At 34.5% G+C, this 72,089-nt stretch overlaps 1 pseudogene; it reads right to left on the reverse strand.

The window, feature by feature from the left end:
- Nucleotides 1-19,540: 19,540 nt before the first annotated feature.
- On the reverse strand, nucleotides 19,541-54,432 carry LOC141549150 (E3 ubiquitin-protein ligase DTX3L pseudogene; annotated as a pseudogene).
- Between the last annotated feature and the right edge of the window lie 17,657 nt (nucleotides 54,433-72,089).

Here is a 72,089-nt window from a genome sequence, read left to right on the forward strand (position 1 = left end):
AAATAAAACCATGAGATGCTAAAAATAAATATAATCCTTATTATCCCTTTAGAAAATATCATAAATCTTTTGGTTCTAAGTTCTCCATACAAATTCTTCAGTTCTGTATTGTCCATTTAATTTATTTTGTTAGATTTATCTGTAACTGACAATGTCCTGTTACTATTGTGTAACCATCTATGCAATCATATGAGCTCAGTTAATGTTTGCTTTTTGAATTTGTATGCCAACTTATCTGTATCATATCATTTTACCATTGATATTAATTTGTCTATGGCGCCTTTCTACATAATATAGTATGTTTATATTTATGCTCTTAACATTTTGAATCTCTTTTAACTTTGTCAGACAGCATGATTGCAACTTCAGCTTTTTTGGATTCATTTGATGAATGATAATTTTTTTTCTCATTGCATCAATTTCATTTTGTATATGTCTTCCTCTTTCAATGTTTTTCCTTTTAAAAAATATTTTATTTTTCCAGCTACATGTAAAACAATTGTTTTACATTTGTTTTAAAAACTTTGAGTTCCATATTCTCATCTTTCTTCCCTCCCCTCACCATTAAGAAGGCCGTGTGAAGTTATGCAAAACATTTCCAAAAAAATAATGCTGCAAAAGAAAACCAAAAATCTCAAGAAAAATAAAGTTTAAAAAAGTATGCTTCAATTTATATTCACACACAATCAGTTCTTTCTCTGGGCATAGATAGCATTTTTTTTTAAATTATAAGTTTTTCAGAGTAGTCTTGGATCATTGCCTTGCTGAAAACCACAAAGTCATTCACAACTGATCATCCCACAACATTGCTATTACTCTATACACAGTACATTTCACATTGCATGACCTCATGGAGGACTTTACAGATTTCTCTGAGAGTATCCTGCTCATATTTCCCAGAGAACAATAGTATTCTGTCATAATCACATACCACTATTTATTCAGTCATTCCCCAATTGATGGACAACCTGTCAATTTCCAATTAGTACCCTGAGAAAAGAGCTGCTATAAATATTTCTGTGTATATATAGTTCCTTTTCCTTTTTTTTTAAATCTCTTTTGGGATACATGCCTAATAGAGGTATGGTTAGGTCAAAGGCTATTCATGATTTTATAGCCCAGGCATAGATCATAACTTTTGATCATTTATCAATTGGGAAATGTACCTTTTTATATAAATTTGACTCAGTGGATGCCCATCAGTTGGGGAATAGCCAAATAAGTTATGGTATATGAATATAATGAAATAGTATTGTTCTATAAGAAACAATCTGCAGGATGATATCAGAAAGGCTTAGAGAGACTTTCATGAACCGATGCTAAGTGAGGTGAGTAGAACCAAGATAACATCGTACAGAGCAACAACAAGATTATGTGATGATCAACTGTGATGGACTTGGCTCTTTTTAACAAAGAGGTGATTCGGAACAATTCTAATAGATTTGTGATGGAAAGGGTCATCTTCAGAAGAAAGAAAGAAAGAGGATAGTGGAGACTGAATGTCATTCAACACAATATTTTCTCCTTTGATATTGTTGTTATTGTTTGTTTGCTTGTTTTGTTTTTTCTCATTTTTTTTTCTTTTTGGATCTTGTTTTCTTTTGCAGCATGATAAATATGGAAATGTGTTTGGAAGAATTGTACATGTTTAACTTATATTGGATTGCTTGATGTCTAGGGGAGGGGGAAGTTGGGAGAGAGGGAGAAAAATTGGGAACATGGGGTTTTACAAGGGTTGATCATCACACATTCTTAATGCTATTGTATACAATGTATTCCTGATTCTGCTTGTATTGCTTAGCATCAGTTTGTGTAACTAGAGTTGTGCAATGATCCAATCATTATAGAGAGCAATCTGGATGGTGGGATCATTTCACAACCTCACCAACAATGCATTAGTGTCCCAGTTTTCCCACATCCCATCCACATTTGTCATTAACTTTTCCTGTCATCTTAGCCAATCTGAGAAGTTTGAGGTAGTACCTCAGAGTTGTTTTAATTTGCATTTCTCTAATCAATAGTGATTTAGAACATTTTTTTCATAAAACTTTAGATGGCTTTAATTTCATCATCTGAAAATTGTCTGTTCATATCTTTTGAAAAGCTATTATTATTTAAAAAAATAAATTTGACTCAGTTCCCCATACATTTGATTTGTTTGTTTGCTTGTTTTTTCTTTTTTGTTGTTGTTGTTGTTTTTTTTTTTCCTGAGGCTGGGATTAAGTGACTTGCCCAGGGTCACACAGCTAGGAAGTGTTAAGTGTTTGAGACCAGATTTGAATTTAGGTCCTCCTGAATTCAAGGCTGGTGATCTATCCACTCTGCCACCTAGCTGCCCCCCCTATACATTTGAGAAAAGAGTCCTTTATCAGAGAAACATGCTTCAAAATTCTCTTCACAATTACTATTACTAATTGTATTCCCCCTCCCCATTTATTCTATTCTCTCTCTTTTGTCCTGTTCCTCCTCAAAAGTATTTTGTTTATGACAATCACCTCCTTTAACATGCCCTCTCTTCTATTACCTTCCCCTTTTTTGCATATTTCCCCCCTCCTACTTTATTACAGGATAAGATAGCTTTCTATAACCATATTAAGTGTATGTATTTCCTCTTTAAGCCAATTTTGATGAGAATAAGATTCACTCATTCTTCCTACTTCTCTATCCTTCTTTCCCTCCACTGTAAAAGCTTTTTCTTGCCCCTTCTATAACAAAAAATTCATGCAATTCCACCTTTTTTCCCCAATACATTCCTCTCTCACCCCCTAATTTTATTTTTCTGGACATTACCTCTTTGTATTCCACTTATAATGGTGTCTTCTGTTTATATATATTCTTTCTAACTGTCATAATAATGAGAAAGTTCTGAGTAACAAGTATCATCATTCTATGTAGGAAAGTAAGCAGATAAACCTTATTAAGTCCACTTTACTGTTTACCTCCTTATACTTTCCCAGAGTACTATATTTGAAAATCAAAATTTCCATTCAACTCTAGTCTTTCATCAAAAATACTTGAAGATCCTCTATTTCATTGAATGACCATCTTTTTCCTTGAAAGATTGTATTCAGTTTTGCTGAGTAGGTGATTCTTGGTTGAAATCCTAGCTCTATTGTTCTCCAGAATATCATATTTCAAGCCCTCCAGTCCTTTAATGTAGAAGCTGCTAAATCATGTGTTATCCTGACTATGGCTTCACCATACTTGACTTTTTTTCTTTCTGGATGCTTGCAATATTTTCCCCTTGACCTGGGAGTTCTGGAATTTGGCTATAATACTTCTGGGAATTTTAATCTTGGGATTTCTTTCAGGAGGTGATGGGTGGATTATTTCAATTTCTATTTTACTTTATGCTTCTAAAATACCAGGACAGTTTTCTTTGATATTTTCTTATAAGATGATTTCCAGGCTATTTTTTGGATCATAACTTTTAGGTAGATCAGCAATTTTTAAATTACCTCTCCTGCATCTATTGTACAGGTCAATTGTTTTTCTAATGAGCTATTTTACATTGTTTTCTAATTTTTGACCTTTTTGGTTTTGCTTTATTGTATCTTTATTTCTCATCAAGTCATTGGCTTCCATTTGCTTAATTTTAAATTTTAAGGAATTATTTTCCTCAGTGAGCTTTTGTACCTGCATTTGATCAATTTTGCTTTTTGAGACATTCTTCTCCTCATTAGCTTTTTGTATTTCCTTTTGCACCACTCTCAATTTTTTTCTTAATTTTTCCTCTATCTCTCTTACTTGATTTTCTGAGCTCTTCCATGGCCTGAGCCTAATTCTTATTTTTTTTGGAGGCTGTGGATATAGGAGCTTTGCCTTTGTTATCTGCTTCTGATTGTGTGTTTTGATCTTCCTTTTTACCATAGTAAATTTCTATGGTAATTTTTTTCCTCTTGTCTGCTTGTTTTCCTAGCCAATTACTTGGCTTTAACTCTTTTCTAAAGTAGGGCTCTGTTTCCAGAGTGGAGGGGTACTGTCCCAAGTTGGCCAGCTGTTTTCAAAGACTTCTAAGGGACCTGACCACAAGCACTCTTTTCTGCCCTGAAACTTAGGAGTGTCAGCACCAGCCCTGAATTCAGGAGGACCAGAGTTCAGATCTGATCTCAGACACTTAACACTTCCTAGCTGTGTGACCCTGGGCAAGTCACTTAACCCCAGCCTCAGGGAAAAAAAAGAAAAAAAGAAGAAACTTAGGAGTGTCTCCACTCCATTCTAACTATATGATATAGTGGGCTAAAGCAGCAGAATTCTGCTGCACTCAGGCTGCGGCTGGGACTGGAACAGGGCTGTGCTGGCATTGCTATTCATCTGTAAAGAAATCAAGACTGGAGTTTGTTGAGACATAATTGGCTAACAATGTACTATTCCAGGTATAATTCCATAATCTTCACCAGTGGTAGGGAAATAACACTAGATGAAACTCACTCTTTATTTTAAGCAGGCTTGAAAATTTCTCCCTACTTCTCAAGTAGTGGAATAGTGGATCTAATTTTCTCAGAAAATTCATTCACTGTTTAGGTATTTCACAACACTAGCAAGCTCTCTTATAAGCCTGATAAAATTTTGTGAGCTTGCCTAAAGACTCAAGAAACCTTGAAAGTTTACAAAAAAGGAGATTTTACATCTTTTTTGTACCTTTTCCCACACATTAAGAAATTATCAACTTTCCGTTTCAAAATATATCCAATTAAATACTTGACATGCCTTAACTTTATGACATTAAACAATAATGATTTAATTAATATTTTACAGTAACTAGGACAAAAGAAATGTTCAGCGTGTCCAGAACAATGGTTTCAGAGCACCTACAATATAAGGAGATTAAGAAACACAAAATGACATAACAGTATGTATTTGAAAGCAAAATGGTGTGGAGATACATTTAACTGGATATCAAATAACTAATTTATTTGAATGCATTTCTGAATAGAAATACCTTCATTTATTAGTTTTGGGCATTTCAAACAGATCATATATAAAACCTGGCATAAGTATAGAACAATTTCATATAATTAAAGAAATGATAATATAATCAACAGTTAACATTTATATAGTACATATGCCAGACACTGCGTTTGAATCTATAATCATGTGATCCTTACAACAACCCTGGAAGGAGGTATTATTATTTCATTTTTCCCTTTATATAGGGCAAAACTATAGAGATAAAGTCACAAAGTCAATAAATTTATGACACTGAATTGTTTCGAATCAGGTTTTTCTAATTCAGGCATCTTTTTTTTTTTAACTAATAGCTTTTTATTTTTTCAAAATACATGCAAAGACAGTTTTCACCATTCATCCTTGCAAAACCTTGTATCCCAATTTTCCCCCCTCCTTAGATAGCAAATAATCCTATATAGATTAAACATGTATAGTTCCTCTAAACATATTTCCATATTTATCATGTTGCATGAGGAAAATAAGATCAAAAGGAAAAAAATGTGAGAAAGAAAAAAAAAACAAACAAACGATAACAACAAAAAAGATGAAAGTACTATGTTTTTATCCATATTCACTCTCCATAGTTCTCTCCCTTGATGGTAATGGTTCTTTCCATCACAAGTTTACTGGAATTGCTGAATCATCTCATTTTTTAAAAAAGAACCACATCCATCACAGTTGATCATCACATAATCTTATGGTTGCCATGTACAATGTTTTCTTGGTTCATGTAAGTCTTTCTAGGCTTTTCTGAAATCAGCCTGATCATCATTTCACATAGAACAATAATATTCCATTACATCCATATACCATAACTTAATCATATATTCTCTGAGGGGCATCCACTTAGTTTCTAGTTCCTTGACACTTCAAAAAGGGTTACTATTAAAATTTTTGCACATCTGGGTCCTTTTCCATTTTTATAATTTTCATTTTTTATGATCTCTTTGGGATACAAACCCAGTAGAGACATTGCTGGATCAAAGGATACGCACAATTTGATAACCCTTTGGGCATAGTTACAAATTGTTCTTCAGAATGGTTGCTGATCCATGAATCTTAAAGCATTTTTTCCTTTTGCCTTAATGCTAGATAACAAATGCATTTTTTTTCATTTTTTAGTCTGATATTGTGTTGTATTGGAGTTTATCCTACTTCATTATCTAACTGTTGCTATTAGTGCCTGGAAACATTTTCAATGGTTGGTTGGTTGGTTGATTTTTTAGGGTTCTTTCCCATTAAGTTCTGATTTACCAGAATTACTACAATAGAAGAACATATTTTAGTATAAATGAGACTACATTATGATTTTGTTTCAGGACCAAAACAAATCTAAGCTTATATTCACTAATGGTTATTTGTAAGTCTCAATTTATCCAAGAGCCATTTCCTGAGTCTTTCGAATTATAGGGCCAGCTTACCTTCAGTTTTCAGTTTTTTTACTGCCAAAGATCTAAAGTGACAGTCTTATATCCTTTCTTAGGATCCACAAAACTTTTCTGAAACATATATGCAAACATAGTCTCTATTATGCAGTAATGAAATTATCAATATATTCCTCACATAAGTGATGTGACCTATGGTATGAGGTTTATCACCAAAAATTTGAGTCTGGACATGTGAAGAATTCACAGTGGTCATTTTCTTTGGCAAAAGGTAGATTTTAGGGTAATAGGTAACAGATGAAATGAAGGGATACAATAAATATCAGGAATGGTAAATATGAAGTAGAGTGGAAGAGCATATGAAAGACAAGTTCTTCAGTCTAACTCACAACTACCCAGTAGAAAGGGAGCACCCCATGAGGTTGGGGCAAGCCCTTAGCTGGCAGGCTAAGTCCTGACGGGGACTTAGCACCCTAAAATAATTAGCTGTAAGGAGAAGTGGAGTTGAGAAGCAATAGTGGGGTTAAAGGAGATATCATGTGGCATGGTCAGGGAGAGTAAGGAGAAAGACGCCACAAGGCAGTGGTGTGGCGGACTGACCTAAAGGAGGGCAGCAGCCATGGGATGTTCCACAAGTAGATTTTATAGGGAAAATTTAACCTTAGGGACATTATTGAATTTTTGACAGCACAAGGCAAGGTGAGACTGCTGGAACCCCCTATAGAAGGTGAGTCTCAGAAGTTTGACATAACTTGGAATTCAGAGTGGACCATCTCCCCAAAGGGTGGGACCATGGAGCTAAACTGATTTCTATCAATGCCTTCTGTCTGCTTGCCCCAGAGTTCAATCACTCTACTGACCACACTTAACATTGAAGACCTCATCACTAGGCATACTTTTTGGGAAGGTTAAAGTAGAACTTTCAAGACTTTTTAAAAAAACATAAAAAAGCACAATCACTCTCTCTCTCCCTTTCTGCCTGTGGCCAACTTGGAAGGGCAGATAAGAGAAAGAAAAAAGAAAAAAAAATCAGTAAAATGAAGATTATTTCTCTGGATAGTCTGGATTTTGACTTGTAAGTGAAGTGTCTAGTAAAAATATGAAAGAAACAAAACAATCACTCTTGTGAAGGGCTTTATTTTCAGCTTGAAAGGAGGAGGCATGGTTTAACCAAATTAGGGATAAAAGGAAAAAAGTAGGAAGTTAAGAAAGGTTGCAATCTCTTTTATATCGATATTATAAATACAGAGCTATTTTTTTAAGCTGAGTTACATTTATTGGTTTTATTTTTATTAAAGCTTTTTATTTTCAAAACATATGCATGGATAAGTTTTCAATTATCAATTTCATTAACCCTTGAAAAACCTTGTATTGCAATTTCCCCCTTTCTCCCCACTCACTCCCCTAGATGGCAAGTAATCCAATATGTTAAACATGATAAAAAATCTGTTAAATCCAATATATGCATACATACTGATACAATTATCTTACTGTACAAGAAAAATCAGATCAAAAAGGAAAAAAGATGAAAAAGAAAATAAAATGCAAGCAAACCAGAGAAAGAGTAAAAATGGTATACTCAGATATATATGTCCCATGATCTGATCCGAGAGAGCTCTGAGTGTAGAGGGCTCTCTTTGGCATTGAACAATTAGAACTCATTTGAATCATCTCACTGTAGAAGAGAGACACATCCTTCAGAATTGATCATCATATAATCTTTCTGCCATGTACAATGATCACCAGGTTCTGCTCATTTCACTTAGTGTCAGTTCATGTAAGTCTCTCCAGGCCACTCTGAAATAATCCTGCTGATAATTTCTTACAGAACAATAATATTCCATAACAATCATATGCATTAACTTATTCAGCCATTCTCCAATTGATGGGCATTCACTCAGTTTCCAGTTTCTTGCCACTACAAAGAGGGCTGCCACAAACATTTTTGTACATGTGGGTCCCTTTCCTTCCTTTAAGATCTTTTTGGAATATAAGCCCAATAGAAACACTGCTGGATCAAAGGGTGTGAACAGTTTGATAACTTTTTAAGTATAGTTCCAAATTGCACTCCAAAATGTTTGGATAAGCTCATAGTTCTACCAACAATGTATTAGTGTCCCAGTTTTCCCACATTTCTGCCAACATTCATCATTATCTTTTCCTGTCATCTTAGTCAATCTGAGAGGTATATAGTGGTACCTCAGTTGTATTAATTTGCATTTCTCTGATCAACAGTGATTTAGAGCATTTTTATATGACTAGAAATAGTTTTCATTTCATCTGAAAATTGTTTGTTCAAATCCTTTGACCATTTATCAAGAGAGAATTGCTTGAATTCTTATAAATTTGAGTCAATTTTCTATATATTTTAGAAATGAGGCCTTTATCAGAACCTTTGAATGTTAAAATTTCCCCCCAGTTAATTGATTCCCTTCTAATCTTGCCTGTATTAATTTTGTTTGTACAAAAACTTTTTAACTTAATACAATCAAAATTATCTATTTTGTGTTCAATAATTAACTCCAGTTCTTCTTTGGCCACAAATTCCTTCCTTCAGTGAAAGGGACCCACATGGGCAAAATTTTTGTGGCAGTCCTTTTTGTAGTGGCAAGAAACTGGAAACTGAGGGATGCCCATCAGTTGGAGAATGGCTGAATAAATTATGGTATATGAATGTTATGGAATATTATTGTTCTGTAAGAAATGATCATCAGGATGATTTCAGAGAGGCCTGAAGAGACTTAAATGAACTGATGCTAAGTAAAATGAGCAGAACCAGGAGATCATTATACACGACGTCAACAAGATTATACAATTATCAATTCTGATAGACATGGCTCTCTTCAACAATGAGATGATCAAAACCAGTTCCAATGATCTTGTAATGACGAGAGCCTTCACCCAGAGAAGTATAGGAACTGAGTGTGGTTCACAACATAGCATTTTCATTCTTTTTGTTGTTGTTTGCTTGCATTTTATTTTCTTTCTCATTTTTTTCCTGTTTTATTTGATTTTTCTTGTGCAGCAAGGCAATCGTATAAATATATATGCATATATTGGATTTAACATATATTTCTACCATCTAACATAAATTACTTATCATTTAGGAGACAGGGTGGGGAGAAAGGGGGAAATTGGAACACAAGGTTTTGTAAGGGTTAATTTTGAAAAATTATCCATGTATATGTTTTGAAAATAAAAAGCTGTAATTAAAAAAACCCAAAATTCCTTCCTTCTCCACAGATCTGAGAGGTAAACTGTCCTTTGCTTTTCTAACTTGCTTATAAGATCAACCTTTAAGTCTAAATCATGAACCCATTTCAACCTTATCTTGGTATATGGTGTTAGGTGTGATTCAATTTCTGCCATGCTAGTTTCCAATTTTCCCAGCAGTTTTTATCAAAGTGAGTTTTTATCCCCAAAGCTGAAGTCTTTGGGTTTGTCAAACACTAAATTATTATAGTCATTGACTCTTTTGTCCTATGAACCTACCCTATTCCACTGATCGACTATTCTATTTCTTAGACAGTACCAAATGGTTTTGATGACTGCTGCTTTATAATATAGTTTTAGGTGGGGCATAGCTAGGTCACCTTCATTTGCATTTTTTCATTAATTCCCTTGAAATTCTTGATCTTTTGTTCTCCCAGATTAACATTGTTCTTATTTTTCCTGTATCTGTAAAATAACTTCTTGGGCATTTGCTTAGTATGGCACTGAATAAGTAGATTAATTTAGGTAGTATTGTCATTGTTATTATATTTCTTCGGCCTACCCATGAGTACTTAATATTTTTCTAATTGATTAGATCTGATTTTATTTGGGTGGAAAGTGTTTTATAGTTGTCTTTATTGTTCCTGACTTTATCTTGGCCAGTAGACTCCCAAATATATTATATTATATATATAATATATTATTAATATATATTATTATATATTATATATATTAATATATTAATTTAATAATAATAAAATAATAATAATATATCATTAATATATTATAGTATCAACAGTTATTTTATTTTTATTTATTTATTTATTTGTTAATTTTATAATTATAAAAATTTTTGACAGTATATATGCATGAGTAATTTTTTTTATAACATTATCCCTTGTATTCATTTTTCCAAATTTTCCCCTCCTTCCCTCTACTCCCTCCCCTAGATGACAGGCAATCCCATACATTTTACATGAGTTACAGTATAACCTAGATACAATATATGTGTGTAAATCCAATTTTCTTGTCGCACGTTAAGTATTAGATTCCAAAGGTATAAGTAACCTGGATAGATAGACAGTAGTGCTAACAATTTACATTCACTTCCCAGTGTTCCTTCTCTGGGTGTAGTTGTTTCTGTCCATCATTGACCAACTGGAAGTGAGTTGGATCTTCTTTATGTTGAAGATATCCATCAACAGTTATTTTAAATGGAATTTCTCTTTGTATCTTTTGCTATTGGACTTTCTTGATAATATATAAAAATGCTAATTAATAATAATATATAAAAATGTGTGGATTTACTTTGTATCCTGCAACTTTGCTGAAGTTGTGAATTTTTTCTAATAGTTTTTGGTTGATTCTCTGGGGTTCTCTGAGTATACCATCATATCATTTGCAAAGAAGGGTAATTTGTTTTCCTCATGACCTACTCTAGTTCCTTTAATTTCTTTTTCTTTTCTTATTGCCAAAGCTAACATTTCTAATACAATATTGAATGGTAATAGTGATAGTCTAGCCTTTTTTCACTCGTGATCTTATTGGGAATAGTTCTAGTTCGTCCCTATTACATATGATTCTTGCTGATGGTTTTAAATAGATGCTACTGATCATTTTAAGGAAACATCCATTTATTCCTATACTCTCTAGTGTTTTTAATAGGAATGGGTGTTGGATTTTATCAAATGCTTTTTCTATATCTATTGAGATAACCATGTGATTTTTGTTAGTTTGGTTATTGATATAGTCAATTATGCAAACAGTTTTCCTAATATTGAACCAGACCTGCATCCCTGGTATAAATCCTATTTGATCATAGTGTTTTATCCAGGGGATGACTTCCTATCATTTCTTTGCTAATATTTTATTTAAGATTTCTGCATCAATATTTATTAGGGAAATTGGTCTATAATTGTCTATAATTTTCTTTCTCTGTTTTCACTCTACCTGGTTTAGGTATCAGGAACATATCTGTGTCATAAAAGGAATTTGGTAGGACTCCTTCTTTCCCTATTTTTTTCAAGTAGTTTACATAGTTTTGGAGTTACTTATTCTTTAAATGTTTGGTAGAATTCACATGTACATCCACCTGGCCCTGGAGATTTTTTCTTAGGGAATGATCAATAGATTGTTCTTTTTCTTTTTCTAAAATGGGACTATTTAAGCAATTTATTTCTTCTTCTGTTAATCTGGACAATGTATATTTTGTAATCAATTTTGTAATAAATTAGATTATCAAATTTATTGACATATAATTGGGCAAAGTATCTCCTAATTATTGCTCTATTTTCTTCTTCATTGGTAGAAAGTTTTCTCTTTTCATTTTTGAGGCTAACAATTTGATTTTATTCTTTTTCTAATCAAATTAATGAAATGGTTATCTATTTTGTTGGGGTTTTTTTCCCTAAAACCAACTCTTAGTTTTATTAACTCAATAGTTTTTTTTTACTTTAAATTTTATCAATCTCCCCTTTTATTTTCAGAATTTCAAATTTGGTATTTAATTTGTTTTCTTTTTCTAGCTTTTTTAGTTGCAAGCTTAAGGCTGATGTTCTCTTTCTCTATTTGATATAAGCAAGCATCTAGAGATATAAAATTTCCCCTAATAACGGCTTTGGCTACATTCCACAAATTTCGGTATGTTGTCTCATTATTATCATTCTCTTGGATGAAATTATTGATTGTGTCTATGATTTGTTGTTTTACCCACTCATTCTTTAGAATTAGATTATTTAGCTTTCAATTAAATTTTGGTCTGTTTTCCCCTGGCTTTTTATTGCATGTAATTTTTATTGCATCATGGTCTGAGAAAAATACATTTACCATTTCTGCCTTTCTGCATTTGATTTAGAGGTTTTTATGCCCTAATTCATGGTCAATTTTTGAGTCAAATATGATGAGAGTAAGATTTGCACAATGCTAATCCCCTTCCCCTCTTCCCCTCATTTCAATAGGTCTTTTTTGCCTCCTCATGAGATGTAATTCACCCCATTTTAACTCCATTTTCCACTTCCTCTAATAGAATCACCTTTCCTCTGCTAGTTTCTTTTTTATATGATCACAATAAAATCAAATTATATTTGTACCCTCTAAGTATTCCCATAACAGAGATACAGATCTTAAGAGTTAAACATATCATCTTTCCATATAGGGAAACTATCTTCACTACTCAGTTGTTAGGCTGCTCACCTATTAGGCAGGCCCCAATCAATTACAACTGGTCTGGTAATCTCTTAATGATTCACTTTTTCCTGCTCCCTTTAAGAATACTATTTCCATGAAAATACATGAAAGCCCATTTACTTGTCTACCTCTTCTTATTGTGCCTTTTAGTTTTCTTTTGCCTTTCATTCTTGGTGCAAAAATGAAACAAAATATCAAAATTTGGATTTGGGGACCTATTTCTCCATTTTCTGTCCTGAGTTTGGGGAGCTAAATTTTCTGCCATTTCACAGTTTATTAATTGCTGGAATGGGCCCAGATATCAGCTAGGACCTGATTGCTAGTACCAAGGATGGAGCAGATTCACCCACAGTGATCACCAGGGGTGAAAACCTTCAAAAGTTCCTGGTGTTGCTCCATTTGTTAAAAGAAAAATTCTTTTTTTGAGCTTTTCCCCAACTATTAAAAGGAGTCTAATAAAATTACATCAAGGTAACAACACACTGACAGGCTGATTCCTAGAAATGGAGACAGTTTTTTGTTTTTCATAATGTTTCATAATGTTTCATAATGATATAAATACAATTCAAAATTCTTCATACACACACAAAGGGATGTTATTTGCATTTCAGCACCTCCCCAATTGCTAGTAGGTGCTAGCTAATAGGTGGTAGGTGATTTAGTACTTGGGTGACAGCAGAAAATACAAAAGCTAAAGACTGGGTGATGTTTCCATTAACAGAGCTTCCAATAAAAGAATCTTCCCAATAGTGATTGACAAGAAAGATTATAGTCCTATGCAAAAATCTTTTAAATCATTAATAATTAAGAAAATGCAAATTAAAACAACTCTGAGGTACCACCTCACATCTATCAGATTGGCTGATGTGCCAGAAAAGGAAAATGACACATGTTAGACAGGAGGTGGGAAAACAGAGACACTAAAACACTGTTGGAGGAGTTACAAAGTGATCCAACAATTGTGGAGAGCAATGGGTACTATTTCCAGTGGGTTATAAAACTGCATATTGTTTAACGTAGGAATACCACTATTAGGTCTGTATCCCAAAGAAATTTTTTTAAAGGGAAAAGTAACTATTTGTCCAAAAATATTTATATATTTTGTGGTAAAAAAAAAAAAAAAAGAAAAGTTAGGGTATGCCCATCAACTGGGGAATGCTGAGCAAGTTGTGATGTATGATTGTAATAGCATCCTACTGTGCCATAAGAAATCTAAAATAGTATGCTTTCAGAAAAACTTAGAAATACTGCTATGAACTGAAGCAAAGTGAAGTGAGTATAACGAGAGTATTATATACAGGGACAGTAATATTGTATGATGATCAATTGTGAATGACTTAGCTCTTGTAATCAATAAAATGATCCAAGAATATATTGAAAGAATTATGATGAAAAATGCTGTTCACCTTCACAGAAAGGACTGGTGGAGTCCCAATGTAAATTGAATAACAATATTTTGATTTTATTTTTCTTGCTTTATTTTTGCAGCATGACTAATACAGATGTTTTGCATGATTTCACAGGCATAATTGGTTGACATTTCTTTTGATCACAATGAATAGTGGAAAAGGTGAAGTGACTTCAGAACTCAATTTTTTAAAAAATGCCAAAAATAAATAATAAATAAAAACAAACAAACCGAGAATGAAATGAACCACAAGAGAAAAAGTGATGGTGGATAGCAAAATGTTTTAGGGACTTGGACATGGAAACAGGAAAACCCAACCAAGAATTCTACCTAAGCCACTTATGGGATGTCATCCTGGCAAAACCCATTTCATGTCTTAGAATCACTTAATACTTCTGTCAACTGGATTATAAAGAGCATTAAAATCAGATGCTATTTGGTATAGTTGTTTCTGTATTTTCAGCTGAAGATAGTTTTTGTGCTATTGTTTTTTTGATTAATCCTAAACAGAAGGGGAAAGTCCTGACATATCAAGAGCACAAGAAAGGGATCTGTCATTATGACACTAGCTGAGTGATCCTGGGTAAATCACTTAACCCCAATTGCCTTACAAATGTGACTGAGATAGAGGCACTCTCAAGATAGTATTCATCAGCCAGCATCTGGAGTCAGCCAAGCAGGGAACTTAATCCATATATAAGACACATTCTTTTGATTAGGCTTTGGAAAACTCTCTCTTTTTTCACTTTTTTTCAATTGTCTGAGAAGAGACTTCCTAGTAGAAGGCTGATGAAAAGGCCCATGGTTCTAGCTAAGAATTTTTAGGAAAGTCAGGGATGACAAAAATGAATACATAAGTGGCAGGGGAGGAAAAATGATGATTGACAACCAGAATTCCAAATTATTTGGTGGTCACAATCTGAATCAGAAAGCCTGGACTTGACCTCCCAAATCTTCCTCTTACCAGACATGTCAAGGTTGCCAAGTCATTTACCCTGTATCATCCTCTGGTCTCTCTCCTGAAACATCAGGATAACAAAATTATTAATCTCATAGTTTGCTCAGAGACTCAAAAGTGACCCAAATATAGAGTTTTCTTTATGCAAGTGAGTTATTCTTTTAACTGGTCAAGACACATAGGAGAACTTGCAAAGAAAGAAGCCTCAGGAGTGCAGTGGAGCCTTTTCATTGGCCAAAACTTTATATATTTCATCTTCTTCTTCTTCTTCTTTTTTTGCTTAGGCAATTGGGGTTAAATGGCTTGCCCATGATCACACAATTATGGAGTGTTAACTGTCTGAGACCAGATTTGAATTTAGGTCCTCCTGACTTTAGGGCTGGTGCTGCTCCATCCTCCTCTCTATATTTCTTAAGGAAGTTCAATTCTGGGAACTCACCTTTGAAATAACAATGAGCTTTTCAAAATGAAATTTGTACGGGAAAGGAAGATTGCTCAGCTCTTTACTGAAAAATTGTAGGACCCATAAATGGAAATATCATGTTAATTTTAAGGGATTCAAAGGCAAAAAAATGGAGAGCCTAAAAAGATCACTTTTCAAAGGTAAAGGTACTGGTTGTAATAAGACATCCTGAGGATGAGGAAGTACAGCTTTATTATTAACCTTAAGGGATTCTTAAGAAAAAAAAACTGATTCCCTGACTGACCCTTGACTCTAACCCAGACCTAAGGTATCTTTTGCCGTTTGCAATATTTATTTTTTCTTCTTACATTCAACACATGCAAGAATGAAAAAAAAATGAAAAGGCTCAAAAGAAAAACAAGTTTCAGGAACATTAAACACAGTGGTCCATTTGAGGGAAGGTAACAAGGAACCAAGTCAGGAGGCTTCTAACTGCCCCAAACCAACAATTTCCATCTGTACAAGCACAAGGCAACTTCTGCCTCCTACTACCAGTTTACTATCCCAACTGATGTGTGCAGAATTTCTGGTGAAAAAGAAGCAACCTACCTTTTTCAGCTCAAACTCTCCATCTCCTGTCTCCTGTCTGTCTCCCATCTCTGCCTGTCTCCTGAGGCAAGAGGAAAGCTGGTGATGAATGGGATTTCTGAGTCTATTTCTTATTGCAGTTTGACTTTCACCTCCTGCTGTACACTTTTCCTTCCAAACCTCTCTTCAGAGGAAAGAGGACTAGAGAATCAGGATTTCCCATCTGACCATCTGAATGTACGCCTTCTATCTCATACTGCAGTCCTCTCTCTGGTCTCCATTGGATGAGGCTTGGGGCTCTCCACTCAATGACCACACCTGGTCTTATCTCAGTGATTCTGATCACCTGAAGATCAACATCCAAACCCAGTTCCACACCCCTAACTCACAAATCCCTTATTTTCATTCCCCTCAACCTTCTCACCCTTAACTAACTCTCACACTATCCCACCCTTTTACTCTACCTTGTGGAATCCCTCTTCCATAGGCAATAATATCCCTTTTCAAGGTAGCTACTTTTACCTGTTCCAGCAATGCCATTCCTTCCCATGTCCTCCAACAGACTGTCCTGTCATCCCTATACTATCACTTATTTTCAGTCTCTCTCTACTACCTAGTGATAGGACCACATCTCCCCCATCCTCAAAAAACTTACACATGATCCTTTTTTCTCCACTATTGTCTATATCTCTTCTGGATTTTATACCTTAACTCCTCAAAAAGTCACTTTACTAAAAGTGCCTTTGCTTTCTTTCCTCACAACTCTCATTGTAACCCTTTTCATTCTGCCTTCCAACCTTATCATTCCACTGAAAGAAACTGCTGTCTCCAAAATTACCAATGATCTCTTAATTGCAAAATTCAATGGACTTTCTCAATCCTTATTCTCCCTGATCTCTCTGCAGCCTTTGAGAGTGATCTCCCCTTTTCTTTGACACTCTTGTTTCTTTAGGTTTTTCAGACACCGTTCTCTCCTTATTCTCTGACTATTCTTTCCTAGTTGTCTTTACCTGAATCCTCCTTCTAATCACAAACTCTAATCATAGCAGTTCCTTAGGAATCTATCTTGGACTCTCTTCTCCATCTATACTAGGATCTCATCAGCTCTCATGGATTTAATTACCATCTCTATGCTGATGATACTAAAATCTATAGTTACTGCTCAAAACTTTACTGATCTCCAACTGCCCTTCAGACATCTTGAACTAGATATCCTGTAGATTTCTGGATTTTAATGTGCCAAAACAGAACTCATTATTTTTCTCCTGAACAGTCTCCTTGTGTTCTACCTTCTTGATTACTGTAGAAAGCAATGTCATCCTTCCAGTCCCTCAGACTCCCAACCTAGACCCCTTCCTTGACCCCTCATTATTTTTCACCTCTCCTATCCAATCTGTTGCAAAGTTCTGTCAACTTCAACTCTGCCTTATCTCTTGAATATTCCCCCTTTTCTTCTCTGACTCAGCCACCACTCTGGTACTGGCTCTCATCACCTCATGCCTGCTGGTGGGTCTGCCTATCTTCCTCCACTCCAATGCATCTCCATTCATCCACTAAAGTGATTTTCCCAAAGAGCAGCTCTTATCAAGTTAGTCCCTGAGCCACAATTCCTCCAATAACTCCCACTGGCTTCCTGTCTGGCATTGAAAGCCCTTGGTATTCTAGTCACCTTCTACTTTTCTGTACTTCTTACACCTTACTCCTCACCATGTACTCTTTGATACAGTAACACTGGGCTTCTAAATGTTCAATGTATCGTCATTTTAAAGCTTCCTTAACTCCATATACTGACTTCTTTTTGTCTTATTTGAAATTCCATATTGTAAAGGAATACTTATTTTAAAATAAGAATAAAATTTAATTTAATTTAAAATTAGGAACACTCTTAATACTCTCTAGTATTCATTATTATTTCTTTTGTATATAGTTTGATAATATTTGTTTCATCTGTATTAGATTGTAACCCCATTAGATTGTAAGTTCCTGGAGAGCAAGATTGTTGCCTCTAATTGTATTCTCAGTCCACAAACATAGTACTTGGTGCATAGCAGGTGCATAATGTTGATTGACTGATAACAGATTCTGCCTAGGTGTACATACTTTGGATGAAACTATTTTCCCTTTTTTCAAACTTTTTTTAAACTTTAAGAATTGTCTCCACATAAGTTCATTTCAACCTGAAAAGTTGGCTGACTGGGCAGGATTGTCAAATACTGAAAGAGTAGTGAGTGAAGTCCCTGTGGGTATTCATGAACACTTTCCAGCAGGTAAATGACTCTGACTTTCTAATAAATCTACATCCCAGGACTCCACCAACCAATGTCTTGGGAAGTGAAGAGTTTTGAAGACACTAGAGACTAGGTATTGTAAATTAGAAAATGTATAGCAAATGCTCTGGAAAGATCTTATTGGGATATCCACTGGCTAAAATGGTGAAGAATATGGAAAGCTTTGTTTGTTGCCGGCAGGTCTCTATCTCAAGAAGTTAATATCTGTCATGGAGAATATTCCCATTTATGAAAAGTCAGTGACTAGAGGGAGTTTCATTTGGAAGAGCTATGTTAAGATACCACTTTATGCAAAGCAAAGGGATTACTGGTATTTTGGGGATGGGTATTATGCCTCCAAGAAATTTAAAAATTATTTGATTATTCAAAACAAAGATGAAAGAAAATGTAAGACAGTTAAAGGCTCTCTCACTCTCTCCCAACCCTCTGTGTAAATAAGACCATTAATTGAAAATCATGTTTTTTATACCATTGGATTCACCTGTTGATTTGATGAAAAGAGATGATGCATTCTATACCCCAGAGTTGATGTTTTTGGGACTCCAGCGAGAAAAGGGTGAACTGGGTGCATGGCTTCAGGTTTAGGAAACCAATAAATGAAAGTGGCAGTTTCATCCCATGCTGGGAAGGCACTCTGAAATGAAGGAAACTCAGTCTGTATTGTGGGCCTAGGCTAGAAATAATTCTGGATGAAGAAAAAGTACCAAGCTCCTTATTATGTTATTCCAAGGAAAAATAATGGGCATGAAATAAGCAATAGCACTTTGTATAAAGTTCAAAATAACTAACAGTTACCAAAAAAAAAAAAGACAGTGGCCATGTAATGCCCAATTTCAGTGGTATGAAGAGAAGGAAAATTAGCTAAAGTTTACCTATATATCAGGTTTCTCCAAATTTAAGCATTCCTATGATTCATCTACTATCATTTCTAGACATTGTAGGAAATCTAAAGTTGTTTATTCCACCAGAGTCCACCTCAGTCCACTGAACCACTCCAGGCTTCAGCCAGTGCTTGGATTCCCAATAATTTTGGCTCCTGCATTCTCTGCACTTGAGATTCTAGCATCCACCTGGGTCATGTGAAGGAACTGTTGATTTGTACCTCATAAAAAAAATAAGAGTATAGATGAATTTGTTTACATAATAAATAACCAACACCTCTTTCTCAGTTTAGAATGATTTTTAATAGAAATATAAAGAAAAAGGAAAATTAGGAACTGAACAGGAGAAAGTAGATCAGAAAGACATCTGACATCTTCTAAATGAGACTGCAATAGAATATATACATTTCACAATAGCACATGAAACTTTTGCAAAAATTTACCATATCAATTTAGGGCACAAACATAGTGCAAACAAATGTAAAAACACAGATCAGTTATTTCTTTACAAACAATAACTTTTTTTCTGAAGACACAATTTTGACTTTATTCAAAGCATCTGACATAGCCAATAAAGCACATCTACCATAACATAGTCATAGAGCCAGATCCAGATGATTTAATTATTTAGAGAAAAGCCAACTATATGTCATCTGAGCTACAATACATAACCTTCTGCATTAGGGCAATAGCATATGGTATTGGTGTCAACCAATGAGCTGTTTTTAACAGGGAACTGGGAAAATACCCTCTCTGTATCATGGGGTTTTTTATGTTCTCCAAACATTGCCACAAGATTCAGTATGTAAGCTCCTAATGAATGTTTTTAGTCTTTGTAGCAAAAATAAAAGGTGGACTCCTTCAGAGATAAATGGACATTGCATCCGTTGCCCTAACATTATAGTTTTGAGGAGGCACCTAGAATAATGGCAAATTGAGCAGACAATTTTGTGGAGGTTAAAAGTCAGAAAATATTTGGGTGTAAATGTGGTCTCACTAAGATAGGGTAAACAGCAGGTGCCACAAGGTGCACCCCAAATATAGAGAAGTAGGTCAACAAACAAGCCAATGCCAGTTGCCTATTAATCTGAAAATTCTAATTCCTATTATCAGTGAGCCTGCCCATAATCATTCAGTTAGTCAACAAGTATTTCAGTACATACCATAAGCTAGGTACAATTCTTAGTACTGGGAATACAAAAGAAGGCAAAAGACAGTCTCTGTTCTTAAGTAGCTTGTAGTCTAATGGAAAAGACAATATGCAAACAACTATGTACAAACAAGCTACTTACAGGACAAAACTGGAGATAATCCACACAGAAAAAGCACTAATTTTAAGGGGGCTTACAAAGGGTTTGGGGAAAGGCTTCATATAGAAGATGGGGTTTTAGGTAAGACTAGAAAAAATTCAGGGAACACATGGGAAGGAATAAGGAAAGAATTCTGCTTATGGGGGATACCCAGTGAAGACGCACAGTTTAGGGGAGATAGAGTTTCTTGTGCAGGGGACATCAAGAGGTCCATATCACTGGATCACAAAATACATAGAGGTGGAGTAAAGGGAGGAGAAAAGTTATGAAGGGTTTGGAAAGCCAAACTGAAGCATTTTCCTTCTATTCCTGAAAGTCACTGAACATTACTGGAGACAGAAATCTCTTTCTCCACTCCTCAATTTAACATTTAATTTGCCAGAGCCCAAAGAATGGGAGTATTTGGAGATTATAATCATCTTCAAGCTAAGTTCTAGTCTTTTTAATGTTCCTGGCTACCACTCCAGTTAGAAGGGAGCTAGATCTGGTGAGTTCTGAGGCCAACAGCTTAGTACAAATAATGTGAATAGACCTGAGGGTCATTCCTCACATTGTGCAAGTGGTACAATGGAAGATTCCTTAACTCCAACTTCCCTGGTGACAGCAAAATGGAAATAGGTAGGAAAGTACTGAGAGATCTACTTTGGATTCTCACTACATTTACGTTCCTACCAAAGTGTCAGTTTGTCTAATAAAAAGTTTAAAACTCCATAAAATTAGACAGGTTAGCAGAAAGCAGTTTATCCCACTCACCCTTAAACAAACTAATTTCTTCTCAAAATTTTTTTTATTTTCCTCTAAATATTGACTATACACACACACACATATACACTTACACACATACACACATACACATTTTAACGATTGTTTTGAATTTTGAATCAAAACAAAAGGAATCATTCCACAACTACAGCTTTTGCAAGCCCAGCTCTCCAGGTATCCTCGAAGTCAGCATTCTTACTCGATTCCTTTTGCCTTCAGTTCCTGCTTGACTCGTGACAGATAGCTCGGATCGGGGTAACCAAAATTTTCCGGCCCACCGAATTGTAGAGTTTTGTGGTGAATATCATTCCAGGTGATCACATCCTTGACTCCAGATGTGCGAGACTGTCCTACTGTGAAAATCAGCCTTTGGTCAAAAGCTCTTCTGAGGAGATTCAAAACCTGCCGTCCTTCTTCATTATTGGGCAAGTACGCCACCCGTCTTGTTCCTTCATAGCGTTTTCCTGGGTTGGGGTGCTCTTCTGTCTGGATGCCTCCATGCATGTCATAATGAATCACAATAGTGCCACATGAATTGTAACCTGGAAGGGAAGAAGACCTGTAGGAGGTTGTCATGGTTCCATCTGGCTGATTCCCTTTCATGATATTATAGGAGGTCTGGCATACAGGGCACACTGGCCTATGTTTCATGGCCTCTCTGATACAAGGGCCACAGAAGCCATGCTTGCACTTTGGGAGGACTTCTTTGTGGTGAATGATGTCCAAACAGATGGCACACTCCTCCTCCTCTTCCTCCTTCTTCTCCTTTCCGAGGTATCCACAGTTAGGCAATCCCTTGAAGGGAGGTAAGGCCATCTTGAAATTATCAGTATATTTGTCCAAGGGTGATCTGGGGTCTCTAAACCAAATTTCCCCAAGGGAGAGAGCTGGTCCCTGTCTCTGCTGAGCAGGACCTTCAATATTAAAGTGTCTCTTAATATATTTCATTGCTTTCCCAAGGTACTTGGGCAAACCAGTTAGTGTCAGTTCTTGTTCATACCACTCCAAGTTTACATGGGGGTGCTTTCTTTCAAAGTCTTCAAAGAATGTCTTTTCAGGCCAACATTTTTTCTCTTGGTTTAATGGTTTCAGGATCACTACCTCTCTGATAACCTCAGGTAGGAGCATCTGAAAGATATCAATGAAATCTTCATAAGCATGAGGAGAGAGGTCGAAGTCTTGGTGTTTTGGTTTAAATAGAACGATGGTTTTTTGGGTTTGGGGATTGTTCACAAATTCCATCTCAGTGTCATATGTTTTCTCTATTTCTTTGATTTCTTGGTGCAGAAGGCGCAAGTGAATGGTTTCGACCTCAATTTCATTCTTCATCAAGTTTTGGGAAAGCATCATTTCCAGAGGCTGTTTGCGGGAGAAGTTGGCTTCAATGAAATGCTGAGTTCCTAAAATATCCTGCGGGGTCCCCCAAAGCATTAAGACTTTTCCTTCTGCTTTGATATGGAGGTTTTTAAACATCTCAGCCAGAGTTTTTTGGACCTCAAGTGCCAGCTTATTGTCTATGAAGTGAATATCTTTATGGATCAGATTCTGTATTTCCCTCCGAAATGCTTTGGTAAAAGCTTCTTGAGCTGCTATTCTGTCCCCTGACTTGTATGTCTCGAATTCTAAACACACATTGCCTGTAGGATATGCCACAGTACTTTTGATATGGACTTGATACTCCCTTTGTATTCTGTCCAGAGTTTCAGCAAAAAAATATTTAAAATATTCATACAAATGTGAAGGAACCGAGATTGGGTCTAACTCTTCATCTGTTCTACGTTTCGAGTATGAGTGAAGTAGAGGACTGTCATAGTCATTTGGTGAAATGTGTTCAATTTCTCTTGCTGAGGCTGAAAGGGGAAAATCCTCTTTCTGGTTATTTCCCAGCATCCTCTCACTTAAGAATTTATAAATTTTTTCAATATCTTCAAAGTCACCAATCACTTTCTCAGGTCCATCATGGTCTCCCTCTATTCTGATATTTGGGCAGAAGCTAATAATTTTCTCCCTTTGCTCTTTGGAAAGCTTAAAGTTCAGGTAGGCTCTTACATGATGAAATATCTTCTGATTAAAGGAATTAGGGGAGCTAGCAGCACCTCCTTGTTCCGGGTGCTTCTTATTTGGAAATTCCTTTGGGAATGACTGAGTCTGAGAGGAAAGTGGGCTTATGTCCAAAGTGTTGTTCTCTCCTGGGTCTTCATTTGTTTCTATGAAGACACTCACATGTGATGTAGCACTGATTGTCAAAGAATGATCTTTCTTTGCTATGACGCCTTCCTTGGCTTGTCTTTTATAAAACTCTACCCAGAAAGTGCCTTCTCGGGGACCAGCTTTGATTTTGCACTTGCCTCCTCCAGACCGCCATGGGTTCTGGAAATACTTTTGCAGTTTCTTCTCTATTCCAGAGCAGCTCTCAGACACCCGTACCAGGACCCGGTAGAGCGGGCTGTGGGCAAGACTGCCAGTGGCCATCAGGGTGGGGTAGGGATTTTTCAGTAGATTGAGGCTGTGGTGTTGGTTTGCTGGGCTCTGGAGGAGAAGCAGAGAAGGGAGACAAAAAGGTGCTGTCAGCTCAATACTCCCACTTCTCTACCCAGACCATAACTTAATAAAAATAGTAATTGGTTCTAACAATGCATATATAAGACAGAGAACCGAATTACAACTTAATGAAATCCTAAATAATGTAAATTTCAAAGAATACTAAAAACGTACCCAAGTAATTACTTGAAAGCATAATGATGAGGAGGATGACAATGAGAATGAGGATGACACAATATACAACAATTTCCAGGATGCAGATAAAGCAGTTTAAAGATTGAAACAACAAATATCTTTTAAAAAAACATTCAGATAAGAGGTATAACAAACTGAATATTCATTTAAAAATTAGAAAACCAACAAATAAATGAGCTTAAAATAACCAAAAAATATTTTAAAAATAGATATATTGAAAACAAAAATACTCCCAAGAAATGATACCTAATTTTGCAATTGTCAATGCTGAAATATTACCCATGCATATATCTTGTAAATAAAAAGCTATAATAAAAAAGAAATGATACCTAAAACTAAAAGCTTGTTTTTTGAAAAGAGGAATGAACTTTGTAAACTTTGAGCTAAGTTGATTAAAAAGAAAAGAGAAAGTAAAATTAATAAAATAGCAAATTAGTAAAGTAAAACATCAATATAACTAGAAGAAAAAAATCAGCATATTTTATATAGGGTTAACTAAAAACGATATCACAAGTCCATGAGACATGTGCTGCAATTTATTATAAGATATTGGAACTCCTCATACCAAAAGAGTTTAGCAGCGCAGGACATGCTTTAGTAGTTAAGTTACAAGAAAAAGGGGAATTTATGGGGGAAGGGAGAAGAACAAATCCCTTCCCAAAGGGGAGAAGATAGCAAGTCTAAGTAAAATGACAAAAGCAGCATTCTTTTCCCTTGGAAACTGGTAGACTATGAAGAAATGATTGTCTGCTTATCGACCATGGTCCCAGTTGCAGAAATAATTTCTCAGTCCGGTGCAGACTGATTGACACTTCTCTTGACTTCCAAGGACATGCAGGGAGTAGAACTTAAGGTACAAAAAACAAATCATGTCAGCTAAGGGGAGGGAAGAAAGTTCCATCTTTGATACACTCAGGGCCTTTTGCATTTTACTGGTCCAGTGTTTCTGGAAAACATGGCAATTTAAAAATAATAGTTCACTGGACCTCTCAACGTTCACCTTGCTCCCTTGCTCCACGGGTAAAAGTCAACCCCTGGGTATACCAATAACTACAGTATCCCATGAATACTACCGAGGAAGGATCTCTGAAGGAAGGAGAAAAAAAGCACTTCACAAGGATAATGGTCAATAAGCAGAAAGCTAAGAGGAGACCTTGGGCACTTTTATGTCTCAAGATTAATACAGGATAATTGCAATTACAAAGCAAGATCAGAACCAGAACCACAAACAAATCACAAAGACTTTTCAAAATCAAGGATTAATCCAGAGAAGAAAATCATATCAAATCAAGAAAGACAACAGAGCTTAGTCTACTGATACAGAAAATAAAAGCCAAAAGGATACAATAATGGACACAGTATTAACAAACATTAAGTCTCCCTGCAACTTAGTAACCCTTCCCAAGTCCATTCAATCAATACATTTCCTCTTGTATCTCAGATATCCCATGCAGATGTCCAGTTCCTGGAACATCCCTTCTTCTTTTTAAATAAAAGCAAAGACAGTTTTCAACATTCACCTTTGCAAAATTTTGTGTACTAATTTTTTCCCTCCCTTCCCCCACCTTCTCCCCTAGACAGCAAGTAATTCAATATGGGTTCAACATGTGTAATCCTTCTATATATATTTCCATAATTATCATGCACAAGAAAAATCAGATCAGAAGAGGAAAAAATGAGAAAGAAAAAAAAAGCAAGCAAACAACAATAAAAAGGTGAAAATACTAGGTTGTGATCCACACTCAGTCCCCACAGTTTCTCTCTGGATACAAATGGCTCTCTCCATCACGAATCTATTAGAATTGGCCTGAATCAACTCATTGTTAAAAAGGGACAAGTTCACCACAGTTGCTCATCGCATAATCTTGTGTGACTATGTAAAACGTTCTCTTGGTTCTACTTACTTCACTCAGCATCAGTTCGTGTAGGTCTCTCCAGGTCTCCCTGAAATCATCCTGCTGATCATTTTTACAGAACAATAATTTTCCATAACATTCATATACCATAACTTATTCAACCATTACCCAACTTGCCACTATAAAAAGGCCTGCCACAAACATTTTTGTACATGTGGCACATCTCTTCTTGAGGCAATGTGGAAATTATTATGGGCTCGGGGGTACTACTTCAGTGAACTTCCTTTCTGATTCTGATTTAACTATAAATACTCCTTAAATGTTTCTGCTAAAATCTTCTACAAAACAGATTTGAAAACAAAATTTCCATACCAGTCACAAAGCTTACTTCTCTAAGAACTAATACATGTGGTGACCAGCTTGGACCCTTGTGGTTCTCATCCAATCAATAATAGATGTAAAAGGGGAACATCAATTCAGGAGCCCACAGTTCACATGAATCTTCAAATAATTTAGATTATAAATATGCCATGCTGTTTCTATCTTTATCTAAAATCTGTCACTAACAAAATGTTGCTAACAATAAGCTTAAGGGTTATTATCATTGAAATATGAAATACATTCAAATACAAATTAGATATTTTAATTACCATAGAAGGCAGTGCTCTAAAGGCTTCCAAATTATTGTCATTTGACTTTGTTGTTTTTCAATGCTTTTACTCGATTTTTTACTTTAGAAGTTTTAACTATTAATTATTTTAGAACTCCAAATTTAAATACCAATTAATTTAATTGAATTTAATTGAATTCTGCCCTAATCCTCACATAAAACTATATATTACAGAAACTTGTTATAAGAAAATGACCTATGATACACAAATAAATTTACATACAAGTTAGCAAGTTAAAGTCAACTGTAGCAAACAAAAGACTTGGATTGAGATGTGACAGTACAGTGAAATAATAATTTTCAAAACAGTGCATATTAAATAAATATGTTTGCAATGAAAATGTTTGTGCTGCAGGAAATAGCATGTGTTATTTCCACATTAAATAAGAATCTTAAATAAAATTGCCTTTTCAATTGGTGTAACACAAATTATTTTATGTTACTCTCCTCTAAGAGATATGATTACAATCAAATCTATTTCTTAAAACCAAAAAATATTTCCAATTCCATTTTAACTATTAATAGAATAACAGCTTGGTCCTATAAAAATGATTCTTACATCATTTTGAAACATTTAAGGATCTTATTTCATATACAAATATATATTAAGTAACAGACAGATGGCTAGGCCAATTACTCATTTACCAAGTTGTTTAGCATCTAGAAAGGACTTTGATTTTAGACTAAACAGCTCAGATCTTCCACACATGCATTTTATTATAGTAAACTCAGATGTGTTCCAGCTTTAATCTCTGGGATAATGACTTAACATTGTGTTTTTACATTTGTTTCACAACTTTCTTGTACTTTTGCCTAATGATTCCCATATCATTCATAAAGAATGCCAGAGACTTAATCTTAAACATGACATTGTACATATTAGTAGGTAGATGAAAAGTCCAAGAACTAAATTATTTAGTTGTTTGGGATATGGAATGATTACATCTTTAGAAAGAAAACAGTAAGATCATAAATATTTGCATTATTCCCCTATCTTCGACTAACCACTTGCTCTGATTATAGAAATTTGCCATAAAAGAAAAAAGCAGGAACATAATTCTAACAGCATCAAAAGTGGTCCTCTTTGGCTCAGCACATATACAGCAGGAGAAAGCATCTGTAGTTCCAATTAAATTTAAGTAAGACTGAGAGATGACAAGCAATCATGCAGAGACAATTCCATTTCATAGTCAGATCCAGGAATAGCCAGATGGAAAACATTACTGTTCAAAAGATAGTAATGGGGAAACTGAGCCAGAAGGCTTAAGCTATACCAGGCTCATCCCACATACAGACTTTCTCCCAGATCCCAGTTTAGGATCACATTCCTTCTGAGTAGCTTGAGGCATTTCTCTAGAATAGTGGATTATTGAGTCAATGACTTAATTATATACCTCAATTCAAACCTCCAAACAATTATCAGTTACAGTCCCAGGAACTTTTAATTCAAATGGCAACTTTCACTTATCACAGCTTAGGGCTAGATACAGTAATTTTTACTCTCATGGAGTATATAAGCAATAAAAATTTACAAGGATTCACACATATATGAGGGATTTCACTTAATATTCTTTACTAGTTTTCCTTTTTTTCTTCTCCTTGAGCTTAGACTCATCCTGGTGTATGAATCAATCATTAGAAATCACTTCTATAGTATAAACAAACTTGTAAATTCTCAGTAAGCTAATTTTGTTGTTTAGGATCTCCATAACCCAAACAAGTTATTTTTCAATGACTGATGATCCTGCCTATATAGGTGGTTTCCAGAAACCTGACAAGTTTCCAAAAAAGGTAAATCTACAAGAGCTTTTGTTTGTACTGATTCTTAGGCAGTAATTAATAATAAACTTTCCCTTTTAAAATACCTATGTAAATGCTTGATATATTGTAACATTTTGGGGATAATCTCAAAAACTTAGTTCACCATCTTACAATTTTCATAAGTGATAGCCATATAGTTTTACCTGTAACTTCCTTTTAACCATAAGCAAATTTGGAAGTTTTTACAGTTACAAAAAACATCATAAAACAGCCTTAACAGAGCTGATAAAATAATACAAAAATTCTCAAATCATTTTTCTACTTTCTTTTAGTTATTCAATTCATTCTCTGAAAACAACCAAATCATGAAAAGTTCTAGAAACATAATTTATACAATTTGTTACAAATTTTACAACATAAGAAAATTTAAATCATAACAATGTCATAAACAATAATATGCATTTGAGACTTGAAACAAGTTTGTTAACAATCAGGTGACCTCAATTAAATTGAATGCCTTTCCAAATTAACTTTACATGGAAAAATCACTTTATCACTATTGACAATGTATGCTGATCACACTTAAAATCTATATAAAGTCATCAAGTATGAAGCAATTACTTCTAATTAAAGAAACAATAGCAATAGTTAACATTCATATAGTGCTCCCTCTATGTTAGGTGTTGTGTTAAATACTTAACAATCCTTGTAACAACCCTGGGAGGTAGATGCTATTATTATTATTTAGATTAGTAAAATGAAGTAGGCAGAAGTGAGGTAACAATTAACAATATTTCAGATCTATGCATTTTCCCTTAATTTGCCTTAATACCAAATAGTATAATAAATTCTGAGATCGCTTATATTATTAGGAGAATCAGATTTCACTTAAAATAAGACCAAAATAAATTCAATTATACCTGGATCTATTTTCCAAATGGAAATAAATATAGATTCATAATTTTACATATTTAATATTATATTTTACACAAGGGCTATTTATTCTAAGCATTTCATATAATGGGATCCACTATTTCTAATCAATCTACTGCCAAAGACTGTAAAAATGGCAGTCTGATTTTTGGTTTTAGTCTACCCAAATTATCACGGTTAAGAGTACCACTTAATTTATTTTAAATCTGGATTCTACAATTTCAAAAAAATTCCACTGCTTATCAATTTACTCCTAGTTTTCTATAACTGTTTCTCTATATCATTGCAAATCAAATAGCAACTTTTTACTACTATAGTTTCCCATGAAATAATTACATGAAGTTTCATATAACCTTCCCACTTAAGTCAAAATCTTTTAAATCCTGCTCTGTAGAGATATTCAAATTGTTTCAACAAATCTTCTGAAGCTGGTTCAAGGGCACCCAAAGAAACTGTGCAGAGACAGATTGTCCCCAAATTTTCTTAGCTACTTTCCATATTTTCCTTCCCGTTTTTATTGTTCTTTCTAAATCTTCCAAACTATTTACTCAGCTTACTCAACTTTCTTCCGCCAAAATCCTATATTCCAAACTATATTCATTCCACTGAATATTTTCCTTTTATGATTTTAGCATTTATTGTTGTTAAACCCAATGAATTATCAAAACCTTATTTTCCCAGTTGTATAAGTGGATGGAAAGAACTCAGTCATTGTTCAAAAATGCAAAGGAAGAATACAGAATCTTTCTAAAAATCTACATAAGCTAACAAGACACAGAAAAGTAACTTTAGTCACATTTTTTCCCTTGAAAACTCAAAACAATTACAGACTCTGAGAGATACATAAACATAGATACAGAAAACACAAACTGACTAATACAAAAATGTTATTTCTTGCCTGCCTTGCTATGTATTTCCAGGGGAACCATGCTGTTTGTTTATCACACACAAATCTATACAGACTAAAATTATTACCCCTTTAAAACTGCATCTGTCTTCTTGCATATTCTGATCTGACACTTCCTTTATCAATCATATCTCAAATCATCTTTGCTTCACTGAGTTTTTCCTTTACTCCCTCTCTCTTGTCCCCTTGATGCACAAAGTCAGAAAAGGATGGAAGAGGAGGGAAAGAAAGAAAATTTTTCTCTGTTGTTTGTTCCATGACACAGAGGACAATCGCCATTCCAAGGTCTCTCTTAATATTGCTGAAAGTTCTCACCTTTGCCTAGGCACCATTTACTGTTAACCAAAAACAATTCCACAATTCCCATGAGATGTGCTACAACTGGATTTATTACAAGAGAAAAGGCACGTGCATGTGGGAACTCCCTATACCAGCTAGCCTAACAGTGCATGGAAACCCTCAGTATTTAAATTAGAGGGAAAATGGGAAGTCATAGAGGATTGAAAAAAAACACCAATTTCCTCCCAAAGGGGAGGAGATCATCATTAAGTAAAATGGCAAAAGCTGTATTTAGGAACTGAAAGGCCATGAAGATAAGATAGTCTGATCATGTACAAGGGTCTCAGCTACAGAAAGAGTTTCTCAGTCTGGTGCAGACTGACCAGTGCCTGATTTGATTCCCAAGGACAAACAGGGATTCCAAATTAGCGTGCAAACAACAAATCACATCAGCTAAGTGGAGGCCTCATCCTTGACATATTCAGGGCCTCTTGCATACTCTAGGTCCAGTGTTTTTGGAAAATAGAGCAACCCAAAAAGAGAATTTTATAGGACCCCTCACAACAGTTTATTTATACACACACACACACACACACACACACACACACACACGCACACACAATGTAGAATTCTGATCCTGATGGATTCACAAGAAAATTCTATGAAATTTTCAAAGACAATTGATATTTCACAAATAATCCTCAAAAATTGAGGGGGGAAAAGTACTATGCCAAAATGCTCTTATGAATAGGGAGATCAACTGCCCAGATCTTGTTGTGCCATATAGTCACTTGGTAGACCTAGGCTCAACTGCTTTGCTCAGTTCTGGGGAAGCTCTCAGAAGTCATTATTCTGAGATTATTGTCCTTTAGAGAGGGCTTTATTTTTGAAACTCAATCAGGATGTTTGTTTTTTCCAAAGTTATCTAACTGAAGAGTTTTTGTTTTCTTTAATAAACACTAAAAAAATCAGATCTTCTTCTGGGACAAAACAGGACTTATTTTTAGATGGATCTAGAGCCCTAGTGAGCTTATTATCTTAGTTCCAATGACCTGAATATCAAAGAAGCAATAAATATAAAAAGCTATAAATTTTCATGAAATAAGGCTTGATTTGTTTTCAGGTTAATAAAGGATAAGTGGTTTTCAAAAAAAGAGAATATTGTTCTAAATTACTTTACTAATAAAATAATTTTATTCATCTATCAATTCAGATATTCTACTCTAGCTGTGAATTTGATCCCAAAACACTTAAAGAACTTAGTTGTTCAGTTGGTTTTTGGTTGTTTCCAATTCTTCATGACCCCATTTGGGGTTTTCTTGGAAAAGATAATGGTTTTTGAGAATTACAATTATTCAACTAACAATAGGAGTGACTGAGGCAGAAGTCTGAGCCAATAGTACTTTATTAAAGGATTCATGGTCCCTTCTAATGAAGTAGACTTCAAATCTTCCTCATGACCTCAGATGACTCCTCCTTCCAGGACCCTATTTTTATAGGGCTAGATGTCTAGTAATTTTGGAACAGAATAATTTCATTGAATGGCATGTGATGCATAAGCTAAAATAAGCAATATGTCATCAGGGCCAAAAGTTGGGTGAAGTAATTAGCTTCTTGCCCTGAGAAGATGAATAGGGTGAGTGGTAGGATGCTAGTAAAGAAAGCGAGTTTAACTGTGTTTTTACATAGTGTGGGGAAGTTATTGGTTTTGTGTGGGAAAAGTAAGTTGTAAATTAGGGGGAAAGTGAGTATGGCAATGGATAATAGTAATGAAGTATTTAATAGATAATTAATTACTTTTATTTGGAATTGCACCAAAATTTTTGGTTCCTAAGACCAATGGATGACTATTATCCTTTAAAAGTAAGAAAGCCATGGGTTTTAGGCATGGATTCAAGAATTAGCAGTTCTTGTAACTTTCTCAGGCATATAAAGAGGCTTGAACTCCTAACTTTAGATTCACAATCTAATGTTTTTGTTAAACTATATTTGCAATATGTGGGGCTTAAAATGAATTTAGGTGAAACAGAAATAATTAGTAGGGGTAGCTGGTGCAGTGCTATTAATATATGCTCTTGGGTGAAGGTAGGCTTAATGGGATTTATGTGGTGGGTAAATTTGCCTCGTTGAGAGGTGATTAGTATATGGAGAGAATATAGGGCAGTAATAACTGTATTAATACCTAGGAGGATGAGGGAGAAGTTGATCAGGAGAATGTGGTTATGATAACTATAAGTTCACCTAGCAAATTGACAGAGGGAGGTTGGGCTAGGTTTGCTAAGCTGGCAAGTAGCCATCAGGCACATATCAGTGGAAGTACTATTTGAAGGCCTCGAGTAAGAATTAAGGTTTGGCTGTGGATATGCTCATAGTTAGTATTAGCTAAACAGAATAATATAGAAGAGGTAAACCCGTGGGCTTAAGATGGACATAAGATGGACAAGCTTCTCCTTAATTCGGGCAGGAGGAAATGGTACAAGCCATTACAGTCAGTGATCTGAGTGGTCATAAGATAGTCATCTGCTTCTACTGGACAAGTGCAAAATATTTTGGAGGTACAAAAATATTTTAGGAGGACTTTCCATATAGCTGTAATCTCTGCCATACTAGGTTTGGTCACCATGAGAAGGAAAAGGAAAGTCTTAAGTTAACATCTTATACTTAAGCAAGTGAACTTAGAATCCGTAAATCACAGCTCTGGGGCCTTATATACAATTGGTAAGATCCTATCAAATTGATTGATCCTGATTGGAATAGAGTAGCAGTCCAAATGAATTCTCACTTCCCCCTTCAATCCACAGATAAACAACAGTCTTTCTATGGATTATTACAATCTAAATGCATGGAGGGCAGTCCTCTATAGGAGATACAAAATCAAAAAGGGGCAGTCCCCTTACTGAGACACAAAAGTGACATTAAACATGCTGATTATGTTCCATTTAATTAAACAGCACCTCATAATACCCCAAATAAACAATGAATATCTAACTTGACTCTCTCACTGATCAAGAATCACAAGGGAAAGATACCTCCTGGTAAAACATGCTCTAAAAATACAAAAATCAGGGGATCAGAGGACAATGCAAGCATTGTCTGTCCTTCATATGAGTTCTGGAAATCTGAGTTTGTGAAAAGGATTCCAGCAATTTTGACAAAAAGCTACTCCATTATGGTGCTGTGGACCTTCTGGTGCAGTCATGTAGTCTTCTGGTGATTTCTTCTTTTAGAAATACTGAAATGAATGAGGCTTCAGAGCAGCTTCTAGTGGATTTCCTTCTCCAGTTCAGATCACTTTCAGAGGTTCCCTACTCTTTTATATATTTGACAAAATAGAACTAAATAAAATTTTAGTTTGCCATTACAATAACTAAGTCAGGTAATGAGAGCCAGCTCAAATTTTAGTAGCACTAATGTGAGCATCACTAGACCAAATAATTTACATTTTAGCTTGACAAATTCAAATAACAACAAAACTTTTTTAAAAATTCTGAACAAGAATTTATATTTGCATATATAACTATTTAATTTTATTAACCTATTTATTAAAACCAACTAAAAATTATCACTCTAGCTATTTTCTCTTGATTGCTCATTCCTTTCTTAGGAGGATAAGATTTTGCTTGAGAGTTATTAATAGAACACTTTTTAAAAATAATGATAACTGTGATACACAATTGAATTCATTTAAAAGTTGCCCCCAAATCTGCAATCATCAAAAAAAAAGTTCTGGAATAGGATGTATAAATACACTGAATAGTCGATTTTAAGACTCTACATAAACACATTTGCCTTTCAAGACATGCTCAATATTCAGATGGTAATAATAAACCCAAATAAAATTGTCTTTTCTCATTTAGGTAACACATGATATTCTATCATTCTTTTTTTTTTTAACTCCTAAGGAAAGATATTTCTGATAAATAATTAATAGAACAACAATTTGTTCCATAAACTGTTCCATCAATACTCAATTGATCTTGAGTTCTGGGGGCAGAGCCAAGATGGCAGTTGAGCCAAGATGGCATATTCAAGCCAAGAAGCTGCTCAAGCTCTCCAAGGTTCCCTTAAAAACCATATGAAACCAAGCCTCTCAGTAGTCTGATAGTATGAAACCACTTTTCACCTCAAGATAGATTGGAAGGACTCCAAGAAATGTCAGTATCACTAGGGTTAAAGGGGTGTTGAGCCCAGTTCAGACAGTGTCAGGGAAAGCCAGTGAGAGGATTTTAATCATAGTAGATAAGCAACTGAGACTCTTGATCCTGGCTCAGTAGTAGAATAGGTCAGTAGGGCAACCTCCAGTCCTAGTTCAAAAGAAAAATTCTTGGAAGCCTGGCTGTTTTTCTGGAAAGAGCAGATATGGCTACTCTAGCACTGTGAGCAAGACACCAAACACAAGGGGCTTCTGTGCTCAAAGCCAAAGCTCAGAGCTTCATGAGAAGCTTGGGATAGCACCCCTTTACTCTGAAAGCAGAGTTTGACCATAAAAAGCACAAAAGAAAAAATTTTAAAAGAGAAGGCAAGAAAATGAGTAAGAAACAGAAAAGAACCTGAAAGCTAGAAAGCTACTAAGGTGATAGGAAGATCAAAACACCAACTCAGAAAAGGAAAAAATACCCATATGAGAAACCTCAAAGATATGAATTGCTCTGAAGTCCAGAGAGCCTTCTTGAAAGAGTTCATTAAAGAGTTTGAAAATCAAATAAGAGAGTTAGAAGAAAAATTGGAAAAAGAAAGAGTCAATAGCTTGAGGAGAAAAATCCTTAAAAAATACAGTTGGCAAAATGCAAAAATCAATATCTTAAAAAACACAATAGACCAAATCGAAAAAAATCCATTGAAGAAAACAATACCTTGAAAAGTAGAATTAATCACATAGAAAAAGAGATATAAAAGCTAACTAAAGAAAATCACACAGTAAAACTAGAATGGGGCAAACTGAAGCCAATGGCTTTACAAGACAGCAAAAATCAGTCAAAAAACTCAATGGAAAAATAGGCCCACAAGAGACAATTTAAAAATTATCAGTCTACCTGAAGGCCACAACCAAAACAAAAAGCCTGAATAGCATTCTTCAAGAGGTCGTCAAGGAAAACTGCCCAAATATAGTAGAACCAGAATGGGAAATATTCATTGAAAGAATCCATTGATCATATCTGGAAAGAGATCCCACAAGGAAAACCCCATAGAACATTGCTGCAAAACTCCAGAACTATAATCTCAAGGAAAAAATACTGCAATCCATCAGACAAAAACAAATTCAAGTATCAAGGAACAACAATCAGGATTTTCTAGGATCTGGCAGCAAACTCAATAAAGGATCAGAGGGCCTGGAATACCATGTCCAAGAAAGCAAAGGACCTGGGGTTACAACCAAGAATTAACTACTCAGGAAGACTGAGCATCATTTTTCAGGGGAAGAGATAGATCTTCAACAAAGTAAGAGACTTTTAATCATTTCTCTTGAAAACACCAGAACTAAATAGTAAATTTGACCTTCAAACACAGGACTCAGGAGACATATAGAAAAGGAAGAAGGGAGAAGAGGAAAGAGGAGGCATAATGGGACAAATTAGATCACATGAAGAAGCACAGAAGTCCTATTACAATAGAGATTAAGAATAGAGGAGGATGAGCATTGTATGGATGCTAATCTCAATAGTTTTGGTTCAAAAAGGGAATAATGTAATCACTCAGTTGGGTATAGAAATGTATATTATGCTATAAAGAAGTAGGAAGAGAAAAGGAAAAGAAAAAGGAAGGGCTGGATAGAAGGAAGGGCAAAAACACTAGGATAAAGGGGTAAGAGAAGGGAGGAGTGACAGAAGGTAGATCAGGTAGAGAATGAGGTTGGTTATTAACAAAACCCTACTGAGGAGGGACAGGATAGAAAGAAAGAACAAAAGTATATACAGGGGAGAAAATAGGATTTAGGGAAATACAGGGCTGATAGTCATAACTGTGAATATGAATGGAAAGAACTCTCCCTTAAAATGAAAGCAAAAAGCAGAGTGGATTAAAAAAACAGAATCCTACAATATGTTGTTTACATGAAACACATTTGAAAAGAGAGATAGATACCTACAGGCCATGAGTAAAAGGCTGGAGCAGAATTTAGAAAAAAAAAGCAGGGGTAGTAATTCTGATCTCAGATAAACAAAAAAAAAGAGATCTAATTAAAAGAGATAAAGGTTAAAGGGTACCATAGACAATGAAGTAGTATCAATACTAAGGTGTGCACCAAATGGTACAGCATCCACTGTCTTAGAAAAGTTAAATCAATTACAGAAAGAAATAGAGAGCAAAACTATATTAGTGGAGAACCTCAATTTTCACCTCTCAGAATCAGACAAATTTAACCACAATATAAAAAGGAAAGAAATTATGGAAGTTAATAAAATCTTTAAAAACTTAGATATGATCAATAAATTGAATAGGGACAGGAAAGAATATACCTTATTCTCAGTAGTACATGGCACCTACATGAAAACTAACCATGAATTATTAGGGCATATAAATCTCACAATGAAATGCAGAAAAGCAGAAATAGTAAATGCTACCTTTTCAGACAATGATGCAATAAAATTATATTCAATAAAGAACCAGGAGAAGACAGACTAAAAACCAAATAAAAATTAAATAATATAATTTTAAAGAATGAGTGGATCAAACAACAAATCAGAGATATAATCAATAACTTCATCCAAGAGAATATAATGAGATAACATATCAAAACCTATGGGATGTAGCCAAGGCAGTTCTTAGGGAAAACTTTATCTCTTTATATAGTTACATGAATAAAACAGAGAAAGAAGAGATCCATGAATTGGGAATGCAACTAAAAAAAGCTAGAAAATGAACAAACTAAAGACTCCCAATTAAATACCAAATTAGAAATTTTGAAACTCAAAAAAGAGATCAATAAAATTGAAACTAAGAAAACTATTGAATTAATTAATAAAACCCTTGGTTAATTTGATTAGAAAAAAAGAAAGAAAAAAACAAATTACCAGCATCACAAATGAAAAGGGTGAACACACCACCAATGAAAAAGAAATTAAAGCAATCATTAAGAGCAATTTTGCCCAACTGTATACCAGCAAATTTGGTAATCTAATTGAAAAGGATGAATATTTACCAAAATATAAATTGTGCCGTATTAACAGAAGAAGAAATAAATTATTTAAGTAGCCCCATTTTAGAAAAGGAAATTGAATAAGCTATCAAGGCCAACTGGATTTACAAGTGAATTTTTCCAAAACATTTACAAAACAATTAATTCCAATACTTTGTAAACTATTTGGAAAAATAGGTAAAGAAGGAATCCTGCAAAATTCCTTCTATGACATAAATACCGTACTGATACCTAAACCAAGAAGAGCCAAAACAGAGAAAGAAAATTAGAGACTAACCTCCCTAATGAATATTGATGCAAAAATTTCAAATAAAATATTAGCAAAGAGATTACAACTTATCAGCAGGATAATACACTATGACTAAGTGAATTTTACACCAGTAATGCAGTGCTGGTTCAATATCAGGAAACTATTGTCAATAAATGACCATAGTAATAATAATACTAACAACTCATATGATAATCTCAATAAGTGGAAAAAGAACTTTTGAAAAAATGCAGCACTCATACTAGAGAGCATAGGAATAAAGGGAGTTTTTCTTAAAATGATAAGCAGCATCTACCTAAAACCATCAGCATACCAATACCAATCAAACTGCTAAAAATTACTTTATAGAGATAGCAAAAAAAATAACATAATTCATCTGGAAGAACAAAAAGTCAAGAATATCAAGGGAATTAATGAAAAATACAAATGATGGTAGCCTAAAAGTACTTAGACCTAAAACTATATTATATAGCAGCAGTCATCAAAATCATTTGGTACTGGCTAAGAAATAGAGTGGTGGATCAGTGCAATAGATTAGATACACATGACACAATAATCAATGACTATAGTTATCTAGTATTTGATAAATTCCAAAACTCCAGCTTCTGAAATAAAATTTCACTATTTCATAAAATTGCTTGGAAAACTAGAGTATAATGTCAGAAACTCAGCATAGACCTATATCTCATACCCCATACCAAAATAAGGTCAAAATGGGTACATAATTTGGGCATAAAGGGTGATACCATAAGCAAATTAGGAGAGTAAGAGATAGTTTACCTATCAGATCTTTGGAGAAGGGCAGAATTCATAACCAAAGAACTAGAGAACATTATGAAATGCAAAATGGAAAACTTTGATTACATTAAATTTAAAAAGTTTCTGCCCAAACAAACCTAACAAACCGTTTCAAGATTAAAAGGAAAGCACAAAGCTGGGAAAAAATTTTTTTACAGCCAGTGTTTATGATAAACGCTTAATTTTTTAAATGAAGTACTGTGTCAAATTTATAAGAATACAAGTCATCTGATCAATTCTCATGGATGTGGCTCTCTTCAACAATGAGATGATTCAGGCCATATCCAATGGTCTTGTCATGAAGAGAGCTATCTGCACCCAAAATGGGGACTGTGAGAACTGTGTATGGATCACAACATAGTATTTTCACTCTTGTTGTTGTTGTTTGCTTGCATTTTGTTTTCTTTCTCATTTTTTCCCTTTTTGATCTGATTTTTCTTTTGCAGCATGATAATTGTAAAAATAGATATAGAAGAATTGCAAACTTTTAACATATATTGAATTACTTGCCATCTAGGGAAGGGGATAGGAGGAAGGGGGAGAATTTGGAACACAAGGTTTTGCAAGGCTGAATGTTGAAAATTATCCATGCAAATATTTTGAAATAAAAAGCTTTAATTAAATAAAGAATACAAGTTATCCCCCAATTCATAAATGGTTAAACAACAATTTTTAGATGATGAAATTAAAACCATCTATAGTCATATGAAAAGATGATGTAAATCACTACTGATTAGAAAAAGGCAAATTAAAACAACTCTGAAGTACCACTCACATCTCTCATATTGGTTAAGATAACAGGAAAATATAATGATAAATGTTGGAAGGTATGTGGGGAAAAAAACTGGGACATTAATGCATGGCTGGTGGAGTTGTGAAAAGATCCAGCCATTCTGGAGAGCAATTTATAACCATGTCCAAAGAGCTATCAAACTGTGAATATCCTTTGACCCAGCAGTGTTTCTACTGGGCTTATATCCCAAAGAGATCTTAAAGGAGGGAAAGGGACCCACAGGTGTAACAATGTTTGTAGTGGCAAAGAATTGGAAAATGATTAGATGTCCATTAATTGGTATGTTGATGAATATGTTATGGTATATGAAAGTTATAGAATATTATTGTTCTATAATAAATTATGAATAAGTTGATTTTAGAAAGAGTTATACAAACTGATACTGAGAAAAACAAGTAGAACCAGGAATACAGTATACACAGTAATAGCAAGATTGTGTGATGATCAGCTAGGAAAGACTTAATTCTTTTCAGCATTTCAGTGATCCCAATCAGTGAATCACAAACCAAGGCAATCCCAATAAATTTTGGATAGAAAATGTCATCTGTATCCAAAGAGAAAATCATGGAGAATGAAAGTAAATCAACACATGCTATGTTCACTTTTTCCCCTTTTTCTTCTGTTTTTTATTTTCTCTCTCATGATTTTTACCTTTTATTTTGATTTTTCTCTCCCAGCATTATTCATAAAGGAATTTTTTAATTAGCATGAATGTATTATCAGAAAAATAAAACCATCAATATCCAATTATCCTCATATTAATTTTAGGAAGGAATAAAATTTTAAGCTAAATAACTCAAGCCTTAAGCCTGTATCTTATTTAATAGCTCAGATATGCTCCAGTATTAACTTTTGAAATACAGATTTAATATTATATTTATGTTGCTAATCTTCCATGATCATATAAATTCGCCATAAATTTGCCTAATAGGATTCCTTGATGATCATTCCTGAAATCAGACTCAGAATAATATCAATTACAGTCCCACAAGATCTAACAGCAAGTTCCAATAATCATAGCTTCACAGCTTTAGGTGGATTCAGCTTTTAAGGATCCTTGATAGAAAAAGTACAAGGTATTTAATTTTTTTTTTAAAAAAACAAGTTATGTTCTTAGATAAGCTATTAAGGGGCTTCTTCCTTCTAGATCTGTATCTCAAATGTCATAACACAAAATCAATATAAAAAAGAAGTAGAAAAATAATTAGTATATTAAAAATACAGCCCTTTTTGTAACGGCAAGAATTTGAGTGGATGCCCATCAGTTGGGGAATGGCTGAATAAGTTATGGTATGTGAATGTTATGGAATATTATTGTTTTATAAGAAATTATTTCAGAAATTCCTGGAAGGACTTAACACAAACTGATGCTATATGAAGTAAGCAAAAAGGAGTATACAGTAACAAGATTATGTGATAATCAACTGTGATGTATTTGACTCTTTTCAACAATGAGGTGATGATTCAAGACAATTCCAACAGACTTGTGATGGAAAGAGGCATCTACACCCAGATAGAGAACTATGGAGACTAAATGTGGATCAAAGTATAGTGTTTTCATCTTTTTAGTTGTTTGTTTGCTTGATGTTTTTCCCCTTTCTTGTGGCTACTTTCCCCCTTTTGATCAGATTTTTCATATGCAGCATGATGAATATGGAAATATATTTAGAAGTATTGTGCATGTTTAACCTGTATTGGATTGCTTTCTGTCTTGAGGAAGAGGAAGAGGGGAAGAAAAGAAAAAATATGGAATGCAAGCTTTTGCAAAAGTGAATTGAAAACTCTCTTTGCATGTATTTGAAAAATACAATGTTATTTTAAAAAAAAGAAAAGGTATGGTATCAGAGGGAACTTTGGCTTTAGAACTAATGATGAATTCAATTTTGATCAAGGACTGACTTGGGCACAATAATAATCTTTTTTTCTGTAAGTTTTCAAAGAGGATTGCAATTTAACAAATGGCTAATGTGACTTGAAAGGCAAGCTAATTAAAAGGTCCACAAGTTAGACAAGTGGATGCCATCCAAGTTGACAGTGGGGTAGTGTCTAAAATAACCCAGTCTTAATTATAAATTATTTACTATTATTAGCATTTTCTAATTTTTAATATATTCCAATAATCATATAATAAATATTCAGATTGAAAAGAGGAAAAAACTTGATTTATCAGCTTTTCTTTACCTTCTTGTTTTTAAAACATCACCATGCATATGAAAATAATTTAGTTAAATACCTTTCAAATTTATCAATTTATAAAATATCATTTATATTATTACTTCTGGCATTTTCATGGTAATCACATTAGTTTAGGTCTTAGCTATCACATACCAGGCTTTTTCTGTGCTTTGAAAGTTGCTTAAGGCTGTTTTTAGTAATACTTTAAAGTTAGTTTTAAAATGTTTAGTTTACAATTATTTGTTACTATTTTATGCCAACTAGAAAAAGTAACTGGGGAAAATATTAAATAAATAAGATTTTTAAAAACTAGAACACAAAGATGATCTTTTCTCTATCAATCAATGAACCAATCACTAGAAAAAGTAAGTGGGGAAAATATTACATAAATAAGATTTAAAAAACTAGAGAACAAAGATGATCCTTTATCAATAAATTAATTAACATGCATTTTATAAAATGTATTGTACATCTATAATTTTTTTTTACTTAATTGTATTCCAACAATTATCCTTTATGTAAGCCAGGCACTGTGTTAAGAACTTCATAGCTATGTTTCTCCCAACAATCCTGGGAGATATGTGTAAATATACTTTATTCCCTTTATACATAAATGAACTTATTGGATTCTCTACTTTACTACCATTACAATATCTCCAACACAGTCAATTTTTATTTTTAATTACTACTGGCGATAATTAAACTTAACTTTGCACAAGATTTCATTATTTTTAGTTGGCTTATGTTTAAAAAAAAAAGAAAGACAAACTCATGGTGACATTCCCAATTTCCCAATTAAGTTTTTCTGCTTGTTTGTTTTTTAGAGTTATCCAGAGCCAAATCAATTCTTTTAAGTTTTCTAAGTTATTAGTCCTTTAGTATAACTATTAAAACTAGAGCACACAAAGCAAAGAATTGGAAATTGAAGGGATGTTCATCAATTGGGGAATAGCTGAGTAAACTGTGTTGTTTCTAATTTACCTAAGCAATTGACTTAAACTGCAGTAGTATGATTGAATTTGATCTACCTTCAGCTGCTTTCTGATTTCAAAACAAGTTTTCTTTTTCTGGAAGCACACTGGAATTCACCTTCAGTCCCATTGAATTGGAATTCAGTCCCAACTGAATTGGAATTCAGTTCCAATCAGTTCTTGCTTGGTACCCTCAGCTTTGATGGTTAAAAGCAGCAAACAACAGAAAAGTAAATGAACTCCAATTCCATCCACTTTTATCCTTTTTGGTAGATTATCTAAAATTTCCTTATTCTGCCTTCTAATAATAAATATTCCTTCCTATGATAAACTTATCCCAATTTTAAGTACAGTTTTTAAGTGTACCTTGAATCTACACTAAAATTAAAATCTTCATATTTAGAATTAAAATTAATACTTAGAAATTGCCTAGGTGAAACTTCTCTAGGCTTAGTAAATGTCTTTCCTTTTTAAATTCTGAGTTGTGGAATTATTTAAGCTCACAAGATTTTAAATTTAATTTCTCCTATAATATTTCTTAAGGCTTTCTTATTTTGATGCTTCCCTGAATTCCTATTTCACTGAATATCTAATGACTAATAAAACATATAATAAGACTAATAAGTTTTTAAAATGTAAACTTCAACTTTAAATCAATCCCTACTCCTTTTTAAAGGTCTCTTTAAGGAATAACTGATCTGTGATTTTGTTGTTGTTGTTATTATTGCTGTTTTCATTAAACTCTACAGAGTTGGGTACTAACGCATAAGCTCATCAATATACTTAAAGTCATTTAAATTATAATTTAGAAATGAAAGAAATTTTATTATTCCTTTTTCACAAATTTGGTTTCCAATTATTATTTTGGTAAAGCTTAGTTTTCAATTAATTTCTGTACCTGTCTGGCCTCTCATCAATCTCCAACATGGCCAGTGTTGAAAATAAAGAAAAAAAAGAGATTTGTCTTTTTTTGGAACAATACAAACTTTCCTTAATTTAATTTGCGAATTGGATTCATCCACTGTAATTAGCCCCTGATTCTAGTTCCTCCGTTTCTCTAGACTTTTTTCCCCCAAAGTATAACTACAGAAAGAAAAATTGAGAATGATGAAGAATTTAGCCATGTCAATAGTTCATTTTTTCTAAGCTAATTTGGAGAGATTGTTTAATAAAATTCCATAACTTTCTAAGTAAGCTTATGCTTATGTTCCATGCTTTGGCCAAAATAATCCTCTAAGTCTTTTGTATTCTCAAATCAAACTTTATACAGCTTAACAGGTCTTTCTTTAGTTATCCCCCTTACAGGGATTTCAATCCTGTCCCTGTTATTTTATTTGTAAAGTAATTGACAAAACAGACCATACCAATTAAATATTAAAAATAATCTTCAAACCAAAGTTCCTAATAATGAACAGTTCGAAGTTATAAATTGAGAGCATTCAAATAAAAAGATGAGATAATTTCCAACAAATACATGACAGTTTAAGTATCATATAACAAACTGAAAGCATATCTAATACAATGCTTTCCCAAAGTCACAATACAAGAAATTATAAGCATAATATTAAAAGAAAACAATATTTAGATTCAGGTCAGTTTTAATGATCTTGTGATGGAGAGAGCCATCTACACCCAGAGAGAGGACTGTGGGAAGCGAGTATGGAACACAAAATAGAAATTTTGCTCTTGTTGTTGTTTGCTTGCATTTTATTTTCTTTCTCATTTTTTTCCTTTTTGATTTAATTTTTCTTGTGCAGAAAGATAACTGTAAAATATGTATGCCTATATTGGATTTAACATTTATTTTTATCATGTTTAACATATATTGGATTACCTGCCATCTAGGAGAGAGAGTGGGGGGAAAGAGGAGGAAACTGAACACAAGGTTTTACAAGAGCTAATGTTGAAAAATTATATATGCATACGTTTTCAAAAGAAAAAACTTTAATAAAAAAGAAAACAATATCTAGATTTAAAATGTAGTCCCCAAATAAAAATTATTGAGAGTCAAATGACAGTACTCTAAGAGAATATTGTTCTAAATTACTTTACAAATAAAATAATTTTATTCATCTATCAATTCATTCTACTCTAGCTGTGAATTTGATCCAAAAACACTTAAAGAGTTATTCAGCTGTTTTTCAGTTGTTTCCAATTCTTTGTGATCCCATTTGGGATTTTCTTGGAAAAGATAATGGAGTGTTTTTTGTGAGGATTATAATTATCCTACCAACAATAAGAGAGACTGAGGCAGAGATCGGAGCCAATGACACTTTATTAAAGGCTCCATGGTCCCCTCTAATGAGGTGGATTTCAGCTCTTCTTCACGATCTAAGATCCCACCTCCTTCCAGGACCCTATTTTTATAGGACTAGATATCCAGTCATTCCAGAACAATCATACCAAATACAGAATAATTCCACTGAATAAATAAGCAAAATATTTTGTCAGTAGGATCACAATTTGGGTGAAGCAAGGAATATTTGGATAGGCTTCTCCTTAATTCAGACAGGAGGAAATGGTACCAGCTATGACAATTAGTGACCTAAGTGATCATAAGATGGCACCTGCTCCTACTGGACAAATGATTGATCTGGAGGAACAAAAATATTTAGAGAAAGTTGTCATCTCTGTCAAACTGAGCTTGTTCACCATGACAAGGAAAAACAGGAGTGGAGGATTAACTTCCTATAGTTAAACAAGTGAACTTAGAATCTTCAGCTCACAGTTCTGGGACTTATATACAATTGATATGATTCTTTCAAATTGATTAATACTGATTGGAATAGAGTAGGGGTCCGAATGAATTACTTCTCACATTTTCCATTTCCTTCTCCAGTTCATTTTACACATGAGGAAACTGAGGAAAATAGAGTTAAATGACTTACCCAGTCACCCTGCTAATAAGTGTCTCAAAACAGATTTGAACTCAGGCCTTCCTGAGCTCAGGCCCGCACTTTATTCACTCCACCACCTAGTTTCCCTCCTTTAGAGCTATAAAGAAGGACAAAAGCATTAACTTTCACAGCCCATAGTGTGCATAATACACTTTTTCTTATGGTAGAAATTTTTTTTAAATCTTTTTTTTTAATTTTAAGATATTCAATATGTCAGCCATCCCCAAAGATCTCAATATGTCTTAATTTTGATAGAGAACTTTCATTTACAGTTTTCATTTTGCAGTCTAGAATCATTGCTCCATAATACCAAATTTTAAGTGTTGTTTTGCATCAAGATCAGATCTATTTTACTTATAGAGGATCAAATATCACAATTACCCAAAGGAAAAATAAACACATTTCACTTTAAATAAAACTAGTACAAGAAAAACAAACCTGGATTTATTGTTATAAATGGAATCCTATAGAATTCTCAAATTTCACAATGGTCATTCATTGGTAGAACTTTAAATTATAGAACCCACCCCTACAATAAGTTTGTTGCCAGAGAATGACTTGTCAGTCTTTTTTTTTTTCAACTCTATCTTTTGGAGTAGATGCTAAGTTATTCTGAAATATAGAATTTGAAGAAATGATATCTGTTAATGATAATGAAATTATTAATATATATTTCCCAAATGAAGATTAGAACATATAACTTTATTGGTCTTTCAAGGACAGAATTTTAGTATATTATTCTCAAATGCTTCCATGATGCTTATGGGAAACAAAAAGTTGAAAATATTAAGTCCTTTATAAAAAAGGAAACAAGAAGGAGTTTTGTTTTTGGCCTATTTATGCAAGCCTCCAATCAAAAGAAAGATAACAGAATCAGAAAACTGGAATTGGGGGGAAATTAAGTATAAAAACTGAATCAAAATTCAAGATGGTAAAATTGCTGATGGCTAATGTAACCCAGAGGAAAAATGATGGAGATTCCTGGAAAAAAAACCAAGTAGTAGAGGTTATGGGAAATAAACAGGTGGGAATTCTGAGTCTCCCCTAGAGGGACAGTTTGGAAGGAACTGTTTTTCTTGACCCTGCAATATCCTTGTTCTGATTAGCACCCAGGAAAAGAAAGAGGCAACCCAGGGAACTTAGGAATTGCTGAAGACCAAATCTCCCTGATGATGATATTTCTGGTGATGAGGATATCTATTAAAAAAAATTAAATAGCCCAAGAAGAGAAAGTGGTGGTCAGTGAGTGGTTGGTAAGAAATTCAAAAAAAGTTATGTCCCTATAGCAGCAGAAAACCAGAAATCTGGAAATGGAAGTAGTCCAGAGGAGGGGAGTTCCTGAAAACAGTTGAAACTAGGTAAAACTGGACAGTTGTATAGTTTTTAAAAAAAAGCTGAAAGTAGGACAAAGATTATAGCTTAGCTGGAGTACACATGCTTAATTGCTTCATAAATATTGACTTCCCTCTCCAGGAAGAGCTAAGGCTCATTTTAATGGTCTTATAATATATGTGGTGGGAGAGGGGATATAGAATATATTAAGGGGTGTATGTTGCAGGAATATCAAGAAAAAATGTTAACTTCATTACTCCAGCCATTAGGGAGATGGGAGAGGGATTTTGTGGCCAGAAGAAGAGGTTAAAAAAGGATACGCTCTTGCTTCTATAAGGTGTGTGAGCTCATTTTGAGTTTCATACCTGCTTCTTGCCGGCATGTATTAAAATTTTAAACTGCTTCACTCACCCCGAGTTTTCTGTGCCCTTATTTGGGGTTCAGAATTTTGTTTCCAATAGTACTGTTTAATTCAATTTATATGGGGGATTCATACCAGGTGGAAGTCATGATAGGGTAGATTCAATATTTAGAAAGCTATCAACAGAATTGGTCATATTGACAATTTCATGATTATTTCAATAGATGTGGAGAAAGCTTTGGACAACCTTTGCTCCTATTAAATAGAATTAAAAGCATGGGAAAATATGGAGCTTCTCTTAATTTATAAGTAGCATCTCATTCATGTCTATTTAAAAGTACAAGCAAGCATTATTTTTAATGGGAATAAACTATAAGCCTTTTCAGAATGGTCAAGGAGGAAACAAAGATGTTCTTTATTACCATTATTGCTCAATATTGTACTAGAAATGAACTATAGCAATAAGAGAAGAAAATTGAAGGAATTAAGCATAAGAAACATTGATTTTAAAGGGTTAATGACTGTTCACTTATAGGGAATCAACTACTAAACTAAGATTATATTAATATTAATCAATTAGTTAATTAATATAATATTAATAATTGTTATACACAAAGTTACAGGATATACTAGAATAAAAATGGAAATCAAAAAAATTCACTGCTCACCTCCTGAAAGAGATCCCAAAATGAAAACTCCAGGGAATGTTACAGCCAAATTCCGGAGCTCCCAGATCAAGAAGACAATACTGCAAACAGCCAGAAAGAAACAATTCAAATACTATGGAGCCACAGTATATAACAGGCTAGCACAAGATTTAGCAGCTTCTACTATTCTGGAAAGCAAAAGAGCTAATAAGAAAACCAAAAACCACCTACCTGGCAAAACTAATTATCATCCTTTAGGGAAAAAAATATAGCATATAAGGATTTCCAAACATTTCTTATTTAAAGACCAGAAATGAATAGAAAATTTGATTTTCCAACATAAGGCTCAATAGAAGCATAAAAAGGTAATCAGATAATTTAAATTCATTTAAAGGATCAGTTAATTTATTCCATAAATCTCAAAAGTTAGTTTTTTTTTTTTATCTTGTTAGACTATTTTTAAACCTTTCAGTTTATGATAATCCAAAGTTTGGAACTGAGGCTAATTTTTACCTGTTATTACAAAATTTCTCCTGATATTACAAAACCTATTTATTTCTTTTTTGTCATTCCTGCCTCATTTGAGAGTTCTCTCACATCCTATGCTTCAAGGAGCTTCCCCGAAATGAGTTTCTTTTGGCACATTATTTTTGTTTATTCTGGTATACTCTGGATAGATAGATATTTATGTCTATACAGAGAGAAATTGATATAGATAGATTTAGATATATAGATAAATAGATAGATAAGGATATATAAATACATATGTATATAGAATTCTTGAATATGACCAAGGAAAATCGGTGACACACACACATAATGAATCCAAGGTCTTCCCACTATTTGTTAGCTTAAGGCTTCAGTAGCAGCTTTAGAATTTTAGTTTTCTTTATCCAATTAAGTACCACTTCTGGTTAGAGAAGTTAAATATTTTTATTGGCCCTATTTGCAACCTATTTGCAATATGGGGGCATATTGTAGAGACAGTCTACAAAAATGCTCTGACATTAGGAAAATATGGAAAAATTTACTTGTCAGACTTATGGATAAGGAAACTGAGTCAAGTTGGTAAAAAATACAAACCATTCTCCAATTGATCTGAACATGTAGTATTCAGAAAACGAATTCAAAGCTATCAACAGGCAATATGTTTCTCACCTGAGGGACCATGCATCTTAACTGAACAGCCTTACCACAGGTCTGATATTCACTTTAGAAACCTAATCAAGTTTTAGGAGTCACCAGCAGGAATCCCTTTCTGATTGTACAAGATTTCAAAAAACTGAATATGTTTTTTTAGCACCAGAACTGAGGGTCACTTAGGAAAAACTCACAGGTTATGTCAGTAAGCAAATTATAATTGTGCCCTCAAAGTTACTAAATTGTGGCTCAACTATACCACCACTGGGCTTATACCACATAGGGAGTAAGAAAATGGAAAAGGAGACATATGTACAAAAATAAATATGTACAAAATTAAACCTCCTGAGAAGATACAGAATCCCCCCACTGAGCCTTGCTTTCCACAATTGGGTTAACAGCGCCATATTTGCCCAGTGTAGATAGGGATTTTGTCCAGGGGCCCAGTTCACAACCTAATATAGGGCAGTATCAGAGCCAAAACCTCTGTTTCTCTCAAACCAAGGAATGTACATATAAACAGTTACAATTTTCTCATAAAGGCAGATTTAAACAATTGGATAAATATTAATTGCTTGTGGACAGGCTGAGCCAAATATAATAAAAATGGCAATTCTACCTAAGTTATTCAGTGTCATAGACACAAACTGCCAAAGAAAAAAAAAATAACAAAATTCATCTGGAAGAACAAGATGTCAATAATATCAAAGAAAACAATGGAAAAATATAAAGGAAGGTTGCAGAGCAGTACCAAATTTCAAATTATATAAAGTAGTAGGGGAGCTATGTGGCGCAGTAGATAGAGCTCTAGCCTTGAAGTCAGGAGGACCTGAGTTCAAATCTGGTCTCAGACTCTTTACACTTCCTAGCTGTGTGACCCTGGGCAAGTCACTTAATTGCCTCACCAAAACAACAACAAAAACAAAGTGGTAATCATTAAAATAATCTGCAATAGCTAAGAAATAGAGTGTTAGATCAGCATAATAGATTAAGTACACAGTCATAGTAGCAAATGACCAGAGTAACCTAGTGTTTGAGACACCAAAAGATTTGAGCTTTTGGGATAAAAATTTGTTATCCCACAAAAATTGCTAAGAAAATTGAAAATCAGTTTGGCAGAAACTAGGCAGAAGCCAACAGTATATCACACTGTATACCAACATAAGATCAAAATGGGCAAAATATTTAGACAAAACAGGGGACCATAGAAAATTTATCTGTTGGATCTATGGATAAGGAAACTGAGTCAAAGTGATAAAAATTCAAACCATTCTCCACTGGATATGAACAAGTAGCATTCAGAAAAAGAAATTATTGGCATATGAAATCAATAGACATTTGAAAAATAAATGCTTTGGGTCACTTCCAACAAGAAAGCTGATCAATTCTGAGTACAGATTAAAACATTTTTTTTCTTTTTCTTGCATTTTATTTTATTTTGAAATGTCTAATTTCATTAGACATTCATTAATAGGGAATATTATAACATCTAATATAATGGATATCATACTACTTCCCTTCTCCCTCAAAGGGAGGGGAGGGAAGGAAAGTATTTGGAACTCAAAATCAAAGTCAATTTCTCTCTAAAACATGTAAACAAAAATTAATTCCAATACCACATAAACTGTTTTCAAACAAAGAAGTAAAGATGGAATCCCTTCTATGATGCAAATATAGCCTTAGAATCAAAATACAGGAAGTCACAAAGGAAAAAAAACAGATTAAATTTGATAAGAATTATTAAAAAGAAAACTTTCAATAAAATATTAGCAAGAAGGCTAAGTAATCTATATTATGATCTGGCTGCATTTATGAAAGGAATGTAGGTCTAGTTCAATATAAGGAAAGCTAGAAATATAACAAAACTCAAAATCATATGGTTTTTTCAATAGATGTAGGAAAAGGTATTGTTAAAATACAAGGCCAATTCCTATTTTTAAAAAACTGAAAAGAATAGGAATACTTGGAGATTTATTTTAAATGATAAGAAGTATCTATCCAAACCTAAGAACAAGCAATATTCTTTATGGGGATTAGATATAAAATTTTCTAATAAGATCAGAGATTAAATAAGTACATCCATAATCACCATTGCTATTTGATTTTTTACTGCAAATTCAAGGCATAGAATTAAGACAAAAAAGAACTGTCACTTTGTGTGAAGGATATGATATTTAAGAAAACAACTTAAAAAATAAATCTAAACAATGAAAAACTTCAGTATACAGTATAGTATAACATACTATACTGTATTCAGTATACAGTGGAGTATAATATAAAATTAGCGCAAACAGATATTAAACATTTCTATATATTACCATCAGGCAGGCTGGCTCTTTGAGGGAGTTATAACTATCATTCTTTCCAGCTGTTCTATCCAAGAGGCTGAGAGATATTCTTGGGGACTACATCATTCTTTTTTCTCAATAGCATTTTATTTTGCCAAATACATGTAAAGAGAGTTTCCAACATTTATTTTTGCAATTTGTTCCAAATTTTTTGCCTTTCCTCCATTACCCCCCCTTTCTCCAAGATAGCAAGCAATCTGATCTAGGTTTAATAGACTGCATCATTCTCAAAACAAAAAGAGACACGAGGTACAAAAGAGGAATTCACATCATCTAATTTCTACCAGGGTACTAGATTCACACTGTCCACTAGGTACATATCTGATGCTATAATGAATAAAGGATGATGGGATGAATTTCTGGCGTGGAACCCCCTAGGGATTCTGAGATTGAGGTGTGCCCTCCTCTGTCATTACAAAAATCTTCAGATTTTTAATCCTGAAACTGAATTGGAAGTATCTTATTTTTTTGTTTGCTCTCAATAATTATATGCATCTCATCTTATTAAAATGCAGCCCTTTTTATGAGGTAACATCATTTACATTGTGTAGCATTTTAAAAAGAGAGTCTGAAGTGTCATCCATTATGGCCAGCAGCACACACTATAGACTATGGAGAAATGAGAGGAGCAAAGGAAAAATATCTTTTACATTGACATATAACTAAAGAGGTTGTGAGCAAATAAGCTAGACAGATGATCACAGAAAATAAAATAAACAATTTTGATTGCATAAAATTGACAAAAGCTTTTGCACAAACAAATCTAATGCAATTAAAATTAGAAGGAAAAGAGGTTAATGAGAAAATTGGCAGCAAATTTCTCTATTAATATTAGAATATTGTGGATACATATAACATGGATCCATCCATACATATATATGGAATTGATTAAAATTTATCAGCGCAAGAATCATTCATCAATAGATAAACAGTCAAAAGCTATTAAAGAGGAGGTAGACTTCAAAGAAAGAAATCCCAGCAATTAACAGTCTTGTGAAAAAATGCTCCAAATTATTAATAACTAGAGAATACAAATTAAAGCAACTTGAGTTTCTACTTCCCATTCATCAGACATGCACTCCCAGCTTTCTTTTGTGTGCATTAGACTGTAAATTCCTGGAGACAAGGACTGTCTTTCTTTATGGTATTTGCATCCCCAGGGCTTAGCACAATGGATGGTACTTAGCATGAGCTTAATAAATGTTTTTTCACTATTAATGAACAAAGTGACAAATGCTGCAGAGGCTACAGGAAAATAGGCACATTACTGGGAGAGATGCTAATTGGTCCAGACATACTGAGAAGCAAGTTATAATTGTGCCCTCAAAGTTACTAAATTGTGGTTCAACTATACCACCACTGGGCTTATACCACATAGGGAGTAAGAAAATGGAAAAGGAGACGTATGTACAAAAATATTTTTGAAGTAGCCCCAAACTGGAAACTAAGGGAGTGTCCACATGTGATGAAATAACTCAATTGTGGCCTACAAATATAATGTCAGAATAATACTTTATTGTGCTATAAGAAATGGAAAGTTTCAGAGGAAATTGGGAAAAACTCAAGATCTGATAAAGATTAAAGTGAGCCGAACTACAACAATTTACACAATGACAACAATAGTATAGCAAGAAAAAAAAGTTTCAAAGCTTTTAGAACACTACTTAATTCAGTGTGGATGACTAAACCAATCGTGTTACCCTATCCAAGTCCTGCCAGAGAGGTGATGGACTGAAATTGAAGAACTATACCTGTCTGTATGGACATGGTCAAGATGGGAACTGGTTCTGCTAGAATATACAGCTTTATTGTGAGGATTTTGTTATTGTCACGTTGTTGTGGGTGTGGTGGATGTCACTGGGAGAAAATGACAATAAAGGCCTGTAAAAATAAATTAAAAAAAACTTTAAAATAAGAGAATCACTCTCCCCAGTCCAATTAAATAGTCATCCTATATAGGAACGATCCTCTCGTCCATTTTTAAGTTTTTAAGAAGGGAGTTGCCCGTAGCTGGCTGGCCTCATAAAGCATTATTAGCTCTTCATCTAGTTTCGGTGAGTCTGAAAGGGATGGGTTTTGGCCTTGTGAAAGGCTTCAGAACTCTGATCAGTGCAATAGGCAATTACGATCCTAGAAGGCTGGTGATGAAGCAAGGGGCCCACATCTTGACAGGTGAGGGAAGACAGACGTAGACTAAGACACATTTTCAGAAACAGCCAAAGTGGAGATTTGTTTTGCATATCTGTTACCAAGGCTACCTTTTTCTTTCTTTCTTTCTTTTTTAATGAGGTGGGATGTGGGAGGTCGAGAAGACAGAGATGGAGAAAAAAGAAACCAACAACAAAAGATGGTCAATAAGGCATCTTAAAAACCAACCAACGAACGAACAAAAAGTGGACAAGAAGAGAAGGAAGGCCAGAAAGCAAAACTAGCAGCTTTGAAAAATACAAATTGAATTTAGTAAATAGTAAAACAAAAACTAAGCTACAGATGACAAAGATCCACAGGGACATGGACAAGCCCCTTTTTCTGGTGGATGATGTACATGAAAACATCTCTTTCATCGGGTGTTTGTTGAAACCAGAATAATATTAAGTGTCTGAATGAATGAATGAAAATGAAAAGGTACCAAAATAAAAGGTATTTCGTAGGCTGGCTCTTCTTTGCCCACCGCCACCCACCAGCCCATCCCTCGGGGCCTTGCTCAAGGAGGGGGGAGGGGAGTGGGCCCGAGAGCGCCGAGGAGCTGCGATGGGGAGGGGGCCGCGGAAGCTATGGGGAGGGGGGGAAATCATCCGATCAGCTCTCGGAGGAACTTCATCCCTCCAGCTGCGGAGCCATCCGTGGGGGAAATTCAAAAGGCCCTGGTCGGGGGTCTGGGGGTGCCGGCACCCCTAGGGGGTCTGGGGAGGGAAGGGAAGGAGGAAAAGGGATGCTCGGCGAGTCCTTCCTTACCTCCTGCACGCAGGGGACTCTCACGACGGCTCAACCAGGCCTGGTGGGTCGGGGGGAGGTCCGGGGGGCGGGAGGCAGCTGGAGTCTGAGCTGCTGGCAGCCCCTTTTCACTGAACGCTGGACGCCCCAGCCCAGCTGAAAAACCGCAGAAAGGAGGAGACCTGTGACGTGACGCTGGGAGACGGGGCTTGTATAGTCCAATGGAACACGGATCATGACGCGGTGCGGGGGTGGTACCCCAGCAGATCAAATCCATCTGAGGATGGATATTTGGGGAGCTCCTACTATGTGTCAGGCACAGGGCAAGAGCTGGACACTTTAAAAGACGCGGGACACATTAGAAAGAGAAAAAATCGTCTCCAGAATAAACTGGTAAAATAAGCCAACATACCCATACTTTCAGGATTCAGGGAAAGCAAGCCTTAGGTACAATTTATCCTTCCAAATTCAGGAATAAAAGAGAAAAGGAAAGACCAAAAGAAAAAAGAAACCTGGAAAAGAAACAAATAGAGGAGAAAGAGAGAGAGAAAAAAAGGAAAGACCAAAAGACAAAAAAATAAACCTGGAAAAGAAACAGAGAGAGAGAGAGAGAGAGAGAGAGAGAGAGAGAGAGAGAGAGAGAGAGAGAGAGAGAGAGAGAGAGAAGGAAATACTAAAAGAAAAAATAAACCTGGAAAAGAAACAAATAGAGAAAAGAGAGAGAAAAAGAGAGTAAAAGAAAGATCAAAAGAAAAAAAAAAATAAACCTGGAAAAGAAACAGATAGAAAAAGAGAGAGAGAGAGGGAAAGACCAAAAGAAGAAATAAACCTGAAAAAGAACTGAATCGGGAAAAAGAGAGAGAAAAGGAAAGACCAAAAGAAAAAATAAACAAACCTGGAAAAGAAACAAATAAAAATAAAAACTATACATAAAGTATAGCAGAACAAGAAGCCAATTGATTGCTTTATAAAGGACAACGAAATTGCTAGGATTTCTTTTTAATGGAAGATAAGGGATGAAGTCAGTCAATTAACATTTAGTGTCTACTATGTGCCAGGTACTGTAATAAATGATGAGGAAAGAGGGAGAGAGAGACAGAGATAGACACAGAGAGAGAGAGAGACAGACACAGAGAGAAAGAAAAACAGAGACACAGAGAGAAACACAGAAAGAGACAGAGACACAGAGACATGGCGGGGAGAGAGACAGGGAGACAGAGACAGACAGACAGACAGACAGCAGAAACGAGAGAGAGAGAGAGAGAGAGAGAGAGAGAGAGAGAGAGAGAGAGAGAGAGAGAGAGAGAGAGGCAGAGAGAGTAGGAAGGAAAGACCAAAAGAAAAAAAAAACAAAAGAAAAAAACAAAAGAAAAAATAAATAAATCTGGAAACGAAAGAAATAGGAAAAAAAACTATACATAAAGAAAAAATTCTGAAAATAAAAGAGAAATGAATACAATTTGAGCAGAACAAACGGCCAATTGATTGCTAAATAATGAGGAAAAAGGGAGAGGGAGAGGAAGAGGAAGAGGGAGAGAGAGAGGGAGAGGGGAAAAGAGAAAGACAGAGAAAGAAAAAATAGGCAAAGACAGAGATAGTGAAGAGAGGAAGAGACAGACAGACAGACAGAACAGAGACAGAGATAGAAACAGACTGAGAGAGTGAGATAGGGGAGTGATAGAGCTTGAAAAGAGACACACAGAGAGAAACAGAGGATGGCAAAGAGAGAAGGGGAGAGACCCACAGAAAGGGGTAGAGACTGAGAGATGGGAGAGAGAGAATGAAAAAGAGAGACAAAGAAAAATAGGCAGAGATAGACAAAGACAGAGATAGTGAAGAGAGAGGAAGTCAGAGAGAGAGAGCAAGAGAGAAAGAAAGGGAGAGACAGAGAGAGAAATATATATATATATATGTATATACATATATATATATGTATATACATACATATATATATATATAGAGAGAGAGAGACAGAGAGAGAGAGACAGAGAGAGAGAGATTGAGACAGAGACAGAGACAGAGAGACAGACAGAGAGAGAGAGACAGAGCCAGGCACAGAAAGAGAGAGAGAGAGACAAAAACAGCAGAGAGACAGACAGGAGACAGAGCAACAGAGAGAGAGACAGAGACACAGAGAGAGGGAGAGAGGGAGACAGAGACAGACAGAGATAGAGAGGGGGAACAAACCCATAGAGAGGGGGAAAGAGAGAAAAAGAGAGAGACAGAGAAAGAAAAATAGGCAAAGACAGAAATAGTGAAGAGAGAGGAAGAGAGAGAGAGAGAGAGAGAGAGAGAGAGAGAGAGAGAGAGAGAGAGAGAGAGAGAGAGAGAGAGAGAGAGAGAGAGAACAGAGGCAGAGATAGAAACAGACTGAGAGAGTGAGATAGGGGAGAGATAGAGCCTGAAAAAAGAGACACACAGAGAGAAACAGAGGATGACAGAGAAGGGGAGAGACCCACAGAAATGGGTAGAGACCGAGAGATGGGGGAGAGACAGAGAGAGACAGAGAATGACAAAGAGAGACAAAGAAAAATAGGCAGAGATAGAGAGACAAAGGCAAAGACAGAGATAGTGAAGAGAGAGGAAGACAGAGAGAGACAGGGAGAGCAAGAGAGACAGAGACAGAGAAAGACAGTAAGAGACACAGAGGAGGGAAAGACAAACCCAAAGAGAGGGATGGGAGACAGAGGGAGACAGAGAAAGAAAGATTGGCAGAGATAGAAAGACAGAGACAGAGACAAAGAGTGAGATAGGGGAGAGATAGAGCCCGAAAAAAGAGACACACAGAGAGAAAAAGAGGGTGACAGAGAGAAGTGGGGACACCTACAGAAAGGGTTAGAGACAGAGAGAGGGGGAAGAGTCATAAAGATAGTGAGAGAGAGAGAGAATGGGGGAAGACAGTCCCTGCCTCATGAAGTTCACAATCTAATGGAGGAGATAATATACAAACAAATAAGTACAAACGAGCTACCTACAAGATAAGAAGGAAATAATGAACAGAGGGAAGGCATCAGAATTCAGATGGGTTGGGAAAAGCTTCCTGTAAAAGATGGGATTTTAGTTGGGACTTGAAGGAAGCCAGGGAAACCAAGAGGCAGAGATGAGGAAGAGGAGCATTCCAGGCTTGGAGGACCATCACAGAAAATGCCCAAAGCCAGAGAAAGAGAGTCTTGATGGTGGAACAGCCAGGAGGCCAATGTCAGTGAGGAGTATTTGGAAGGGAGTTTGTTATTTGCTATTTGTTCTTTGTTCTCAGAGGACCATAAGGTGAGGTGAGGCCATGACATGCAAGTGAATTCACTCTGAGTCAATCAGGACCCAAACTGTGATCAGTAAGGTGTAAGAAGACTGGGAAAGTAAGAGGGGGCTAATTTAGGAAGAGCTTTGTATACCAAACAAAGGATTTTATGTTTGATCCTGGAGCCAATAGGGAGCCCCTGGAGTTTATGTGGGGGGGGGGGGAGGTGAGCTTGGAGAGTATAGATAGACCTGTGCTTTAAGATAATCACTTTGATGTTGGAAAAAAGATTGGAGTGGGAAGAGATCTAAGCCAAATGAAATAAAGGAAAATATTTATAGAAGCTCTTTTGTCCAATTTATGCCAACAAAATTGATAAATGAATGAATATTTACAAAAAGATAAATACCTCGATTAACAGTACAAAAAGAAATTGAATAAATCATAAATGAACTTGCAAAGACTGGGGGAGGAAGAAAAGAAAAGAAAATGGATTGACAAGTGAATTCCAGCAAATCTCTTTATTTGGGTGGGAAAGAGGGGAGGGAATACAGCAACTTTATTGAAAGAAAAGTGCAATGAAATTATTCAAAAGCTTGAAACTTGAGAGAATTTAGATGCCTCCCCTCAATCAGAGAAGCAACTGCAGGGTGGATTTTTTTCTGGCTGTTGTAGACAAGACAGAACTTGCCCATCTTCCAACTGCTTTCCGGCAAAGATCAACCTCTGCTGATCTGGGGCAATGCCTTCTTTGTCCTTAATCTTTGTCTTGATGTTCTTTATGGTGTCACTGGGCTCCACTTCAGGTGTGATGGTCTCACCAGTCAAGGTCTTCATAAAATCTGCATCCCACGCCTGAGACAAAGGACCTTTAAAAAAACTAACTTCAATGTTACTAAATTGTCTCTTAAAATAATGGAAGTCCAATGAGAAAAATATCATTTTCAATACCAAAAATGGCAAGAAAAGTCAAAGAAAGAATGTGATAGGCCATTCTCTTTAATAAATATCAATATAAAAATATTGAATAAAATATTGGCCATGCCTCATTTCCAAAATAAATAGAGAATTGACTCTAATTTGTAAGAAATCAAGCCATTCTCCAATTGATAAATGGTCAAAGGATATGAACAGACAATTTTCAGATGAAGAAATTGAAACTATTTTTACTCATATGAAAAGGTGTTCCAAATCATTATTGATCAAAGAAATACAAATTAAGACAACTCTGAGATACCACTACACACCTGTCAGATTGGCTAAGGTGACAGGAACAAATACCGATGAATGTTGGAGGGGATGTGGAAAACTAAGACACTGCTGCATTGTTGGTAGAGTTGTGAATGGATCCAACCATTCTGGAGAGCAATCTGGAACTATGCTCAAAAAGTTATCAAATTGTACATACCCTTTGATCCGTTATTACTGGGCTTATATCCCAAAGAGAGGGAAAGGGACCTACATGTGCAAAAATGTTTGTGGCAGCCCTTTTTGTAGTGGCAAGAAACTGGAAATGAATGGATGTCCATCAGTTGGAGAATGGCTGAGTAAATTGTGGTATATAAATGTTATGGAATATTATTGTTCTGTAAGAAATGACCAGCAGGACGAATATAGAGAGTGCTGGAGAGACTTACATGAACTGATGCTAAGTGAAATGAACAGAAGCAGGAGATCATTGTACACTTCAACAGCAATTCTATATGAGGATCAATTCTGATGGAAGTGGTTCTCTTCGGCAATGAGAAGATCCAAATCAGTTCCAATTAATCAGTGATGAACAGAACCAGCAACATCCAGAAAGAGAACACTGGGAAATGAGTGTGGACCACAACATAGCATTTATACTCTTTCTGTTGTTGTTTGCTTACATTTTTATTTTTCTTCCCAGGTTATTTTTACCTTCTTTCTAAATCTGATTTTTCTTGTGCAATAAGAAAACTGTACGAATATGTATACATATATTGTATTTAACATACACTTTAACATGTTTAACATGTATGGGTCTGCTTGCCACCTAGGGGCGGGGGTGGAGGGAAGGAGAGGAAAATTTGGAATGGAAGTGTTTGCAGGGGTCAATGTTGAAAAGTTATCCATGAATATGTTTTGTCAATTAAAAAACTATAATAATAATTTTAAAATATTGGCCAAAAACACATTACTCAGATTTGTCTGTGGCCAGATTGCACATATACTAAGAATGCTGGTATGGTTAAGAAAAATTATAAATAAAATAAACTATATTAATAATAAAACAAGAAAAATACATAATTACATCCAAATAATGCATCTCTCTTGACTTTAGAGGAATTCTTTTTTTTCATAGTATTTTATTTTTTTCCAATTACATGTCAAGACAATTTTTCAGTCATTTTTAAAAAAATATAAGTCCCAAATTCCCTCTCCCTTCCCTTTTCTCTCCATAAGACAGTAAGCAATTTGATATAGGTGATATGTGTGCAATCATGTAAAACATTTCCATATTAAGCATGTCAGGAAAGAATAAACAGACCAAAAGAAAACACATAAACACACAGAGTAAAAATACTATATTTCGATCTGCATTCAGACTCCATCACTTCTATCTCTGTTGGTGGAGAGAATTTTCCATCATGACTCTTTTGGAATTGTCTTGGAATTGTATTGTTGAGGGGACAAGTCAATCATAGCTGATTATCATACAGTGTTAGTGTTACTGTTACTGTGCAAAATGTTCTCCTGGTTCTGCTTTACTTTGTATTAATTCATGTATGTTTTTATAGCTTTTTATGATATCCATTTGACCCACTTTTCTTATAGCACAATAGTATTCTAGTATATACTACAATTAGTTCAGCTATTTCCCAACTCAATGTCCAATTCTTTGCCATCGTGAAAAGAATTGTTATAAATATTTTTTGTACATGTAGGTCCTTTTCCCCTTTTTTCATGATTTCTTTGTGAAACTGATCTAGTAGTGATATTGCTGGATCAAAGGGTATGCACAGTTCAGTTGCTCTTTGAGCATAGTTCCAAATTTCTATCCAGAACCATTGGATCAATTCAACACTCCACCAACAATGTCCCAATTTCCTCACATCCCTTCCAACACTTGTCATATCCCTTTTCTGTCATATTAGGCAATGTGATAGGTATGAGGAGGCACCTCAGAATTGTGTTTAAACAATAGTGATTTAGAGCATTTTTATATACTACGGATAGCTTTTACTTCTTCATTTGAAAACATTAAGTTTCTATCCTTTGACATTTTAACAACTGGATAATTATTTGTATTTTTGTAAATTTGACTCAGTTCTCTATATATTTCAAAAATGAAGTTTTTATTGAATTAAAATAGTTAAAATAGTTTCCCAATTCCTGCTTTCCTTCTACTCTTGATGGCATTGCTTTTGCTTGTGCCAAAACTTTTTAATATAATGTAATAAAAATTATCTAATTGACATTTCATAAGGTTCTCTATTTCTTGTTTGGTCTTAAATTCTTCCTTCCCCATAGATCTGGCAGGTACAATTCTTTATTCTGTTAATTTGCTTATGGTATCACTTTTTATGTCTAAATTATGTACCCATTTTGACCTTTTGTTAGTACACTATATAAGATGTTGTTCCGTACCTAATTTCTGCCATACTGTTTTCCATATTTCCTAATAATCAAGTAGTGTGTTCTCTTCTTAGAAGGTTGGACATTTGGTATTAACAGTAGATACTATGTTGATTTGCTACAGTGTTTTGTTTACCTAATCTATTCCACTGAAACACCATTCATTTCTTAGCCAGTAGCAGATAGTTTTTTCTCTCAATAGTATTTTATTTTTCCAAATACATGTAAAGATAGTTATATACAGTCATTTTTGTAAGACTTTGTGTTACAAATTTTTTCTCCCCCTCACCACCCCCTTCCTCAATACAGTAGGCAACATATGTAATGTGCAATCATTAAACAAACAAACAAACAAACAAACTTATTTCCATATTTGTCATGTTGCGTAAGAGAAATCAGATCAAAAGGCAAAAAACATGAGAAAGAAAAAAAAAAGCAAACAAACAACAACAAAAAGGTAAAAATACTATGCTTTGATCCAGTCTCCATAATTCTCTCTTTGGACACCAATGACACTTTCCATCACAAGTCTATTGGAATTGCCTTGAATCACCTCATTGTTAAAAAGAGCCAAATCCATCACAGTTGAACATCACATTATCTTGTTACTGTGTACAATGTTCTCTTGCTTTTGCTCACTTCACTCAGCATCAATTTATGTAAGTCTCTCTAGACTTTCTGAAATGAGCTTGTTTATCATTTCTTATAGAGTAATATTCCATTACATTCTTATACTTTAACTTATTCAGCCATTCCCCAACTGACGGGCAACCACTCAATTTCCATTTACTTGCCACTACAAAAAGGGCTGCTTACAAACATTTTTGCACATGTGGGTCCTTTCCCTTCTTTTTTGATATCTTTGGGATACAGACCTAGTAGAGACATTGCTGCATCAAAGGGTATGCACAGTTTTATAGCCCTTTGGACAGAGTTCCAAATTGTTCTCCATAATGGTTAAATCATTTCACAACTCCACCAACTATGCATTAGTGTCCCAGTTTTTTTCACATCCCCTCCAACATTTAACATTATCTTTTCTTGTCATGTTAGCCAGTCTAAGAAGAGTGAAGTGGTACTTCAGAGTTGTCTTAATTTATCAGATAGTTTTATGATCACTACCTTAGAATATAGTTTTAGACATGGAATAGCTAGGCCACTGTCCTTTGCATTTCTTTATTAATTTTCTCAATATTCTTGACCTTTTATTCATTCAAATTAATTTTATTATTATTTTTCTAGCTCTATAAAATCATTTTGGGTAGATTTATTGGCATGACACTAAATATATAAACTGATTTAGGTAGAATTGTTATTTTTATTAGTTTAGCCTAACTTTGAGGAATTAATATTTCTTATGCTGTTTAGTTATGACTTAGTTATGGAAAGTATTTTGTAATTGTGTTCATATAAACTGTGCTTTTCCAGACAGGCAGATTCCCAAGTATTTTATATTGTCTATAGCTATTTTAAATGGAATTTCTCTTTCTATCTGTTGCTTTGTTGGTAATGTGAATGATTTATGTGGGTTTGTTTTATATCTTGAAACTGTATAATTTTATTTATTTTAAGTAGCTTTTTAGTGAGTTCTCTAGGATTATCTAAATATACCATCATGTCATCTGCAAAAAGTGATAGTTTTATATCCATCTTGCCTATTTTAATTCCTTCAATTTATTTTTCTTCTTTAATTGCTAAAGTTAAAATTTCTGGTACAATACTGAATAATAGTGGGTTTAACTGGCATCTTTGTTTCACCCCTGATCTTACTGAGAATGCTTTTAGCTTATTCCCATTACAGATATTGCTTGCTGGTAGTTTTAGATAGATACTAATCATTTTAAAGAATGTTCCATCTATTCCTATGTGCTATAATTTTATTTTTAAAAAAGGAAACAGTACTATATTTTGTCAAAAGTTTTTCTGCATCTACTGAGATGATTGCATGCTGATTTTCTTATTAATATGGTCACTTATAGTTTTCCAAATATTGAACCACTCCTGCATTCCTGGTCTAAATCCCATTTGGTCATAGTGTGTGATTCTGGTGATATTTTGCTGCAATCTCTTTGCTACTATTTTATTTGTATGACATGGAAGACACTGGCACAGGACCACCCAACATAGTGTATCCTTATCAGAGAAGGAGCTATGCTCTATGAGCAAAGCAGAATCAAATTAGCCCCAAAGAAGTACAAGATGCACAGAGTTAGAGAAGCCACCTCAAATGTTCATATGGAATATTTGCTCTCAACCTGTGGCAGAGCATTCTGAGCTCATATAGTCTGATCAGCTACAGTTGTATATACTGTAACTTTACTCTAATGGAGTCCTCTTCGAGAATAAAGGACAACAACCAACAAGTATTTTACTTGAGTGTTTTGCATCAATATTCATTAAGGAATTTGCTGTTTTGGCTCTTCCTCATTTAAATATAAGCACCACATTTGTGTCATTAAAGTAATCTGAGGGGACTTCTTCTATTTCCTCAAATAGTTTATATAGCATTGCAAATACTTGTTCTTTAAAAGTTTGATAGAAGAAACTTGTGAATACATCTGTCCCTGGACGTTTTTACTTAGGGAGTTCATTATTAATGTCTTGATCAATTTATTTTTAGAAAATGGGGCTGCTTAATTTCTTTTGTTAACCTGAACAATTTTTTGTAAATATTCATGTATATTCATTAGAGTGTCAGATTTATTGGCAAAGAACTGGGCAAAATAGCTATTAGTGCTTTAATTTCCACTTCATTGGTGGTGAATTCACCTATTTCATTTTCCATACTGGTAATTTGGTTTTCTACTTTCTTTTTTTAATAAAGTTAATCATATTTATGTATTTCATTCCCCCCATAAAATCAATTCTAAGTTTTATTTATTAGTTTAATGATTTTCTTATTTTCATCTCTACTGTGATTTTCAGGATTTTTAATTTCATATTTAATTGGAGATTTTAAACTTTTTTTCTGTCTTTTTAACTTGCATGTCCAGTTCATCGATCTGCTCTTTCTCTATTTTATTGATATTAGTATTTATAAATGTGAATTTTACCCTAAATTCCATTTTGGCTTTCTCATTATTGACATTCTTTTTGATGAAATTATTAATTGTTTCTGTGATTTGTACTTAGACCCATTTTTCTTAGGCTTTGATTATGTACTCTTCAATAATTTTTAATCCATCTTTCCATTGCCCTTGATTAAATGAAATTTTTATTGGATCTTGATTTGAAACAGGTGAATTTACTATTTCTGTTTTTTTTTCTGCATGTACTTGTGAGGTTTTTATGCTCTAATATATTTTTGGTCAATTTTTATGTAAGTGTCATGTCTTGTTGAGAAACAAATAGGTGCATTCCTTTCTGTCCTCATTCAGTTTTCTCCAGAGGTCTATAATATTTAACTTTTTAAAAAATTGTCCCGTTGTTTAACTTTTTTTGTTTATTTTGTGGTTAGATTTATCTAATTCTGAGAGGGCAAAATTGAGGTCTTCCACTAGTATAATTTTGCTGCCTATTTCCTCCTGTTACTCATTTAGCTTTGCCTTTAGAAATTTGGATGCTATACCATTTGATGCTTTAGTATTGATATTATTTCACTGTCTATGGCACATTTTTATAAGATAATTTCCTTTCGTGTGTCTTTTAATTGGATCTATCTTTGTTTTGCCTGAAATCATGATTGACACGCTTGCTTTTAAAAAAAAAAAAAAAAAAACTTTAGCTGAGAAATGATATATTTGGCTCCAGCCTTTTTACCTTTTTTATGCCTTTTTGCTTCAACTGTGTTTTATGTGAACAACTTATTTTGAGGATTTTTTTAAGCAGTGTTTTATTTTATCAAAGACAAAGATAGTTTTCAATATTCACTTTTGTAAAAATCTTGTGTTCCAAATTTTTCTCTCCTTCTCCCCCTTCCCCCTTTTCCAAGACAGCAAGCAATCTGATACATGTTTTAAAATGTACATTTCTAAATAGTCCCATATTTATTCATCATGCTGCACAAGAAAAATCAGATCAAAAGGGAAAAAAATCACAAGAAAAACAACATATCAAACAAACAACAAAAAAAGTGAAAATATGATGCACTGATCTCCATTCATTGTCCATAGTTCTCTCTCTGGATGTAGATGGCACTTTTCATCACAAGTTTCTTGGAATTACCTTGAATTGTCATACCTAGCTTACAATTCATTGTCATCTATGGTTGCCTTAGCAAATGATTTTGTGAACTGGATATTTCCCACCCCAGCCTACATAGATAGAAATTTATAGGAATTAATATGAAAAGATAGAAATTGATAATTTCCTGAAAGAGATGCCAACATGAAAACTCCTAGGAATATTATAGCTAAATTCCTAAATCACCTCACTGTTGAAAAGAGCCAAGTCCATTACAATTGATCATCACAAAATCTTGTTATTATGTACAATATTTCTTGGTTCTGCTTACTTCACTTAGTATCAGTTCATGTAAATCGTTTCAGTTTTGTTCTGAAAACAACTTGCTCATCAATTTCCCACTGCTCGAGTTGTATAAATTGATAATTTTATATAGCCCACAAATGATGTTATAATTATCCAAGAGTCACCTTGGCAAAAAAAAAAAAAGTTCCTCATCCTTGATCTAGGGGTATAAAAGCAGTTTTCCTTGATAATTTCTTGAAAGATTTTGTCAAGGTTCCTTTTTTTTTTGTTATCACAGCTTTTGGATAGTCCAATAATTTAAAAATTACCTCTCTTAGATCTATTTTCAAAGTCAGTTGTTTTTCCAATAAGGTATTTTATATTTTTCCTATTTCCCCACCCTTTTTTTTTATTTTGTTAATTGATTCTTGGTGTCTCATTGTTATTAGCTTCTTCTTTCCCAATTGTTATTTTCAAAAAGTTGTTTCTTTAGTGGATTTTGTACTTCATTTTCCATTTAGCCAATTCTACTTTTTAAGGAGTTGTTTTCTTCACTGAATTTTTTTATATCTTTCCTTCCTTTTAGTGCTTTCTTTACCAAGCTGTTCACTCCTTTTCCAAGATTTTTTCACGTGACTTTTTTTCTTTTACCAATTTTTCTTTAACTTCTCTTATTTTATTTTTAAATTCTTTCATTTTCCAGATCTTTCAGGAGGACTTTTTGTGCCTGAAACTAATTCATATTTCTCTTTGAGATTTGGTGTTTTGACATTGTTATTCTCTTCTGAGTTTATGTCTTGATCTCTGTTGTTGCCATTGTACTTTTTTTTTTATGGACAGGGTTCCTCCCCCTCCTTTTTTTCATTTCCAGCCTATTTTGTGACTTTTTAAATTGAACTCTGTGCTTTAGGTATAGAAGGCACTGTGGCAATCTTATTACACCTAGGGCTAGGCTCACTGTGCTGAAGATTCCAGGGCTGGCAAGTTGCCTGTTGCATTGGGGAATATTTAGGGGTAGCAAATCACCTACTATAATTTGGAGATGGAGGCCTCATAGCTGGTCCACTGTGCTCTGGCTGGCTGGGCCTGTACGAAGAAGCATAGGTCACTGATCTGTGCTCAGGCTAGGAGCTTGCTATTGGCTTGCTTGCACTAGCTTATGCTCTCTTTTTACCCATGTTAGGTAAACCTTCCCTGAAGTTATTCTAAGTTATCTTGATCTGGAAAATGGGTCCAAGATTTAGGCATAAAGAACGAAATCATAAATAAATTGGAGGAACATGGGATGGTTTACCTCTCAGACTTGTGGAGGAGGAAGGAGTTGGTGTCCAAGGGAGAACTAGAGACCATTATTGATCACAAAATAGAAAATTTTGATTACACCAAATTAAAAAGTTTCTGCACAAACAAAACTAATGCAAACAAGATTAGAAGGGAAGTAACAAATTGGGAAAACATTTTTACAGTTAAAGGTTCGGATAAAGGCCTCATCTCCAAAATATACAGAGAATTGACTTTAATTTATAAGAAATCCAACCATTCTACAATTGATGAATGGTCAAAGGATATGAACAGACAATTTTCAGATGATGAAATTAAAACTATTTCCACTCATATGAAAGAGTGTTCCAAATCACTATTGATCAGAGAAATGCAAATTAAGACAACTCTGAGGTATCATTACACACCTGTCAGATTGGCTAAGATGATAGGAACAAATAACGATGAATGTTGGAGGGGCTGTGGAAAAACTGGGACACTGATGCATTGTTGGTGGAGTTGTGAAAGAATCCAACCATTCTGGAGAGTAATCTGGAATTATGCCCCAAAAGTTATCAAAATGTGCATACCCTTTGACCCAGCCATACTACTACTGGGCTTATATCCCAAGGAAATACTAAAGAAGAGAAAGGGACCTGTATGTGCCAAAATGTTTGTGGCAGCCCTTTTCATAGTGGCTAGAAGCTGGAAGATGAATGGATGTCCATCAATTGGAGAATGGTTGGGTAAATTATGGTATATGAATGTTATAGAATATTATTGTTCTATAAGAAATGACCAACAGGAGAAATACAGAGAGGCTTGGAGAGACTTACATCAACTGATGATAAGTGAAACGAGCAGAACCAGAAGATCATTATACACTTCAACAATGATACTGTGCGAGGATGTATGCTGATGGAAGTGGATATCTTCAACATAGAGAAGAGCTAATCCAATTCCAATTGATTAATGATGGACAGAATCAGCTACATCCAGAAAAGGAACACTGGGAAATGAGTGTAAACTGTTATTTTTACCTTCTGAATCCAATTCTTCCTGTGCAACAAAAAAAATTCGGTTCTACACACATATATTGTATCTAGAATATACTGTAATATATTTAATATGTATAAGACTGCCTGCCATCTGAGGGAGGGGGTTGGAGGAGGAAGGGAAAAAATCTGAATAGAAGTAAGTGCAAGGGATAATGTTGTAAAAAATTACCCATGCATATGTACTGTCAAAAAAATTATAATTATAAAATAAAATAAAAATAAAATTAAAAAAAGTTATCTTGATCTGGAAAAGTCTTTGACTCCAACTTTTTGTGGATTGTATCCCTCTAAAATTCACTTAGAGCTTTGATTTAAACTTATTTCAAGGGAAGATGGGAGAGCTCAGACAAGTTCCTGCTTTTTTTCCACTTCTACATAAATACTATTAACTATGAATGAAATTTAGCCTTTATTACTATATTTTCTTGTTCTTTCTTCTTCTTCCTCTTTTTCTTCTCATAAAAATATGGTATATTTTTCATAAATTCCTTATGATTTTCAGAAATTGGGAAGCATAAGAGGTATTTCCAATAAGACTGAGGATAAAACAATGATACTGTTGATAATACTATTATTTAATTGAGTAATAGAAATGCTAGGCCTATCTATTAGACAAGAGGTAAGAAAGAAGAAATAAGCATAGATAATGAAGAGAAACAAAATTATTACTTTTTACAGTTGATGCAGTCTATGTGATATTTTTCAGAACACTAGTCAACTGAAATGGTAAAAGAAATAAGTAAAATCTTTGGTAAAGTAGCAAAACCAAACAACCCATTCAAAACAATGAATTAGAAAAGATGTGGACATCTGCCTACAAAGCAATACTCAGGAATTATATTAATACAATCATAAAGCCTAAATTAAAAAATAAAGGATAAAATAATTAATTAAATAAATAAGTAATTAAAATAACATAAAAAATAAATAATTTTAGACAAATTGTTCAAGGTTTTGATATGCTAAGGACATGCTAGAGACTGTACCTGTGATTTCATTGTTATCAAGAAAATAAGAATTATTCCTTCTACGTCTGGCACCTTCTCTGAAATGTAGACTCTTAGTGAAGATTTTAGTGGCTTGTTGAGGGTCACAGTTAATGTGAGTCAGAGGAAGGATTTTAACTTGACTAGGCCTTCAGGATTTTAAAGCTAGATCTTTATTCATTAAGCTACATGGTTTCTCATGAACCAAGCTTATCTAATAAAAATGACATGACAACATTAAGTGGCAGATTTAATACCATATCAAAGATCTACTAAAATTCATCTAGAGGTTCACATAATCAAAAATTTCTAGAAAAAATTGGGAAGTAAGTGGAGTAGCCATATCACATCTTAAATGATCTTACAAAGCAATAATAATTAAAGTAACAGCACTAGTTTTAAAAAAAAGAAAAGTTGATCAGTGCAACAGATTAAGTATCTAAAAATCCCAAAGTAATTTGAGAAACTGAAGACCACCGAGTACAGGGATGAGTCTAAATATCTAACATATAATGGGAGAAGTTAAACTTGGATGAATAGATCACATTATATAAAACAATAAACTTCAAATGATTGTGTCTCAAATGAAATGTCAGATCATTAAGAAATTAGAAGATCAAAGGAAATAACTTTACAGCTGAAGAAGGAATGATTTTTTAACCTAACAGCTGTTAGGTTTACAAGTGATATCCTTATTTACATAAAACTGAAAAATCTTTGTACAAACAAGATCAAAAATCTCAGAATCAAACATAAAACAGTGAACTGAGGATGGAAGGGGATGTCTGCAATAAATTTTTCTAATAAAGATCTAGTGCCCAACACATATAGGAAATTAACACATAAAACACACAAAAAAGAGTCATTCCCTAAATTGGGCAAATGAAATGAACAGGAAGAAGAAGAAGGAGAAGAAGAAGAACAACAACAAGAAGAACAAAAACAAGAAGAGCAAGAACAAGAAGAATAAGAATAAGAACAAGAACAAGAGCAAGAACAAGAAACACAACAAAAAAAGAACAAGAACAAGAAGAACAAGAGGAACAAGAACAAATAAAAAAGAAAAAAAGAAGAAGAAAAGAAGATGAAGAGAATAAGAAAAGAAAGAACAACAAATAAGGAACAAAGAAGAAAAGAAAAAGAAACAAAGAAGAATAAATGAAGAACAATAAGGAGAAACAAATAAGAAGTCAAAGAAAAGAAGAAACAAAGAAAAAACAAAGAAAAAGAAAAAAGAAATGAAGAAAAGAAGAAAAACCAAAGAAGAAATGAAGAAATGAAGAAGAACTGAAGAACAAGAACAAGAACAAGGAGTGAGAACTGGAAGTTACTAAAGAGGATGTTCTCAGCTACACTGATGGGACATCTGGTTGTGAAGTAGGAATGAAAGCTGACATCATCTGAAACAAGTCCCATAACTTTGGTTCTGAAAATTCTGCTGGCTATTAGAGGCATCATGGAAACCTGGTGTCATAATCTTAAAAATATGATGAGATAGTGTCCCCAAAATTCTGATGCCCATCTACATTTTACTTCTTCATTCTGAGTTATTTTCCCTTCTGGGAGGCCCCCATCTTAACTGGGCAGAATAACTCATCTAGAGTAAAGGGAACATCTACTACTTGGTGACAAGTTAACTAGTTCCCTGGGAGCTTTTGGAATCCACAGAATCTTTAAAATACGCCTCTTTTTGTCTATAAATTGGTGTGTTTTCAATATTAATCATAAATATTTGTTAAATTCTTATTTTGTGACAGGCAATGTGCTAAGTGCTAAAAATACAAAAAGGCAAAAGTAAGTCATCACCCTCAAGGAGTTCACAATCGAATGTGGGGGAGAGAGACAGAGAGACAGACAGAGAGACAGAGAGGCAGAGAGAGAGAGAGACATAGAGACACAGAGAGAAAGACACTCAGAGAGACAGAGAGAAACAGAGACAGAGAGAGATAGAGACAGAGAGACAGAGACACAGAGAGAAAGACACTCAGAGATACAGTCTCTGACACACAGAGAGAGACAGAGAGAGAAAGAGAGAGACAGAGAGGAAGATTCATAGAGGGGGAAAGAGAATCTCAGCAAGAGATAAAATTCATATGGAAGATAGCTACAGAACAATATGTAAAAAAAGACATAGAAATCAGTTCTGGCTACAAGAAGTGAGTCAGAAGGAAGAATTATGACACCATCATTGCATTCCAGGACAGAGTGAATGCCTCCTAACTGTGTGCCCCTAGGAGTGGTTTGATGCATATCACAAGTGCTTTAAGGATTATAATTCATTTTTCAATTGCATATTCAAATTCCATAAGCCTCCCTGGAAGGTTCTCACCATAATTTTGAGACCAACCAAGATTCTTTCCAGCCAGGACATTTCCCTTCTCTGGGTCTCTATTCCTACATCTGGGCAATGAATATCATAATACTTGCACATTTTACTTCAAAATTATGGTGAGAACCTGCCGAAGAGTTGGGGGAGGAGTATTAAGTGAGTACTTTAAATATTAATGTGCCTTTCTCTTGTCAATTGATTCTAGTTTTACTATATCCTAATTCTTTACATTTTTGTCCTGTAAAGATGGAGGGCAAAGTCTTTTGGGAGAGTCCAAAATGGGCTCTGGGCTGCAGCCCCTCCCTTTGGGCTGAGAGGCCCTGCTGAGGAACAATTGTGTTGTTGAAAGCTGCATCAGCTGGGCCCCCATCTCTGGTTGCCATAGCGACTTGTCTGTTACCAAGGAAATCTGATATCCTGAGTTGTGGGCTCTGATAATAGCTCCTTATTAGGCTGGTATTATCATGATCCCTCAGCCAAGAGAAGGGGGCTTTCTTTCCCACTTTACTCTGAACAACCAACAGGGCACAGCCCTAAATCCCTGGGTATTACAGCCTAATAGGAACTAACAAATAGATCCTAAGTCTTAGATTGCATACGTAAATACATATACACATATCTATATATGCACTTATGTGTGCGCCCACATACACACACCCACACACACACGCATGTGTGTTTTACGGAGAGGGGAGGGCTAATAGAAGAGGCTATGCAGACTAGGTGTGGCTACCAGAACTGAGGGAAGAGAAGGAACAAACACGGAATCCATTATTTCCTTCTAGGACTCAAGGATCACCTCCTAGCCAGGTGCCCAGAAGTCTGTCCGGAGACCAAATATATGCCTGAAATCTTGAATTTCCCAAGGGAATCTCTGAATATAAGGAATATGCTGTAGATCACATGGACTTTAAGGGTTACAAAGAACCTTTCCCATG

The sequence above is a fragment of the Sminthopsis crassicaudata genome, chromosome X (genome assembly GCF_048593235.1).
Source record: "Sminthopsis crassicaudata isolate SCR6 chromosome X, ASM4859323v1, whole genome shotgun sequence".
Classification (NCBI taxonomy): Eukaryota; Metazoa; Chordata; class Mammalia; order Dasyuromorphia; family Dasyuridae; genus Sminthopsis; species Sminthopsis crassicaudata.